This window comes from Pseudophryne corroboree, chromosome 11 (genome assembly GCF_028390025.1).
Source record: "Pseudophryne corroboree isolate aPseCor3 chromosome 11, aPseCor3.hap2, whole genome shotgun sequence".
In the NCBI taxonomy this organism is placed as follows: domain Eukaryota; kingdom Metazoa; phylum Chordata; class Amphibia; order Anura; family Myobatrachidae; genus Pseudophryne; species Pseudophryne corroboree.
The window spans coordinates 141,229,297-141,301,385 of NC_086454.1; the positions used below are offsets into that span (position 1 = coordinate 141,229,297).

The following is a 72,089-nucleotide window of genomic DNA, read 5'->3' on the forward strand; positions in this document are numbered from 1 at the left end:
TTGAATTTGGTGGTGCAGAATTTTTTAAAAAACGACAGGGGCGTGCAAGAGATGCTGTCGGTGGCCAGAAAAATTGCGGGACACTTTCGGCGTACAGGCACCACGTACAGAAGACTGGAGCACCACCAAAAACTACTGAACCTGCCCTGCCATCATCTGAAGCAAGAAGTGGTAACGAGGTGGAATTCAACCCTCTATATGCTTCAGAGGTTGGAGGAGCAGCAAAAGGCCATTCAAGCCTATACAATTGAGCACGATATAGGAGGTGGAATGCACCTGTCTCAAGTGCAGTGGAGAATGATTTCAACGTTGTGCAAGGTTCTGATGCCCTTTGAACTTGCCACACGTGAAGTCAGTTCAGACACTGCCAGCCTGAGTCAGGTCATTCCCCTCATCAGGCTTTTGCAGAAGAAGCTGGAGACATTGAAGGAGGAGCTAACACGGAGCGATTCCGCTAGGCATGTGGGACTTGTGGATGCAGCCCTTAATTCGCTTAACAAGGATTCACGGGTGGTCAATCTGTTGAAATCAGAGCACTACATTTTGGCCACCGTGCTCGATCCTAGATTTAAAGCCTACCTTGGATCTCTCTTTCCGGCAGACACAAGTCTGCTGGGGTTGAAAGACCTGCTGGTGACAAAATTGTCAAGTCAAGCGGAACGCGACCTGTCAACATCTCCTCCTTCACATTCTCCCGCAACTGGGGGTGCGAGGAAAAGGCTCAGAATTCCGAGCCCACCCGCTGGCGGTGATGCAGGGCAGTCTGGAGCGACTGCTGATGCTGACATCTGGTCCGGACTGAAGGACCTGACAACGATTACGGACATGTCGTCTACTGTCACTGCATATGATTCTCTCAACATTGATAGAATGGTGGAGGATTATATGAGTGACCGCATCCAAGTAGGCACGTCACACAGTCCGTACTTATACTGGCAGGAAAAAGAGGCAATTTGGAGGCCCTTGCACAAACTGGCTTTATTCTACCTAAGTTGCCCTCCCACAAGTGTGTACTCCGAAAGAGTGTTTAGTGCCGCCGCTCACCTTGTCAGCAATCGGCGTACGAGGTTACATCCAGAAAATGTGGAGAAGATGATGTTCATTAAAATGAATTATAATCAATTCCTCCGCGGAGACATTGACCAGCAGCAATTGCCTCCACAAAGTACACAGGGAGCTGAGATGGTGGATTCCAGTGGGGACGAATTGATAATCTGTGAGGAGGGGGATGTACACGGTGATATATCGGAGGGTGAAGATGAGGTGGACATCTTGCCTCTGTAGAGCCAGTTTGTGCAAGGAGAGATTAATTGCTTCTTTTTTGGGGGGGGTCCAAACCAACCCGTCATATCAGTCACAGTCGTGTGGCAGACCCTGTCACTGAAATGATGGGTTGGTTAAAGTGTGCATGTCCTGTTTTGTTTATACAACATAAGGGTGGGTGGGAGGGCCCAAGGACAATTCCATCTTGCACCTCTTTTTTCTTTTCTTTTTCTTTGCATCATGTGCTGATTGGGGAGGGTTTTTTGGAAGGGACATCCTGCGTGACACTGCAGTGCCACTCCTAGATGGGCCCGGTGTTTGTGTCGGCCACTAGGGTCGCTAATCTTACTCACACAGTCAGCTACCTCATTGCGCCTCTTTTTTTCTTTGCGTCATGTGCTGTTTGGGGAGGGTTTTTTGGAAGGGACATCCTGCGTGACACTGCAGTGCCACTCCTAGATGGGCCCGGTGTTTGTGTCGGCCACTAGGGTCGCCAATCTTACTCACACAGCTACCTCATTGCGCCTCTTTTTTTCTTTGCGTCATGTGCTGTTTGGGGAGGGTTTTTTGGAAGGGCCATCCTGCGTGACACTGCAGTGCCACTCCTAGATGGGCCCGGTGTTTGTGTCGGCCACTAGGGTCGCTAATCTTACTTACACAGCTACCTCATTGCGCCTCTTTTTTTCTTTGCGTCATGTGCTGTTTGGGGAGGGTTTTTTGGAAGGGACATCCTGCGTGACACTGCAGTGCCACTCCTAGATGGGCCCGGTGTTTGTGTCGGCCACTAGGGTCGCTTATCTTACTCACACAGCGACCTCGGTGCAAATTTTAGGACTAAAAATAATATTGTGAGGTGTGAGGTATTCAGAATAGACTGAAAATGAGCGTAAATTATGGTTTTTGAGGTTAATAATACTTTGGGATCAAAATGACCCCCAAATTCTATGATTTAAGCTGTTTTTTAGTGTTTTTTGAAAAAAACACCCGAATCCAAAACACACCCGAATCCGACAAAAAAAATTCGGTGAGGTTTTGCCAAAACGCGTTCGAACCCAAAACACGGCCGCGGAACCGAACCCAAAACCAAAACACAAAACCCGAAAAATTTCAGGCGCTCATCTCTAGTTTTTATATAACTATTATGTCTTGGTGGACATGTCCTTCAACTGACGTTGCTGATTTTGGAGCACAGAATGTGCTGCGTTATGTGTTTTGTTGTATAGAAAGGGCCAGATTAATAATGGGGCAGATGGAGCTACAGCTCCAGGCCTCCACATAAAAACAGGCCCTTGATCATGACAGCATGATGATGATCAGCCACCAGCTGAACACACGGTTGACCATAAATTATAAGCATTGAATTGCATTTCTATTTTCCACACAAAATTGTGCAATTTTTATACTTTTACATACTTAGGGAGACATTGGGACTGATAGTGTACGTGGCACTGGCCACACTCACACAGCACTGGTCCCCCCCCCCTTCCCCCTCTGCTTCTCATAATATGCCCTTGAACATTTTCAGCCCCAGGCCCATGAGGCCCTTAATCCAGCCCTGTGTACAGAGAAAAGAAAAGTTGTTTTGTGCATTTCAGTTTTTGCACAACTTCTACAAAAGTGACGGCTCTGAGCCTGTACATGCTATTGCCTGTAGCTGAAAACTAGAGATGTGCGGCGGGCACTTTTTGTGTTTTGGTTTTGGTTCTGGTTCCATCCTCCTGTTTTGGATCTGGATTGGTTTTGCCAAAACCACCCTTTCGTGTTTTGGTTTTGGATCTGGATGATTTAAAAAAAAAAAAAACAGCTAAAATCACAGAATTTGGGGGTACTTTTGATCCTACGGTATTATTAATCTCAATAAAATTCATTTACACTCATTTCCAGTCTATTCTGATCACCTCACACCTAACAATATTGTTTTTAGGCCAAAAGGCTGCACCGAGGTGGCTGTATGACTAAGCTAAGTGACACAAGTGTGCGGCACAAACACCTGGCCCATCTAGGAGTGGCACTGCAGTGGAAGACACGATGGCAGATTTAAAAAATAGGCCCCAAACAGCACATCATGCAAAGAAGTAAAAGAGGTGCAATGAGGTAGCTGTATGACTAAGCTAAGCGACACAAGTGTGCTGCACAAACACCTGGACCATCTAGGAGTGGCACTGCAGTTGCAGACAGGATGGCACTTAAAAAAACTAGGCCCTAAACAGCACATGATGCAAAGAAGAAAAAGAGGTACAATGAGGTAGCTGTATGGCTAAGCTAAGCGACACAAGTGTGCGGCACAAACAACATGAGACGTGCTGGAATTTGCCCAGATGTAATACACGCACAATATTGGTGGCACAGGAGAGCGTACCCCTAAACCACACACACGGCAAAGCCTGTAAAATTAATATGGATAATAATAACCCTTTTATTTGGAGCTATTATAATAATATGCAGCAAAGGCGAGCGTACCCCTACACCACACAGGGCAAACCCTGTAAAAATTATTTGGATAATAATATAAGTATAACCCTTTTATTTGGAGTAAATAATATACAGCACAGGACACCACCACTGGACTTATGGCAGCATAAGACAGCACCACTGGACTGGACTTATACGGCAGTACCCCTGGACTTATACGGCAGTACCCCTGGAGTTGTACGGCAGTGTCAGACAGGATGGCACTTAAAAAAACTAGTCCCCAAACAGCACATGATGCAAAGAAGAAGAAGAGGTGCAATATGGAATTGTCCTTGAGCTCTCCCACCCACCCTTATTTTGTAAACAGGACATGCACACTTTAACAAACCAATCATGTCGGCGACAGGGTCTGCCACACGATTGTGGCTGAAATGACTGGTTTGTTTGGGCCCCCAAACAAAGAAGCAATCAATCAATCCTTCCTTGCACAAACTGGCCCTACAGAGGCAAGATGTCGACCTCATCCTCATCCTCCAATTCCTCACCCCATTCAGTGTGTACATCCTTCTCCTCACAGAGTATTAATACGTCCCCACTGGAATCCACCATCACAGGTCCCTCTGTACTTTCTGGAGGCAATTGCTGGTAAAGGTCTCCCCGGAGGAATTTATAATTCATTTTGATGAACATTATCTTCTCCACATTTTGTGGAAGAAAACCCTTATGCCGATCGCTGACAAGGTTACCGGCTGCACTAAACACTCTTTTGGAGTACACACTGGAGAAGGGGGGGTAGGGGGAGGGGCAACTTAGGTAAAATAAAGCCAGTTTGTGCAAGGGCATCCAAATTGCCTCTTTTTCCTGCCAGTATACGTACGGACTGTCTGACATGCCTACTTGGATGCTGTCACTCATATAATCCGCCACCATTCTCTCAATGGTGACAGAATCATATGCAGTGACAGTAGACATGTCAGTAATCGTAGACAGGTCCTTCAGTCCGGACCAGATGTCAGCACTCGCTCCTGACTGCCCTGCATCACCGCCAGCCGGTGGGCTAGGAAATCTTATCCTTTTCCTCGCAGCCCCATTTGCGGGAGAAAGTGAGGAAGAGCTGTTGACGGTTCACGTTCCGCTTGAGTTGACAATTTTCTCACCAGCAGGTCTTTGAACCTCTGCAGACTTGTGTCTGCCAGAAAGAGAGATACAACGTAGGCTTTAAACCTAGGATCGAGCACAGTGGCCAAAATGTAGTGCTCTGATTTCAACAGATTGACCACCCTTGAATCCTGGCAAAGTAAATGAAGGGCTCCATCCATACTTTGCGGAATCGCTTCTGCAAAAGCCTGATGAGGGGAACGACCTGACTCAAGCTGGCAGTGTCTAAACTGACTTCACGTGTGGCAAGTTCGAAGGGTTGGAGAACCTTGCACAAGACGGAAATCATTCTCCACTGCGCTTGAGTCAGGTGCATTCCCCCTCCTTTGCCTATATCGTAGGTGAATGTATGGGCTTGAATGGCCTTTTGCTGCTCGTTCATCCTCTAAAGCATATAGTGTGTTGAATTCCACCTCATTGCTACCTCTTGCTTTGGGTGATGGCAGAACAGGTTCAGGAGTGTTTGCTGGCGCTCCAGTCTTCGGCACGCGGTGGCTGAATGTCGAAAGTGGCCCGCAATTTTTCGGGCCACCGACAGAATCTCCTGCACGCCCCTGTCATTTAAAAAAAAAATCTGCGCCACCAAATTAATTGTATGTGCAAAACATGGGAGGTGCTGGAATTTGCCCAGATGTAATGCACGCACATTATTGGTGGCGTTGTCTGATATCACAAATCCCCAGGAGAGTCTAATTGGGGTAAGCCATTGTGCGATGATGTCCCTCAGTTTCTGTAAGAGGTTGTCAGCGGTGTGCCTCTTATGGAAAGTGGTGGTACATAGCGTAGCCTGCCTAGGAACGAGTTGGCGTGTGCGAGATGCTGCTACTTGTGCCGCTGCTGTTGCTGCGGGAGGCAACACAATGACCCAGTGGGCTGTCACAGTCATATAGTCCTTAGTCTGCCCTGTTCCACTTGTCCACATATCCGTGGTTAAGTGGACAGTGGGTACAACTGCATTTTTTATGACACTGAGGACACTTACTCTGACGTCTCTGTACAGTCTCGGTATCGCCTGCCTAGTGAAGTGGAACCTAGATCAGATTTGGTACCGGAGACACACTACCTCAAACAATTTTCTAAGTCCCACTGAACTAATGGCGGATACCGGACACACGTCTAACAGCAACATAGCTGCCAAGGCCTCAGTTATCCGCTTTGCAACAGGATGACTGCTGTCATATTTAATCTTCCTCATAAAGGACTGTTGGACAGTCAATTGCTTAGTTGAAGTAGTACAAGTGGTCTTCCGATTTCCCCTCTGGGATGAGAATCGACTCCCAATAGCAACAGCAGCAGTAGGCGTACCACTCAATGACCCTCTGCAGGAATCCCGGTTAGGAGAGGACTCCTCAGTCTTGCCAGTGACATGGCCTGCAGGACTACTGACTAGAGATGTGTAGCGGGCACTTTTCGTGTTTTGTGTTTTGGTTCTAATTCCATTTTTGTGTTTTGGTTTTGGCTTGGTTTTGCCAAAACCACCCTTTTGTGTTTTGGTTTTGGATCTGGATGATAAAAAAACAAAAAAACAAAACATAAAAACTGCTAAAATCACAGAATTTGGGGGGTAAATTTGCTCCTACGGTATTAACCTCAATAACAATCATTTCCACTCATTTGCAGTCTATTCTGAACACATCACAATATTGTTTTTAGGCCTAAAACTTGCACTGAGGTGGCTGTATGACTAAGCTAAGCGACACAAGTGTGCGGCACAAACACCTGACCCATCTAGGAGTGGCACTGCAGTTGCAGACAAGATGGCACTACTCAAAAACTAGTCCCCAAACAGCACATGATGCAAAGAAGAAAAAGAGGTGCAATTAGGTAGCTGGATGGCCAAGCTAAGCGACAAAAGTGTGCGGCACAAACATCTGGCCCATCTAGGAGTTGAACTGCAGTTACAGAGCAGACAGGATGGCAGATTTAAAAAATAGGCCCCAAACAGCACATGATGCAAAGAAGAAAAAGAGGTGCAATGAGGTAGCTGTATGACTAAGCTAAGCGACACAAGTGTGCGGCACAAACACCTGGTACATCTAGGAGTGGCACTGCAGTGGCAGACAGGATGGCAGATTTAAAAATTAGGCCCCAAACAGCACATGGACATATAGAAACAAACAGCAGTGGACATATAGCAGCAGCGTATATCGTCACTGGAATTACTGATGACACACGACACTTCCACTGGTCTGATGCAGCCCAACAGGTTGTTATAATTGTTATACTGCAGCAGAGGATATATATATAGCAGCAGCGTATATCGTTACTGGAATTACTGATATATATACTGGAATTACTGATATATGGCTGCAGAGAACACCAACACTGTGAATGGCTGGACTGATACAGCACAAAACACTGACTACACTGGACTGGTCTGCACAATACAGCACCACTTTACAGCTACACTGGATATATCTGCCTGGACTGATACAGCACAATACACTGACTACACTGGACTGGTCTGCACAACACAGCACCACTTTACAGCTATACTGAATATATGGACTGAACTGAGCAGCACAAAACTTGTCACCGCACTTTCCTGCCCCAATAAACAGACACTGAGCATACTGAATACACGTCCTCTCACTCTCCGAGACTGGAGTGAAAATGTCTGCGACGCGCGGCTCCTTATATGGAATCCAAATCCCGTGAAAATCCAACAGCGGGATGATGACGTTTTGCCGAGTTCATGTTTCCAAGCCAAGAGGGAAAATCTGAGCCTGGCTCGGATCCGGACTCGGAAGGCAAAGTTCGGGGGGTTCGGTTCTCTGAGAACCGAACCCGCTCATCTCTTCTACTGACGTTCCTGACTGAGGAGGAAGTTGACGTTGCGGGAGTTGGTGGTGTGGCTTGCAGGAGCTTGGGTACAAGAGGAAGAAGGGATTTAGGTGTCAGTGGACTGCTTAAGCTCTTACCCAAAGTTTCACAACTTGACACTGACTTCTGATGAATGCGCTGCAGGTGACGTATAAGGGAGGATGTTCCTAGGTGGTTAGCGTTCTTACCCCTACTTATTACAGATTGACAGAGGCAACACACGGCTTGGCACCTGTTGTCTGGATTTGTGGAGAAATAATTACACACCGAAGAGGTGGCTTTTTTGGTATTTTGTCAAGCAGCACAATGGGCTTATTCATCCCACGGACAACAGGTGCCTGATTTAAACAAACCACATCACCAACAGAATCCTCATCGTCAACTTCCTCCTCAGCGCCAGCAACACCCATATCCTCATCCTGGTGTACTTCAACAGTGACATCTTCAATTTGAATATCAGAAACTGGACTGTGGGTGCTCCCTCCAGCACTTGCAAAGGGCGTGCAAATGGTGGAAGGAGACACCTCTTCCCGTCCAGTGTTGGGAATGTCATGCATCGCAACCGCCGACACACTTGGACTCTCCTTGGGGATTTGTGATACCATCTTAGAACGCACATTTCTTTGCTGTGCTTTTTCCATCTTAACTCTTTTCATTTTTCTAGCGGGAGTATGAGGGATTCCATCGTCATGTGAAGCTGAACCACTAGTCATGAACATAGGCCAGGGCCTTAGTCGCTCCTTGCCACTCCGTGTCATAAATGGCATATTCATTGGCAAGTTTACATTTCTTCTCAGACCATTAAAATTTATTTTTTTGGGTCATTTTCTTGAACTTTGGCTTTTTGGATTTGACATGCCCTCTACTATGACATTGGGCATTGGTCTTGGCAGACGACGTTGATTGGATTTCATCATCTATGTCATGACTAGTGGCAGCAGCTTTAGCACTAGGAGGAAGTGGTTCTTGATCTTTCCCTATTTTATTCTCCATTATTTTTCTGGAGTTATATAACAATATGAGGTACAGGAGTACCTCTACACCACACATGACAAACCCTGTGAAAATTATTTGGATTAAATATTAATAACCCCTTTATTTGGAGTAAATAATATATAGCACAGGACAGCACCACTGAACTTATATGGCAGCACCACTGGACTGGACTTATACGGCAGTACCACTGGAATTATACAGCAGTACCACTGGAATTATATGGCAGGATCATGGGAATTATACGGCAGTATCACTGGAATTATATGGCAGTACCACTGGAATTATACGCCAGTATCACTGGAATTATACGCCAGTACTGCTGGAATTATACGCCAGTACCACTGGAATTATACAGCAGGATCACTGGAATTATACGGCAGTGCCACTGGACTTATACGGCAGTACCACTGAACATATATGGCAGTATCACTGGACAGGATTTATACGCCAGTACCGCTGGAATTATATGCCAGTACGACTGGAATTTTACGGCAGTATCACTGGATTTATACGGCAGTACCGCTGGACATATACGGCAGTATCACTGGACATATACGGCCGTATCACTGGACATATACGGCAGTACCACTGGACATATACAGCAGAACAAGGACACCACCATTGGACTGATGCAGAATAACACAGCACCACTGCAATGGACTGGATTTATACAGCAGCACTGGACATATGGCAGCAGAGGACAACACCACTGTGACTTGACTGATGCAGCACAAGACACTACCACTGTACTGATGCAGGACAACACAGCACCACTGGACTGGACTTATACAGCAGCACTGGACATATGGCAGCAGAGGACAGAACCACTGTGACTGGATTGATGCAGCACATGACACTACCACTGAACTGATGCAGGACACTGAGGAGGGAGACACGTCCTCTCTCTACACTCTCCAATGCTGGAGTGAAAATGACGGCGACGCGCGGTTCCTTATATGGAATCCAAACCCCGTGAGAATCCGACAGCGGGATGATGATGTTTTGCCTCGTTTTGGTTTCCGAGTCAGGCGGGAAAACCCGAGCCGGACTCGGCTCCGGGCTCGGGTAGTGAAGTCCGATAGGGTTCGGTTCTCAGGGAACTGAACCCGCTCATCTCTACTGAAAACAGGCTCAGCTCTGACAGACTGAGGAGCCTAGTTATTACTGCTACTTGGCAATAAGTGCACTTTTTATTATTTATTATTTCATGGTTTATGCTGATAAAAAAATTGGATTATTATTTCTATTTTATTGTCATGGTAACTCAGTGGTAGGGTTACTTATCAACAGTAACAGGAAGTTAACTTTGAGCTTTGAGTTCCACTGCTTTAACAAATCTGTTCCTAATTGTCTGTCTGTAGCTCTCTGCTCCTAATGGGCACTACACACTGGCGGATTTGACGCCGAGGTGCCCAACGGCCGACCCGGCGACAGGGGAGGGCGTAGTGATGGGGGGAGTGAAGTTTATTCACTCCCACCGTCACCCGGCTCCATAGCCCTGCATACTAATATGGACAAAAGTGTCCATATTTGCATGCATGTATAAACGACCCAACACCAACGATGAATGGGCGTGGGGCCGCGCATCGTTCATCGTTGGTGCATACACACTGAAAGATATGAACGTTCTCGTTCATTAATGAACAATATTGTTCATATCTTTCAGTGTAATCGCTAAGTGTGTAGGGCCCATAAGTCTGTCTGCATGACAATTAAAGGTCTGCTGACATCTATGGACTGTCTGCAATGTTATCGCTTCCCTAGAAGATAAGGTGAATTCTAGTATGTGAGGTCCACTACCCAGCTTCAGGTAACAGTGGGGACTTGCAAACTACAGTACAGTGAGTTTCTATATAGAAGAGGTTGTTCAAAAGTAGTCATCACCTTTTAGGTTCCAAAAAGTCTCCCCATGTCTTCAATGCTTTAATGCTTTTAAACAGGCAGTCATTCTAATTGCTTTTATTGATATAGTACATGTACTGAAGACTGATTGGGGTCAATTCAATTAAAGAAGATGTGAATAGCTCCGGGAAGGAAGTCACGGAGCTAATCAATTACCCGATTTATTAAGCTCGACCAGAGGATTTCTTCTCGAACCGCTCCTGAGCTGCGGGCAAAAATCTGACGAAACTAGTGCCGCAATGCTGTTTTCTGTTTTTAGTGGGGCTCAAACAACATCGTGGTAGGCAGTTAAGTCGGAGTATGGCTGTTCTCGTGACTTCACACTTGGTTAAGGTGTGTGATCTGGCATCTTCTGACTAGCAAACCTCCTTCCCAGCGCTATTCACACCGCATTTAATTGAATTGATCCCATTGTCATTTACTAATTATTGGGTTTCAGACCTGATAAATAAAAGAACAGGGGCTTCTCCTTAGGCTTCTGAGCTGGCATTGTCTACTGATCACGCATGTACAGCGGCCACTGCTGCAATCTCTAACCTATAGCTAATGCCATCCTCAGATGGCGTTAGCTGTATGGGCAAAGCTTGGTAAGTCTGACAGCTTTGCAGACCCTATAGAACACTTAGAACATTGCTGTCAGACATGGAGGGATCACAGCAAATATGGAGATACCTGCTGGGGTCACTCCTTCATACATAAAGGGGTTCTTAAATATTTGTAGTTACCCCAAAACCCTCTGCAAATATTATTTGATAAATAGGCTTCTGTGTGTACCAGTGTGCTTTTTATGTCATTTTTATTCTTTGGTATATCTGTAGCTCATTGCACATATTTTAATAGAGTGTTCAGTGCGGTAAATGCACAAAGGAGCTGACTCAGAGTTGGACGCAAAGTGGCTGTACAGTACATTACGTGAAGCGGCGGAAGCCAGATTGGGGTATGCACAAATTCGCCATTTGCGTCCATGCACAGAGATCGGTCAACTCAGGATCAGCCCCGAAGTGTGCATGAGAAGTTCCTATTTAATGATAGAGGGGTAGAGTATGCATCTTTTAGATTGTTAAATAAATGATGAAATTCCTCTCAGCGGGCATTTTACGTCAGTAAAGCAATTACAACAACACAAGCACACTTTTAAAAGCAACATTTGCCTACATGACATTTAAATGTTTAAATAAACATCTGAAAATCAAAGAAAAAAAATATATGTTTCTTTTCTGTTCAATCATAACTACATGTAACCATTCAACGACATTTACTGAATGCAGATGCAGCAGCAGCGCCTCCTTGTGGCGTTGCAGCACTTATGTTTATGGTACAATTATTGTATGTAGTAGATAATAATGAACCTTATTTATTTTTTATTATTTAGCACTAGCAAATAACATAGACTTTAGAAATGTGTATTCATTGATACCAGTTCTTGCCCTAGTGGACCTTACAATCTAATTTCTCTGCAACAAACACTTAAGCAACAATAGTGATTTGGTTAGGTCAATTGTGTTTGGAGCATGGCAGGAAAGCAGAGCACCTGGGGAAGACCCACTCCAATACTGAGCTAACAGATAAACTCCACACAGACAGGGCAACAGTCAGATTCAAACCCAAGGCCCTACTGTTGTGAAGCAGTAATGCACAGCACTTTTCATCTAAATACCACACTCACCTGATCACTGTAGGATACAGTTCTGTTGTGTAAAGAAAAATACAACTAAATGAAGCAGCCAAACAGCCCTTCCCAAATACTGCCAGGCTGGTCCTCAATGTCTGAAGGTCTAAAGACAAAGCATAAATTAGATATTCGTCTGCAGAGAAACTTTGTAGATGGTAAATAGCTTCATGGGTCTCTCACCATTTGGTATAAAGATGTTTGCCAGTATAGCAAGTCCTCCAAGGAGGAGGGAGAAGAACTGTGTGACTCTCCGACCAATGTAGATCATACTTGTAGTAGAAATTAGCTTGGCTGGAAAATCAACAGCTCCAAAGATAACCTGAATAAGGTAGATGCTGACCCCAAATTTTTGCAGATCCATCGCCAATCCATAGTAGGCAAAACTAGTGGAGAACCTGGGAAAAGAGTGAAAACCGGCAGCTTAGTCACAGATTTTTATTTTAACAAACATGTGTTCCAAACTTTGATGTGTGAGCCTGAGGTAGTCTGCTCTATGGCTGCTTGCATCATGTGACCTATACACTTACATAGAATTTATAGGTGATAGACTGACAGTCTGTCTACCTATACTCCTGAGTGTGGAATCAGTATGGAATGCCATTGCTTGGCATTCGCTCCATTAATTCCATTAGGAATTAATTCCATTAGGAATTAATGGAGCGATCGCTGGCTGCAAATAGTCACAGCCCAGGATGCCATTCAGCAAGCCATGTTGCAGCATGCCGTATCGCAGCAGAAATGTGCATGGCTACTTCTGTGTTGCAGAATCGTTTTAAGCTGTTTATCATTGTTTTTTATTATTTATTAGCAGTTTCTTATATAGCGCAGCATATTCCGTTGCGCTTTACAATTAGAACAACAGGTATAGAACATAACTGGGCAAAAAGAGACAGACATAGGTTGATATCCAATTAGCCCTGGTAATTTACCGGGACTAATTGTCCCGCCAGGGGCTATCTAATTAGCCCCGATAAGCCGGCGCGTGCCGCGGCTTATCGGGGATTTTGTTTCACCTGCCTCCGGCAGTCGAAGCAGAATCCCCGGACCCAGCCCCGTTTTCGTCCGAAAACGGGGCTGTTTCACACGAAAACACACATGTTTCACTGAACCTGTGTGTTTTCGGGAGAAAGGTTTTTTTTTTTACAGGCGATCCATCTGGATAGCCTGTAAAAAAAAATCGGTGAAACATCGGAAAAAATGGGCGGAAACGGACGTTTTTCGGACCCGATGTTTTAACGGGGATACTTGGATATCCCCCATAGAGGTAGGAAGGCCCTACTTGCAAGCTTACAATTTATAGGGAAATAGACATTTTTTATTATTATTATTATTATTATTATGATTACTATTATTATTATTATTACTATTATTATCATCATCATTCTAGTTATTATTATTGTTTTCTACAAATACCGTGTGCTGTTTTTCTGTACTTTAACCAGTGGCTAAGCTATTTTCTGTGTTGTCCATATTTAGTGACTAGGGAAGAGTACTGTCCTCTTACCAGACCAAGCTCATAGCAAAAGATATCCTCCGCATGGTACTAGTTCGAACCAAATCAATAGCTGAATAGGATGTTTTTGCACAAACCATCTCCTTCATCATGTCAGCTTTTAGCGTCTATAAGGAGAATAAATAAAAAATTTATTTATTACCAGTTATTTATATAGCGCACACATATTCCACAGTGCTGTACAGAAAGAATATCTGGCCATTGACATCATTCCTTGCCCCAATGGAGTTTACAATCTATATTTCCTATCACATGTACTCGCAGACACATTCATGCTAAGGTTCATTTCTTCTTCTCTCGTTGGGAGCCAATTAACTTAAAGGTATATTTTTGGATTGTGGGAGGAAACCCGAGCACCCGAAGGAAACCCACGCGAGTATGCGGAGAACATACAAACCCCACACTGTTATGGCCATGGTGGGAATTGAACCCATGACCGCAGTACTTTGAGACTTTAATGCTATCATTACGTATCCGTACTGCCCCCCCCCCCCCCCCCCCCACACACACACATCTAAAAGAAGTATAAAAGACAAAAAAATGCAGATATCAGATATCAACAGAAATAAATAAATATGACAAAGGTTGAAATAATATGACAAATAATATAAAAAAGGTAAAATACAGCTAAATAAAAGCTAATTATTTCCAATCTGTTTGTTGGTTGCATCTTTTATTTCTATGTGCACTTCGCCACTGGTTGGGTATCTTTTACAAGAATGGGAGCACCAGTATATATATAAATTTGAGCTGGAAATATTGCAAATAGTGTATGTTTTGATTGGCTGTATGATGGTGTTATGAACATATAATCAATCAAAACACACCGTATTGATACCATTTTTTGGCCAAAAATATTATGTGCCATCACGCTCTCCTTCAGCCCATTCTTTCAAAGATCCACTGAAGAAGGCACAGACTAGTGGTGAGACGCAGGCAAGTGGGTCGGCGAAATGTGTATGAAGCTGAAACTGCAGCCTACACGTATTTTGGAAATGTGCTGTTTATCTTTATTTTACCATTATACATCTTTATTTTATTTTATATATATATATATATTATATATATATATATATATATATATACTTTATATAAATTATTTCAGTGTATTATTTTTGCCTACATAATTGATCGCCTCCATTTAGTTACTATTCTGCTTTCCCATACATATATAACTATTAGTACAGTACACTGACCTCAAACCACCTTGAAGATCTATAACCTCAAATACTGTTTACAATCACATTCTATGTCAGCCTTTTCCCTATGTACATTACCATTTAAATTATTAAATTAAAATTTCTAACCTACCTCCAGTGTTATGCTTTCAGCCTCTTCCTCCTTCCCATTGTACTTGGCTACTCTCTTCATTTCACTGACAGCCTTGATGGGATTACCAGAGAGGACAAGCCAGCGGGCAGATTCAGAGAACCACCTGTGGTGCAGATTAGCCATATATTGTCATACATATTACGTCTATAAAAGCCCAAATGTTAAAGGCTTCTGTATACAGTTATAGGTCCTTATGCAATAGCTATTCCGCTCTGTGTCGACCCTGCCCCATAAAACCATAACATCATGACATCTTGCTTAGGGTGTGAGGCCACCAGTTCCAGGAAGTAAAGCCTCCTGAGAATGTCCTGGGAAGCTCTACAAGCTGCAAGATGCCTTCCCAGAGCGTCACATGGATGCTCCGATGGCTCTGCAGCAGTCAGTAGCATTGAGCAGTCAGTAGCTGCAGGGTGCTGTCCCAGGAATAGTGCAATCCACATGCAGGTGCCGCGGGGCAACGTCTCTGCCACCCCCCAGGACCCTGCTCTCGCACAGCCCTAATTACAACCTGCAAGTTGTAGGAATGATTCAGGTAATTTAGGAGGAGATGCACTAAGCAGTGAAAAGAGTGAAGAAGTGAGCCAGTGGAGAAGTTGCCCATGGCAACCAATCAGTTGCTCTGTGTAATTTTATAGTATGCAAATTATAAATGTTACTTCAATGCTGATTGATTGCCATGGGCAACTTCTCCAATGTGCGTTCATACATCCAGTAACTCGTAGAACTGCAAGCTCCAGCGTGCACAGGGACACATGCCTTGTAATGCCATGTTTTACCTAGTATACTGTATACTCAGTCAGGTAATACAGAAGAGTAAGTATTGTTATTAAACATTATATTAAAATGCCTCTTTACTGTCACGATCCGGGTATCTGGACGCCATTACCTGCCTTTCAGATGTCTCCTGAGGCTCGCTCAGCGTTCCAAGGCCGGATCTCATCTGTGTCCACATACTGCACATCCCTCCTGTCACGCTGAGATGCTGTCACAGCGGTGCCATGTTTGAATCCTGCATGGCGTCTCCCGTTCTCCGCGGCCTCCGCCGCCGCTCCTGTGTTATAGGTGCAGGTTGTCAGTGTGGTGTTCCATGCCTGCCGTGGACTCCGTTGTCATCCACGAGTATCAGCATACATTTCTCAGTCTGGCGTCTCCTGTCCTCTGCGGCCGACGCCGCCATTGCAGTTATGTTTCCACATGGTTTCCTAAACCAGTTTTCCCTCCAAGTTCTAACATGGGCGCAGCCATGTTGGATTCAATCACATGCTTCAGTTCCTCCAATCCACTGCCTGGAAATCTGCATAATTGCCCAACCAATACCTGCATTGCTGCAGGTATAAGTATCCTGTGTCTGGGCCAGCAAATGGTCAGTGCTTTGCTTGTCATACCTTGTTCCAGTCTCTCTCCTGTGGTTGTGTTTCCTGGTTCCAGCTCCTGTCTCCAGCATCCACTAAAGAGACCCGCACCTGCCTACCATCCTGCGGTGCAGCCTGACTCTGCAGTCCTCCGTGGCTGATCCAGTTTCCAGCTTCCAGCTATTTCATCTGCTTCAAGCAGTATCCACTACCACCGGTAATCATCCTTCAACTCCTCTGTTTCCACGCTCCCTAGCATCTTACTATATTCACTCCGTGTTTCATCACCTGGCTGGTTCCACCCAGCATTCATTCAGTGACGTTATCATCTGGCTGATTCCATTCCGCATCCACTCCGTGTCTTATCACCTGGCTGGTTCCATCCAGCAATTACAACAGCTGATTCAAGTTACCAGCTTCATCTGTTCCATGTACTGGCATGTTCTTTGGATATCTTCACTACTACAGCCAGGCCTGGTAAGGTTATTCCATCTAAGGACTTTAACAACTGTTCTTAACCTACCAGTGTCCTGTGTAACCATTTTATGGTCATAGTGCTCCAGGAATCATATTATTTATCATTGCCATTTTTATTATTTGCTGTCTGTTGTTACACGGAGTTTGTCAATAAACTTTTAATTTACTTTTACCTGGTTGTCATGGTCACACCTTCGGGTTTCCTTTTAACACTTACATGTCCAGGGGTCTGATTAAACCTCCCCGGTTTAAGTTCCTTTCAGCCCCTACAACTGAGGCTTCCTCCTGTCAGCTAAAACCCTCAGTTGTGACATTTACTACTTTATTTTTATTTTCATTGCATCCCTCACATCAAATTAATGTTGACATTTATGCAGGTATAGTTAATAGCAGCCTTTCAACATTTATATGTGGGCTCGCTGGATTAATCTGTGCTAAACACACATTTACATAATGTGATAACATTTCTTATTAATTTGATATTCCTGAGATAAAACAAGGCTTGTTTGTTTGTAAGCATTTTATTTGATGTGTGAATGATTGCAGAATGCTGCTGGGCAGATAGTAGGAAGGACGCTAATTGCAGAATCAGATGCCCCTTCCTTTTCTTATGGAGACTACAGACAGGGCTAAGCTTATTGCTTGGCTGCAGCCGCATAGTTTAGAAAATGTACACGGGGTAATCCTGAATAACCGCTCTGCTTGTTGCTAATTCGTCTGGGTTGTTGTTGTTGTTGTTTTTTTAGTGTGATTTTACAGCTAATTTAAACATAGATGAATTTACACATCCCTTGTGCTTCTGCATCTCCAGCTCTGTGGCATGCTACAGAGTGTTTGCTTAGTGTATCATGATCAGAAAGAGAATGTACACATACATTAGGCACAACTGCAGACCTGCATGCATCCACATTGGCCTGGAGAAGCAGGACGTTGGGAGGGAAGCAGCATTCTAACGTAGGCTGGGTACAGTAAAGTCATGTTTGCGCAGATGCGTCTCATATGGACTTGCAGAAACACGCATTTATCCATAATTTGGCAATAGGTTTCTTCCCCAAATTAATGTCTAATGTATTATATTATTTAAGTAAATAATGTTACCAGAATGCAGATGCTATACATAGGTAGTATAAATAAATGAAAGAACCCTCATGATTGGCAGGGTGCCTATGACAAAGGTGAGATATGCACCTGACCATTAACTCATTATGCACCAGATAGATGTCGTGCTTACTGTACACAGTGGTTTTCTTTTTTTTAAAGTCCCAATGGATTACATTAGCTCAAAATAGAATAGAAGATAAAATAAGCCATTGTGTATCACCAGGGTTTCTAACCAGCCTCCAAACTGCTGATAAGTAAATCCGGTGGTTTGAAGGTCTAAAACACTGTCAGTGCACTCACAAACCAATTGTTAGTGCATTTTGTCTCATGGTTCAGTTCTACAGAGGACAAATTATATTGTTGCTGGTTTGATTCTAAAATATGTCTAACATTTACCCAATAACTGCAAAAAAAAATTATAGCAGCCCTAGAGTTATTAGCAATGCATCCACCGTGATTGTTGTTTGGCAATATTCAATTATATATATTATATTAGAAATAATAATAATAATAATAATAATAATAATAATAATAATAATAATAATCTGTTATACATAAATCAGCTGCATAGTACATAATACTTGCCAGGAGTAGAGGAAGAACATAAAAGCCGGTAGGGAGACAGACAGTTGTAGCCATCGCCAGTCTCTGATGCCGTATGCCAAGCCTGCCAAGAGAAGTTGACCAACCGTGTACGAATATCCTGCCAGGGTACCAGTGATGGTGCGAACTTTGGTTGGAACCCACTCTACAACTGCAATGATAAAACACCATATTCACAATGTAAACAGCATGATGGTCTCTACTGCCTCACTAAGGAGGACATGTACTAAGCAGTGATACAAGTGGAGAAGTGAGCCAGTGGAGAAGTTGCCCATGTCAACCAATCAGCATTGCCGCATCATTTATAATTTGCATATTTACAGAGCAGCTGATTGGTTGCCAGGGCAACTTCTCCACTGGCTCACTTCTCCACTTTTATCACTGCTTAGTACATGCCCCCCTAAGTAAAAAATAGAATAAATGCAATGTATCATCACTTTGCTCAGCATATGTATGCATGGTATTTAATTTATTTGCTCTCTGAGACGTTGCATGCAAAGGGCTGTAGTTGCTGAGGAAGCCAGATATGGGGCTTAATTCAGATCTGATCATACTGTGCTACTTTTAGCACATATATGATCAGTTTCTCAGACATGCGGGGGGACGCCCAGCACAGGGCATATCCGCCCCGCATGTCTGGCTCTGCGCCCCTCCTTCACGGGTGCAAAAGCATCGCACGGCGATGATGCTTTTGCAACCTGCGAGTAGCTCCCTGCTTGTGCAGCTCCTACGCGATGGCAGGCAGCTACCCGCCACGTTCTGGGTTGCAGCGGATGCGTGTGACACACGCAGCCACTGCGGCCCTCCCCCACAGTGGTCCGGACATGCCTGCGTTTTCCGGACATGCCTGCGTTGTCCGGACTGCGCCCTGCCAACTACATTCTAACGCCACTGGCACGTCCCCTCCCGTCCCGCAACCACCTCTGCCTGTCAATCAGGCAGAGGCGATCGCAGCCCTGAGATGCTGTAGGCATCTCACTGGGCTCCCAGGGTGCGCATGCGCAGTGCACCCACTGCCCGTTCGCACTCTGCAAAGGTCTTTAGACTGCAATTGCTGTCGCTGCAACAATCCAGTCTGAATTAGGCCCATACTGCCTTATGCTAATGCGAGAATCCATAGAGCTAATTTGTGGTTTGTGTGCCTGCAAGTGGAAACCTGTGCCGCCCATTTATTTATGGCAACCTCCCCAGCTGGCGTCTTGTCATCTTTAGTATCGGCACACTATGCTACTTGCATGAGATCCATCAGAAACAGGCTACTCTTCCCCGTTCACACTACTCAGAATCTCACAGAGCTTGACATACACTACCACAAGACTGCCATGAGATTCTGTGTGATACAGTAGTATTGTTGCCTTCCAGTCAATGCTACAAAATGCACAATTTCACGGTAAGACAGATCCGGCCTAGTTCTGTTCAACTCAGAATAGGATGTACATAAGCAAAATGCGTACATTTGCATCTGCACATGCTCTGTATGTGAAAACTCGGCAATTACACCCATGCACCCATCTGTCTAACTCAGAATCAGCCTTTTAATACATATTTTAAACATGATCATCTTGCCTCTTACTGTACTTACACTGTATATTACCTAGTTAAACAGTTACTAAAGTTGAAAAAGAATAAAGATCAATTTTATAAGAAATGGCGTTTGGATAAGAAAACAAGGGCATTACAAACCCCCCAGTGTAACAGGTGCCAAACAGAGGCGGTTCTAGACCTTGTGGAACCCCCCACTTCCCCCCGTCCCCACCACCTTGCCAGGCAAAACAGGATTAGTGTGTGCCAAAAATAGGGGCATGGCTTCATAGGGCAGGGTCGTGGCCACAGAATAGTACCAATTCACAGTACACCGCATAGTAGTGTCCGTCAGTCACATTACACCACACAGTAGTGTCTGTCAGTCACATTACACCACATAGTAGTACCCCTTATACCATGTTAGAGCCCCTTACACACAGTACACCACAGTAGAGCAGAGCCCCTTATACACGTTAGCCCCTTGCACACATTGCACCAGGTAGACACTTATACACATTGCACCAGGTAGACCCTTATACACACTGCGACAGGAAGCCCCTTATACACACTGTGACAGGTAGCCCCTTATACACACTGCACCAGGTAGACACTTATAAATATTGCACTTATTAAGTGCCCCCTATGCAATGCCCTCACTAGTAGTACCCCAAGTGGTAATGCCCCTGTGTAGTATTGACCCCCAGTAGTACTGCCCCCGTAGTTTTGCCCCCAGTAGTTATGCTTCCAGTAGATATACCCCCTGTAGTTATGCTCCCAGTAGTTATGTAGATATGCCCTCTGTAGTTATGCCCCCTGTAGTTATGCCCCCAGTAGATATGCCTCCAGTAGATATGCCTCCAGTAGATATGCCCCCAGTAGAGATGTCCCCAGTAGATATGCCCCCTGAAGTTATGCCCTCATTAGATATACCACCTGTAGTTATGCCCCAAGCAGAGATGCCCCCACTAGTTATACCCCCATTAGATATGTCCCCAACAGTGATGTCCCCAGTAGAGATGTCCCCAGTAGAGATGCCCCCAGTAGATATGCCCCATGTAGTTATGCCCTCAGTAGAGATGCCCCCAGTAGATGTGCCCCCTGTAGTTATACCCCTGCAGGTATGCCCCCTAGTAGTGCCACTTGCACAGTACTCACCAGCCCCACTTCTGCTTCCAGACCGCTGCCCTCCATCTGGCCGCCGCCTCTCGGATCTCTGGGATAGACGTCATGACATCTCTCCCATAGCGCCGCACAACTGTACATTGTCTGAGCCGGAAGCCGGAGCTCAGAAGTGAGCTCCTGCCTCTGGCTGCAGCTGAGTGGAAGGTGCCGGCTACAGCGGGCACTCACACAGCCCACGGCACCTGCTGCAGCCTGGGTACGGGGTGCGGGTGTCTAGCAGGCGCCTGCGGAGTGACTGCAGCCCCGCCCTCAGGCCACAGTGCCCCTAGCACCCGCCCAGTTTACCCACGCCTAGAACTACTCCTGGGGCCAAATAATCCTCACAAGAGTCATCAGCTGACTCAAGAGCAGTAGGAGGCTTGGGTGACTTGGTGCTGCAACATGCTGGCAAGGTTTGATGGCGGTCACTCAAAATTTGTCTGGGAGATCATCAGTGGTGATGAATCTTGGATCTACAGTTTTCGACCCCAAGACCAAACAACAGTTGACCCTAGTTGGAGGTGCGCAGCCACATAACTGCCGACGTGAGTGCAGCATGGCCAAGTAAATGGTGACTGTTTTTGTGGCCAAGACTGGTTATGTAACTACCATACCACTCATGCAGAAGTGCACAATCAGTGGGGACTGGAACGACACCCACTACTAAAGTGGTGGTTTTTCGGGCCCATGAACGCATCCAGAAGCTTGATCATCCATTGTAAAGTCCAGACCTGGCCCCTTGCGACTTCTTTATGTTCACACAAATCAAGTGCAAAATGCGCAGAATTAATTTTGAGTCCCCGGAAGCTACAGTGGAGACTTTCATTCAGTATGTAGAAGACATACCTGCTTCGGACTGGTCCAGTTGCTTCACCAAGTGGTTTGAGTGTATGCAACTCTGCATAGACTTCTCTAGTGAATACTTTGAAAAAATGTAATGTTCACTTTGTTTGTAAATATAATTATTTTTGTGCATCTGGAAACTTATTGCACACCCCTTGTATAAGTTACAGGTCATGGGAGTCAGTCTCACATGTCTATAATATACTGTTAATATGTTTTGATCATTTTATAAGATTGGATGAAAACATCTGTGGTACCAATTTTGTGGCAATGACCAGGTTACGAGAAAATGTATAAATATATAAGAAACAGTGGTCTCTGGTAGCAGATTTATGGATTATAGTTAAAACTTGGTCTACAGTCAAAATCTCAGGTTATTCAGCTCAGAGCCCTGAGGTCCATGTTTACTTTTTGTCTGCTTTTAGTGTCACTTGTTCTCTGAATAAAAATACTATCAGCAACCAGAACTTTCCTGCGGGTAGATTTCATGCATAAACAAAACAATAAAACAAAATATCTTTTTGACCCACCAGTGTAATATTTTGTATACATCTAATTAAAGAACACAGGGGCCTGATACAGGTCTTTTTACCTTTCTTATTGAATCACCGTTGTATATTCTGGTGGCAGACTTTAAGTCAGTGCCTCTTGTTTTGATGCAAAATACAGGTTATCTACACTGCAAATGTAATCATGAAAGTCCTTTAAATAACAGTAGCGCAGTGAAGGAATACTTGCCTACTTTCCCAGAATGGCTGAGAGGCTCCAAAATATAGGGTGGTGCTCCTGGTTGCACAGAAGAGCATTCAATTCTCGCATAGCCTGCCTGCGTTCTTTTGGTGCTGCCCTGAGTAAAGTGGGCAGTTTAGGCTAACAATGAATATTGGCAGGTAAGAGTGACAGTAACCTTGAGGGAAAAAAAACCCATTTGGTCCTCATTTAAGGCACCTCTTTACTTCTAAACCCATCTGTAGCCAGTGGGCATCTAAGTTTCTGCCACTCTTTATCTTTCTTTAGATCCCCTTAGTGTAGAATAGATTCTCTAATCTGCAGCTGACTCATAATGTATGTTCTTTTTTCAGAGGACTCTCCAAGTCATCCTCACAGGCCTCCTGCTTCTACTCAGAAATACGAACGCCTCTTACGAGGCACTCTCCTTAGCTACTCTCTGAGCTCCCCAAGATGCTTGCCTACCATGTGCAGGTCCTTACTGGGCCCTCTACTCAGCTCCTGATTGAATTCTTTGCTGAGCTTGTCTCTTATCGATGAGGATCGTACATTATACTTTCCTACTCTCTCAGAATGTCCAATAGATTTCTGAATCTCAAGTAGCTCCTGGAGATGGCCAGAAACAGCAGTAAGATTCCCAGGGGACCCTTGTGGTCGCCCATGGTCCTCCCACTTGTCAAGTGAAGTGGGAGGTCCGGAAGGCTTAGTGACATGATTTGCAATGATTCAAGTCATCACAGCCCCTCTCTCACTTTATAATGCATGTTATCACAGCATTGCATAGGAAGGGGAGGGGGGGACAGGGCCAATGAGTTGCAATCGCTTCATGTAACACTTTGCATACTGCCCACCTGGTAGCGTTATGCCCCCCAGGGCTGAAACTAGGACTCTAGTCACCCGGGGCAAGGCATTAATTTGGCGCCTCCACCCCCCCCCCCCCAAATAAAATAAAAAAATTGGACAATATTCCCCTATGTCCCCCAGATGCCCTAAGCATCACAAGCCCCACTACATGCCCCCCTGTGTGTCCTGATAAATTTCATTATATCACTGCAGTATGGTGGTCATTTCGAGTTGATCGCTCGCTTGCAGTTTTTTGCAGCTGTGCAAACGCTATGCCGCCGTGTGAGTGGGAGTGTATTGTAGCTTAGCAGAAGTGCGAACGAAAGGATCGCAGAGCGGCTACAAATTTATTTTGTGCAGTTTCTGAGTAGCTTTAAACCTACTCAGTGCTTGCGATCACTTCAGACTATTCAGTTCCTGTTTTGACATCACAAACATGCCCTGCATTCGCCCAGCCACACTTGCGTTTTTATTGGCACGCCTGCGTTTTTCCGAACACTCCCAGAAAACGGTCAGTTGACACCCAGAAACTCCCACTTCATGTCAATCACTCTGCGGTCAGCAGTGCGACTGAAAAGCTTCGCTAGACCCTGTGTGAAACGACATCGTTCGTTGTAATAGTACGTCGCGTGTGCGCATTGCGCCACATACGCATGCGCAGAAGTGTCGTTTTTTTCCCATCATCGATGCACAGCGAACGAATGCAGCTAGTGATCAACTCGGAATGACCACCTATATCATAACACTTCATCACTGCACTACATTCCCCTATCCACTGCACTATATCACTATACTACATCCCCTACATGCTGAACTACATCACTATACGCCCCTATACAATGCACTACATACCCTATATGGTACACTACATCACTACACTACATCCCCGTATAAGCTACACTAAATCCCTCCATCTGGGAGGCAAAGTGGAGGTTGATACTACTAACTGGGAGCACAATGCAGATAATAAAGTCTGTCTTTAAACTCACCACAAAGCTGCTGTAGTGATACTCTGTGAAAGCTGGAGGTTGTCCAGGCTCTTAGTATAAACTGTCAAGTGGATAGCTAGCAAAGTGAGCCTTTGCTTTCTGTAACATCGGTGATGGCACCTGTTAACAAGCGAAGGCCTGGGGCAGCATGTCCTCTCGGTGTGTAGCCGGCAGCTTGTTATTGGTTGGTGATAGGCAGGCAATCGGGATCATAGTCTGCTGAAAAACACTGCACTGCAAGAGGGAAGGGGAATGGAGATAAATCTTCTATAGCTTGCATGCTGCACCGCACGCTAGTCGCAGCACTACATGGCAAAGAAGAGAGTTTAAGAGAGTAGCCAGCATAGGAGAGATCCCAGGTACTGGAGCTCACCCGCACAGCATCGGAGCCAGCTGCGGGCAGACAGGTAGGTCAGAGACACTGCCCCGATAGCCGTCAGCTGTCTCACTGGAGCAGCACAGACTGCCGGTAAAAAGCAATAGAAAAAACCCTGATCCTCTGTAACTCCTCAGTTCTCCCTCAAATCCTGCACTCGGGACGCATGCCCCCTTAGCTCCCCCCCTAGTTGCGGCCCTGTGCCCCCTGCACCTAACATCTGGCTACCCTCTCCCAAGTACAGACAGAAAGTGAGTAAGAATGTTTTACATTCCCAGGATTTGAGCAGGTGTTGGTGTACTAGCCTCACATCTCTGGTGACATTGCAACATAGCCATATATGCCAAAGTCCCTTTTTACTACTTCCACAGGGTATTTAAGATCATCCTGAGTCTTCTTCCATGCAGTGTTCTCTTTATGCATATTTCTTTGTATTTCACAATCCTTTGTTATATGACTGCCACACACTCTCTAAGCTATTCACTAATCCCTAATAATTTATTAGGAAGTTGTGAAATCTTCTGTTTTTGTTCTCTTATGCAGACTCTCTCATTTACCCCACTTCATTCATGCTTTCTTCTTAGCAGCTCTTTTCTCTATGGTACTGTAATTACCTTCTCCACATCATATCCATGACCAGAGTTAAACAGACTATCAACATCTTTCATAGACAAATGAAACTGGTCATTTGTCACTAAGGCAGAGATGTTGACAAATAAAGAAGTTGTGCACAGAGACCAATCAGTGCTACCTGTCAGTTATGAAGTACATTGTGGGAGGGGGGGGGGGGAGACGCTGATTCATTGCTATAGGCAGCTTCACTGTTTTGAAGATTTGTTACATTTCACCCCAAAATATTGTCCAGCTTACTATGTCATCACATCCACTCCAATATCCATATACTGGCAGCTCCCACTTGGTCTATCTACAATACTTACAGTATACTTTTCTTTATCAATTTTTGAGTCTGTCCTAGCTGAAAACCAACCATCAGAATAATCTGCAAATGCTGTTTTTCTGGAGAACAAACATTTTTCATTGATATATTTTTGTGAAGAATATTCTCTTTCCTGTGAGTCACCATCTTATTATCTAGAAAAGTCTTCACTTAATTGTCTAGCTCAATGGTTCATATAGAGGGAAGGGGAATGGAGATAATTCTCTAAACCCGTCTAGTAATCTCAATAAATTGACAAATGCCCCGATCTATATTCATCAAAAAGAGCCCCAATCTATATTCATCACTATAGAGAATTCTGGGGGTGCTGCCAGAGACAAGGTATATAGACACAAGAAAACCGAAGAGGAAAGAATTTCTCTTTGTTGGCGCAAAAAAGAATAGTTCATTAAAATATAACTTTTATGATATCCATATCTGCTATATCTTAATTTTATACCGTAACTGAGGATAGGGCATAATACAGTACTATTCCATTGGAGGACTTCTATCGGTAAGTATTGAAAATATAGTATCTATTAGAGAAATCAATTCCAGATAAGTATATATAATGATGGAGTATACATATGAACTTATGTGTATTCTCACTCCTCAGAATCACACAGTTAATCTAAATTATATCTAGATAACAGGTAAGTATATATAATGATGGACTATGGGGGTCATTCCGAGTTGTTCGCTCATTATTTTTTTCTCGCAACGGAGCGATTAGTCGCTAATACGCATGCGCAATGTCCGCAGTGCGACTGCGCCAATTAAATTTGCTATGCAGTTAGGCATTTTACTCACGGCATTACGAGGTTTTTTCTTCGTTCTGGTGATCGTAATGTGATTGACAGGAATTGGGTGTTTCTGGTTGGAAACTGGCCGTTTTATGGGAGTGTGTGAAAAAACGCTACCGTTTCTGGGAAAAACGCGGGAGTGGCTGGAGAAACGGAGGAGTGTCTGGGCGAACGCTGGGTGTGTTTGTGACGTCAAACCTGGAACGACAAGCACTGAACTGATCGCAGATGCCGAGTAAGTCTCGAGCTACTCAGAAACTGCACAGAGAAGTCTTTTCGCAATATTGCGAATCTTTCGTTCGCAATTTTGATAAGCTAAGATTCACTCCCAGTAGGCGGCGGCTTAGCGTGTGCAAAGCTGCTAAAAGCAGCTTGCGAGCGAACAACTCGGAATGCCCCCTATATTTGGTGAACCTGTGAATATACTCAATCTTCCAATATACACCATTAACCTGTTTTTTATAACACAACGGGGTAAATTTACTAAGATGGGAATTTTTTTTAGAACTGGTGATGTTGCCTATAGCAACCAATCAGATTCTATCTATTATTTTCTAGAAGCAGCTTGATAAATGTTAAGTAGAATCTGATAGGTTGCTATGGGCAACATCTCTAGTTCTAAAAAACTCCCACCTTAGTAAATTTACCCCAACGTGTCAACTAAAACTCTGATGGTAAGTATTAGTTGAATACCCACATAACTCTTTGCAATAATGAGTATAAGTATGAGTGCAAAAATAAATATTTTATCCACTATGCAGCAGTAGGTGCTTGTCTATCAGCTAAATGCTCTCAGTTAATTCTCAACTGTGTACAGCCATGAGTGAGCATACTGTATGTATAGTTTATTTGTTCTATAAATTGACTATGCAACACTTTGTGTCTGCACTACAATACAGTGCTATTGACTGCCTCATGATTACATGTTATCACTCACTGATATAAATGTAGCAGTATATGAACAATTGTTGCTTTCTATATAGAATTAGTCTAGTAGACTGCACTGTAATACAATGTATCCTTACTGCTGTGATGGTAATTATTTCACACAGAACACTGCTCAATGCCTATACAATAGTAGTCAGTAACACGTGTACAGGGCAGTACAAACGGGCAGAGATGTGTGCTGAGCCATCTAGCACAGACAGCTCAGCATACATCTCTCCCCCGCTCAGCATACAGCGCGATATGTGCTGAGCGAGAGGACGAGGGGGCTCTCATTTCACCCAGCGGATGAAATGAGCGATGTGCTAGACAGGCCAATCTAGCACCAGCAATAATCACGCGCGGGCCTGCGCATCAATATCGCTGTGGTGCATACACTCGGAGAGATCCGTGCTCAACTTCTAAGCTATCTAGTCAGATTGCTTAGATTTTAAGCACGGATCTCTCCGTGTGTACTCCCCCTTATGAGACAATAAGCTGTTTACCAAGCAATATTTATTCACATACTGTGTACGTAACTTTTACATGTAGGATTATTGTCCTTTGTAATTAATTATACTGAATAAACTTTATTTTAAATAGTACATTTCTGTACAGCTCAGTGGTTCTCAAACTGTGTGCCATACCACCCTGAGGTGCCACAGGGTACTTACAGGGGTGCCCTGGGTTGGCGGTCCAGAACCAATTAAAATTATTTATGGTCAATGTACTAGGCAAATTGAGTGTTGGTGGCTTCCAATCATGAAGTATGTGGACAAACAGAAGCAAATCCTGCCCCTCACCACACAATTGTACCTAAGGATGACATATGGATACTATTTACTTCATTTAATATTTCTTTCTAATTTTCTCAATAAAAACACTTTTGATCTAGGGGTGCCGTGAAAAATATTCTGATACTTTATGGTGCCATGATTCAAAAAAGTTTGGGAACCACTGGTCTAGCTCATTAAACTCACTTTCCAAAGCCTAGTTGACATTATCTTAGTGCTCTTTCATCATTTTTGACTGTTCCAGCTGCTTAGACGGGTTCTCTACTACTTGTGTATATTTCTGTTCAAGCTTCACATATTTGAACTCTCACTCTTAGCACTTTTGAAGTATTCCATATCATCATGCATTTGCTTATTCAGTGTGTTTTAGTTAAACATTTGTTTCCAATCCCTGCAGTAGGGAGTAAGCCAAGGTCAGATAATTGACCTCTTAATCTTCTCCACAGAGAGCAATTGTTCCAACTCCTGCTGCTTCTCTTGCAGACCCTTTACCTGAAAATGTAATTGCTGAGGCCACATCATTGAAAGGGTCTCTTTCAATGGCCCTCATTCCGAGTCGTTCGCTCGGTATTTTTCTTCGCATCGCAGTGAAATTCCGCATAGTGCGCATGCGCAATATTCGCACTGCGACTGCGCCAAGTATCTTTGCTATGAAGATAGTATTTTTACTCACGGCTTTTTCCTCGCTCCGGCGATCGTAATGTGATTGACAGGAAATGGGTGTTACTGGGCGGAAACACGGCGTTTTATGGGCGTGTTGCTGAAAACGCTACCGTTTCCGGAAAAAACGCAGGAGTGGCCGGAGAAACGGGGGAGTGGTTGGGCGAACGCTGGGTGTGTTTGTGACGTCAAACCAGGAACGACAAGCACTGAACTGATCGCACAGGCAGAGTAAGTGTGGAGCTACTCTAAAACTGCTAAGTAGTTTGTGATCGCAATATTGCGAATACATCGGTCGCAATTTTAAGATGCTAAGATACACTCCCAGTAGGCGGCGGCTTAGCGTGTGTAACTCTGCTAAATTCGCCTTGCGACCGATCAACTCGGAATGAGGGCCAATATTTTTATCTTAGCATCTCTCTTATTTACCCACTGTCACATAGATGAGGTAGAAATAGTTTACTACCCAAAAAATACAGGAAAGGACACCAATAGCATTAGCCAGCATGCCATTATAAAGGGAGTAACCTCGATATATGGAGATGCTGGGATGTGTAATGTGGGCACAAGAGATGCTGACAGGCATAATAATATGTATCAGATGAAGATGTTCTATAAACCCATTTAGCTTGAGCCTGCGATAAGTGAATGTGTTTTTTAAGAGGTATAGGCCAGTGACATGCAGTGAGGTGAATGGCTGGGGAGGCACACATGGGAATGGCTCTGAATGCTGGGAGCCTGTCTCACCCAGGGGTGTATCTAGGGATCTGAGCGCCCCTGGCAAAGTAAGGAACTGGTGCCCCCCACCTTCCCCACCCAGAGACACAGAGGGGGGAGTTACAGGTAGGCTGAGGTAGGGACACTGAGGGAGAATTACACGGAGGGTGCAGGTACAGTGGCAAACGCAGTATTTCTAGAGGGGGGTTTCCAAATGCAGTATACAATCTCCCACTCTGCGGAACGTTGGAGCAATTGTGGGAGTCTGGGCGAGTGGTAGAAGAACCTAGTAAAGACCCTGTACATTAATGTATACTGTATGGAATACAGTATTAATATTTCTCTTATGTTCTAAAGAATGCTAGGGTCCATATTAGTACAATGGGGTATAGACGGGTCCACCAGGAGCCATTGGCACTTTAAGAGTTTGAGAGTGTGGGCTGGCTCCTAGCTCTATGCCCCTCCTACCAGACTCAGTTTAGAAAATGTGCCTGGAAGAGCCAGTCACAGCTAGGGGAGCTCTACAGAGCTTTCTTAGTAAAAGTTTATTTTAGAGTTTTTTATTTTACATGGAGGGTGCTGGCAACAGCCTCCCTGCATCGAGGGACTGAGGGAGGGAGTAGTGTCCGCCCTGCGGGGTCTGAGCCACTGTCTCCGCTGACTGGACACTGAGCTCCAGAGGGGATAGATCGCTCCCCGTCGCAGGGGGTCGCTCACCCCAGCAGCATGCCGCCACCCCCTTGCAGAGCTGAAGTTTGTGGTGAGTGAATCACCGACACCTCTAGCAAGTGGGGTGTCGGTGTGAAGATAGCGGCATCAGGGTAGGAGCGCAATACTAACTGCGCTCTGGGGGCTCAGCTGTACTTAGGTGCGGCGCTGTGAGGGGCGCCCTGAGCTGGCGCCTTAACCCTACCTTGACCAGAAAACCTGTCGGGGTTTGCGGATTTCAGCCAGCACAAAATCCTCAGGCCAGTATAATCTTGGAAGAGCAGGAAGACAGCGTCATTATGGTGGCAGAGCTTCTCCTCAGAGCGGACCCAGCAGCGTTTAGCGCCATTCTCCTGCCTGCAGACACGCTGCCAGTGGAAGAGCAGTCCCTCCAGAGCACCTTCAGCTATCTGTACGGTACCAGGGGGTTGTAGAAGGGAGGGTAGACTGTGTAAGACTGTGTCACCTATTAAGGGACACAGTCAGCGCTGGTTAAGGGTCTTCCTACACCTATATAGCGCTGTGTGTGGATTGGCTCCGATCTCTGTGTCTCTCTGCCATTCTTGGGGGGGAACTCTGTCTGCCCTGTACCCTGTGTGTATGTGGGGTGTACAAGCAAACATGTCTAGAGACTCTGTCTCATATGCTGCAGAGGATTTATCTTCTCAGGAAGATCCCATCCCATGTAATCAGGATTGCACTGTTGTAGCGCAGATCCCAGCTAGAGAACCGGAGTGGTTAGCCTCTCTTAGGGGGGCTATTTCTCAGATTTCTGAAAGGGTTGCAACGACTGAGCATGCAACTCAGGTATTGCAATCCTCTATGGCAGTTTGGTCTGATACTGCTCCAAAAATGGGAGTCTCCGCCTATAGTTGACGCCTCTGTCTCCAGGCTGTCAAAACAGGTGGTCTTACCAGTCCCGGGATCTACCGCGTTGAAGGACCCGGCAGATCACAAAGTGGATGCTACGCTCAAATCCATAAACACGGCTTCAGGGGCTATACTGCGGCCTACTATTGTCTGTGCATGGATTTCTAATGCTATAGCCAAGTGGTCGATCACTCTGCAGGAGGACTTGACTACGATGGATAAAGGTGACGTTGATTTGTTTTTACATAACGTACAGGATTCTGCAGGCTTCCCAGTAGAATCCATGAAGGATCTGGGTTCCATGGCTGCGGGGATCTCCTCCATGTCCGTCTCGGCTCGCAGGGGTTTCTGGCTGTGCAAATGGTCTGCAGACGCAGAATCCAGGAAAAGTGTTGAGAGCCTACCCTATACAGGTCAGGCTCTGTTTGGGGAGGCACTGGATGTGTGGATTGCCACAGCTACCGCGGATAAGTCTCCTTTTCTCCCCTCAGCTGTACCGGCTATGAAGAAGCCTTTTACTCCCACCACGTCACAGTCCTTTCGGCCCGCGAGGCCTAGAAAGAACAAGCCTTCTCACACCTTCTTTAGAGATGGCCGTGCCAAAGCCAAAAAGCCTGCTCCCGCAGGTTCCCAGGACCAGAAGCCTGCTTCTGGTGCCTCAAAGTCCTCAGCATGACGGTGGACCACAAAGCCTGGAGGTAGGTCAGGTGGGAGCAAGACTCCGGCATTTCAGCCACGTCTGGGTGTCGTCTGGCCTGGACCCTTAGATACAAGATCAAGTGTCCAGGGGGTACAGGCTGGAGTTTAAAGCTCTCCCACCTCACCGTTTCTTCAAATCAGGCTTGCCAGCTTTGCCGGCAGACAGAGTGATTCGTCTGGACGCTATCTGAAAATTGGTAGTGTCCGAGGTCATTGTTCCAGTTCCGCCTCATCAGTTTAACAAAGGTTACTATTCGAACCTTTTTGTGGTACCAAAGCCGGATGGTTTGGTAAGGCCAATTCTGAACTTGAAATCTTTGAACCCTTATCTCAGGGACTTCAAATTCAAAATGAAGTCTCTGAGAGCAGTTATCTCAGGACTGAAGGAGGGGGAGTTCCTGGTGTCCCTGGACATCAAGGATGCGTATATCCACATTCCCATTTGGCCGCCGCATCAGGCCTATCTCAGGTTTGCACTGTTAGACGGTCACTATCAGTTTCAGGCACTGCCGTTCGGTCTCTAAACGGCACCGAGGTTCTTCACCAAGGTGAGGGCAGAGATGATGGTTCTCCACAAGCAGGGGGTGAACATAATTCCGTATCTGGACGATCTGCTGATCAAGGCATCGTCCAGAGAGAAGATGTTAAGATCCATTGCTCTCACGATGCATCTGCTCAAGGAGCGCGGTTGAATCCTGAACCTTCCAAAGTCTCATCTGGAGCCGACAAGGAGGTACAGAGGGTGTTTTTACCAGTGTAGAAAGCATTGGTGATTCAAACAATGGTCCGGAATGTCTTGAAGCCTGCCCAGGTATCGGTTCATCAGTGCATCCACCTTCTGGGGAAGATGGTTGCCTCCTACGAGGCTCTGCAGTACAGAAGGTTTCATGCTCATGGATCTCTTGGACCAGTGGTCGGGATCTCACCTACATATGCACCAGAAGATACGTCTGTTACCGAAAGCCAGGATTTCGCTCCTCTGGTGGCTACAACTACCACACCTTCTGGAGGGCCGAAGGTTTGGAGTTTAGGACTGGGTCCTTCTAATCACAGATGCAAGTCTAAGAGGTTGGGGAGCAGTCGCTCAGGGGGATACCTTCCAATGAAGGTGGTCAAGTCAAGAATCCCTTCTCCCAATAAACATCCTAGAGCTAAGAGCCGTATACAACGGCCTTCTTCAAGCAGCCCACCTTCTGCAGGATCGTGCTGTTCAGGTGCAGTCGGATAACGTGACCACAGTGGCCTACATAAACCGACAAGGCGGAATGAAGATAAGGGCTGCAATGTCAGAGATGGCAAGAATCCTCCTCTGGGCAGAAAGGTACGTGGTGGTGATGTCCGCAATCTTCATTCCGGGGGTAGACAACTGGGAAGTGGACTTCCTCAGCAGACACGATCATCTCCATCCAGGAGAGAGGGGCCTCCATCCGGAGGTGTTCGAGGAGGTAACAGGTTGGTGGGGGGTTCCTCACATAGACATGATGGCCTTCCACCTCAACAAGAAGCTGCGAGGTACTGTTCCAGGTCGAGAGACCCACAGGCAGTGGACGCACTAGTAGCACCGTGGGTGTTCACGTCAGTGTATGTGTTCCCTCCACTTCCTCTAATTCCAAAAGTTCTACAACTTATAAAAAGAACAAAGGTTCTGGCAATTCTCATTGCTCCGGACTGGCCAAGGAGGGCTTGGTATGCGGATCTGCTGGATCTACTGCTGGAAGATCCAAGGCCCCTACCTCTTCGAGAGGATCTTCTACTGCAGGGGCCATTCGCTTATCAAGACTTACCACAGCTAGGTTAGACGGCAAGGCGGTTGAGCACCAGATCTTAGCTCGGAAGGGGATTCCGAGCGAGGTTATTCCTACCCTGTTACAGGCTAGGAAGGGGGTAACGTCTAAACATTATCATCGACTTTGGAAAAAATATGTGAATCCAAGAAATTTCCTGCAGTGGAGTTTCAACTTGGACGTTTTCTCCTTTTCCTGCAAGCAAGTGTAAATATGGGCCTGAGATTGGGCTCCATCAAGGTCCAGATCTCAGCTTTATCCATTTTCTTCCAAAAACAATTGGCTGTCCTCCCTGAGGTTCAGACCTGTTTTAAAGGGGTTCTGCACATCCAGCCTCCCTTTGTGGCACCAACAGCACCCTGGGTTCTTGATGTGGTATTACAGTTCCTGCAATCGGATTGGTCTGAGCCTCTACAGGAGGCTGAAATCAAATTTCTCACATGGAAGGCGGTCACTTTGTTGGCCTTAGCTTCTGCTTGTTGTGTGTCGGAATTGGGGGCTTTGTCCTGTGAAAGTCCCTATCTGGTCTTCCATGAAGATAGGGCAGAACTCAGGACGCGTCCGCAGTTCCTTCCTAAGGTTGTGTCAGCTTTTCATATCAACCAACCTATTGTGGTGCCAATGGCTACTGACACCTCAATTGCTTCAAAGGCCTTGGATGTTGTGAGGGCTTTGAAGATTTAGGTGAAGAGGACGGCTCGTCATAGAAAATCTGACTGTTTGTCCTCTATGATCCCAAGAAAATTGGGTGTCTTGCTTCGAAGCAGGGCTGCCATAAGAAGTTGCGGGGCCCGGGACTAACAAAATAGGCAGGGCCCCCCACTGTAGAATAGCACCAGTTAACATGTGTGTGTGTATTATATACACACACATGCATGCATACATACATACATGTGTGCTGTCCGTAGGGCCCGGGATGCTGATGCCTCTGCCTGCCCACCTCCATCCCCACTGTTCTGCTGCTCTCCTCCGTTCTCCTGCAGCTGTATTGAAAATGTCCCTCCCAAAATGGCCACCACCACAGAGAAGGCAGTTATTCAAGATACTAGAGGGCTCCTAGAGGACAGCGGCAGAACAGCGGGGACGACCAAGAACGGCGGGGACGGCGGCGGAAGGGCAGGTGGCTGCATGAGCATCCTGGGCCTTCCTCCCTCTGTCAGAGAGGCTGTGCCTGGAAAGGCTGTGCCCCCAGCACCCCCCTGGTGGTGGCCTTGGGTGTGGGCAGGGACACTGAGGGAGAATTACGGTTAGGGTGCGGGTAGGGACACTGAGAGGGAATTACGGGGAGGGTGCGGGAAGGGACACTAAGAGGGAATTACAGGAGTGTGCGGACAGGGACACTGAGGGGGGAGTCACAGGGAGGCTGAGGTTAGGAACACTGATGGAGAATTACAGGGAGGGGTGCAGGCAGGGACACTGAGGGGGAATTACGGTTATGGTGCGGGTAGGGACACTGAGAGGGAATTACGGGAAGGGTGTGGGCAGGGATACTGAGGGGGAATTATGGGAAGAGTGTGGGCAGGGACACTAAGAGGGAATTACAGGAGTGTATGGGCAGGGTCACTGAGGCGGCAGTTACAGGGATGGTGTGGGCAGGGACACTGAGGGGGAATTACAAGGAGGGTGCGGACAGGGACACAGAGGGGATATATGCAAACATACATTACAGTTAAATACCCCTCTCTAGGTGTGGTGGCACTACATGTGGTCAAAAGAATGCCATTAGAACTACATGTCCCATCAAATCCAGTTGACAAGGTGTGCTGGGACTTGTAGTCTCAACACAGCTTGACAGGCAGTCACTGGTCTAGATACGTCTCCATACAGAACTCTTTGTAACCTGTGATCCAGACTACCAGGATAGACCATGCAGTGCAGATATGGTACAGCAGAAAATGTACAGGTATGCTCATGCTGCACTGCTGAATGATGCTGATTGTAGTGGCTGCTGTTTGGTGACAGACCACGTGGGACCATTGAGAAGGGGAGCGGATGAGGAAGAAGAGGTGCCTCGCCCCTCCCCATACCTGGAGGTGCCCTGCTCCCCGGCTATATTCACCATCATTGTGACCGTAGTCACAGAGAGTGTCAGAGTGCAATACGCTTCTGAGAGTCTGGCAGTGGATGAGCACTGCTAAGGGATGTACTCAGTGAGAACTACTATGTCATGCTACCCTCTGGCGTGGGTGGCACTGCCGGGCGGCGCCCACCCCTTGGCCGGCGCCTTTGGTAAGTGCCATCCTGGCCAATAGGAGGATACACCCCTGGTCTCACCCCCTACTCGCTGTAACTTTCCCCTCTCTACACCAGGCTACAGTGTCCATTGAGTCTCAAACTTGCATCCCTGTGTCTTTCCTTGCTGCTGCTGACTGCACTCCGACTACAGTCCACTGGTCACATGACATATCCAAGTGTCCATCAGTGCACAAGGCACACCCCACACTCAGTGGCATGCCACTATTAGCCCCTTTTCTGTGTAGCTTTACTGCCAGTGGTGTGGCCCCGCTCTCAGCTCTGCGAAGCAGTGTCTGATTGTAGAGCTGAGGCAGAGCTGTTGCTGCCTCATCTCTCGTCTCCCTGCAGCTTTTTTCTTTACCACTGTATACTGTTTTTTTATTTTCCATGCTCTGTCTTAGACCCTCTATGCCCTAGCGTTGTCATCATGACTGGTGGCAGCTGCTGCTGCGCTAATATCTGGTTGCTCTACTCTAAACCGATCGTTATTAATTTTTCAATTTGCAGATCATTGTGTGGAGTCACATGGTTTATATATGCACATGAACAAAGTGCACTAGGTTAATTTCCACGAATCAGTACAAACTATATATACTGTATATATATATATATATATATATATATATAGCATTTGGAAAGGCTCGGCACTCACTTGTGGGAAGCAGTTACTTGCTGCGGTGCCATCCAGGGAATAAACACTCCTGTAACAATACTTGATAATGGCGGCACTCAGCAGACTCATTCAAAGATGCAAAAAGCCTTTTATTTTCGGTCCTACGCCGTTTCGGGGAAACCCCGTCTCCAGGGACAAACAGTACATATATATAGTATAAATCTATTTTTGAACTCGCAGTTTAGGTCAAACTGCAAAAAGAAATTATATACAATACCAGAAGGCTAATAATAATAAATTGTCGTTGACAAATGCACTTTTATGTAAGCGCTCCCTTGTGATATTGTATATCATTTCTTTTTCCAGTATGCTTATTTGAGTATTGCAGAGTACTCAGTTGGAAGCTGCATAATTATTGCACATTTATAAAATATTAATTCAATCCTTTAAAAGTGACCATTTTTGAAAGCTATCGTTTTATCAACAGAGCGCCTAATCCAATAATTATATATCTTGTATAATTGTTACTTGGTTATAGTTCAAACTGCATGGAGTCACAGGGCTTTGAACAAAGTGCACTAGGGTAAAGCGCACCAAACAGTACAAACAATAGATCTATATTTAACTCACCGCTCGGTTCAAACTGCATGGAGTCACAGGGCTTTGAACAAAGCGAACTAGGGTAAAGCGCACCAAACAGTACAAAAATGTTTTCTTTTTTCTTTTTTGAACTTGCAGCTCGATTCAAACTGTGTGGAGTCACAGGGTATTGCACAAAGCACACTAGGGTAAAGCGTACCAAACAGTACAAACAATAGATATATATATTATTTTTAACTTGTAGCTCACTTTAAACTACATGGAGTCACAAGGCTTTGACAAAGCACACTAAGTTAAAGTACACCAAACAGTACAAACAATACAACTTAACTATATATTTTTTTATTTTTATTTTTTGAACTCGCAGCTTGGTTCAAACTGCTTGGAGTCAAAGGGCTTTGAACAAAGGGCCCAATTCAGACCTGATCGCTGTTGTGTGAATTCGCAAGGCAAAATATTGATTGACTGCACATGTATATGGATCGTAATGTGCACGAGCGAGACCAAACTACGAAAAAATCCAGCGTCTTTTTTGATCCCTAGGCGTATGCAAGTTGATTGACAGGAACCCAGCATTTGGGGGTGGTAACTGGCCATATATGGGAGTGTCAGAAAAAATGCAGGCATACCCAAGCATTTTCCGGGAGGGTGTGTGACGTCAGCTCCGGCCTCGATCAGCCTGATTCTCTTGCACTGTAGGAGTAGGTCCTGGGCAATGCACAGACTGCAACAATGATTAAATGGTGAGTGAGTTGCAAATAGATTTGCAGCTGACTGGCATTTGCAGAGGTTTTTACAAGTCGTATGCAGACTTGCACGGGGCGGGTTTTCACTCTGTCTGGGTGGCGACTATCTGATTGCAAACCACTGCAGATTTGCAGAGGAGCGATCAGGTCTGAATTACCCCCAAAGTGCACTAAGGTAAAGCACACCAAACAATACAAACAATAGAAGAATATATTTATTTTTCATTTTGCAGCTTAACTCTTACTGCGGCAATTCAAAAGGCTTTTTTTTATATACGTAAAAAATAAATTCACAGGGGTACAGCACACACAGGTTGTGCAAACTTAAAATAAATAATTATTATAATTTTTTTCATTTTATTTTTACTTTTTGACTTTTTCTTTAATTTTATTTTTAACTTTTGTGCAACTGACAAGAGACAATAACAGTACACACTGTAGTATTGCTTGTGAACACAAAGCCACTTTAGATGGACACTATACAGAGTGCAGCCACTTTAGATGTACACAGATCAACCAATTTTTTAAACAGCAGAGTACAGCACAGCACATAGCAGCGTGCCCATTGTATAGACTATACACACAGCACAACCATTTATATGAATCTGGACACAGCATAGTTAATTTAACCAGCAGACTACAGTGCAGTACGGGTGGTCTTCAGTATGCCGAATGTCGGGATCCCGGCGCACAGTATACCGGCGCCGGGATCCCGACACTCGGCATACCGACAGCTATTCTCCCTCATGGGGGTCCACGACCCCCCTGGAGGGAGAATAAAATAGACGTGCGCCACCGTGCCCGCAGCGTGGTGACCGCAGCGAGCCCGCAAGGGGCTCTTTTGCGCTCGCCACACTGTCGGAATGCCGGCGGTCGGGCTCTCGGCGCCGGTATGCTGGTCGCCGGGAGCCCGGCTGCCGGCATACCATTCTACACCCGTGCAGTACACAGCAGCTTGTCATACACCATACATATCACAGTCATTTTAGATGGACAAAGCTCAGACAATTTAACCAGCAGAGTACAGCGCAGCACATATCAGCATGCCTGAGAACAGTGTGAAATGGCATGAGTCCTGGCCGCACCGCCCTTATATAGAATCCAAAACCCGCAAGAATCCGATGCCGGATGACATTTTGCCTCAATGTGGAATCAAAGCCTGGTGGGAGACCCGAAGCTGCAATTTAAGTAGACTCAGATCTCGGAAGTTTGAAGTCGTTCAGATTCCAGTTAATCCGAACTGCTCATCTCTAGTATATACCCCATAACAATTCTGCCACATGTATCTTTTACCACACTTATCTCCAGCCTACCATCTAACCACTGCTATCATCACACATAAACACCATTATGTACCACTATCCTTTTAATACATGAGAATTATTCCCACTGTGGGAGGTATCATGCTACTAATTGCCATGCAAGAGGTATTCAATCAGAGGGGAATACCCCGCACATGAGTCCACTCAGTCAGACTGAACCTTACAGCTCCATGGAAAAAAGAAAATCGAGTTCGTGCGTGGGGGGAAAAAAACATTGATTCCATAGTTTATGCGGAATCAGTAGGTTTCCGTGCCCGAATCCCAATTTTTCAGAGCAGGAAAAAGAATATTGAATTAAATAGCCTTTCCCAATGCTGCAGGGATTTTTGCTGGCAATTAGTCTTGGAGTAAACCCTGTGGCTAATTGAATATACCCTACGTATCATCTACATGAATCTGTCTATATAACATGCATATTTCCATTATTGTTGTCTTTTGGTCTTTTAACATAATCTTTACATCCTACAGCTGTAGCTATCTACTCCTTGTAGGACCATTACAACACCTTTATCTTTTCCCACCTACTTATATCCTTGTCAATTCTCCAACATAACCTTCCAACTGCATACCTCTCTTTCGCTCTACTGACCTCAGACCACCTATATTTCCACCTAATCCCTTCACTTGCTACCCATATTGTCCTATTTTCCTCTACTACCTCTACACTTTTCTTTTTAACTACTGTAACTCTATTTATTTCACTATACCTAATTTATATATTATAATTATTGTCAAATAGATAGCAGTGCAGGAGCAGGGTCCTGTGCAACCATGAGCCACCCCTGTGATGTCAAGACATCATGACATCACACTGAGAGGGCGGGATCATGACACCAAAAAGTAAAGCACTGCCTGGAGAATCCTCAGGGCACGCTGGGCACACACCCAAACGCTCTGGGCAGTGTTCTACAGTACTTCTTGATGCTGGTGTCAGCTTCAGGCAGATCTGCAGCAGTTCTTCTTGCTGCAAGGTGCCATTCCAGGGCACCTTGCAAGCAAAGTGCAGCTGCTGTAGAGCAGTGATGATGCCACTCCTAAGGCCCTGAACCCTGGACTACGGCCTGCAGGCAGAGGAGACTGCTGCATTTGGTAGTAACAGTCTCCTTGCACCCACTGCAACACAGCACACAGCAGCATGGGCTGGCCTAGGCAGAGAGGCTGCAGCTGCAGGCAGTCTGACAGATAAGGGGGAGGCTGAGGGGGGAGTGTGAACCCATGCCCCACCAACAAGACCGGGTCAGAGTATTTACTGTAGTACCCGCTCCACCCTCTTCTTGGCGCCACTGGCTATAGCACTGGTTTTACACTCTTAGTTACAGCCTTGTATGTAGGTGGTTACACATCCAACGATTCACATTACGATCTCTCACCGTCCCACACCTCCTTAGCTCCTCATACCAGAAACTGCCTAATTCTACTCAAACCACTGTCACCCACTTCTACAGGACACAACTGCATCTCCATACAATATCTATGGGCCACAGCTACAGCCTAACAACACCAGGAAGACAACCTACTACAGTCAGCGCTCCATGGCTATGGACAGATAGGGACATAAGTGGCCATTGCACTAGGACCACCAGAATAGGGGCCCAGCACTACATTTGCTAGTAATGGAGTCTATATTTTCAGCTTTTTTTTTCTCCACGAGGGGAGTCTCATTCGAGTGAAATGTAAAACGAAAAAGTTTAAGGTGAAAATTAAATATTTAATTCATCTTTAATATTACTTACTAACACTTACATTATCATAGCACTAGCCCAAATCCTGACTCTAAAGCAACTGTAGTTTTAATTTGAGACCTAGCCTAAATCCTAGACCACTGGTTCCCAAACTTTTTCAAATCACAGTGCCCTAGGGTCTCAGCTATTGTATTGAGGCACCATTAGGCCAAAAGTTTCTTGTTGAGATAATCAACAAAAATTCTAAAATAAATTGTGCTTAACTGTCATTACTACAGAAGGTCACGTTATGTGGTGGTGGACGCAATTGAGCATCTGTGTATCCACATGTTTTATGACTGGTAGCCATTAGAACTGGTTTTGCCTATCACATTGACCATTAATAATTTGATTATGGATTGGACTACTAACTCGTTTCACCACTGCATGTGCTATGGGGTGCCACAGCATTCAGTTTTGGGACGATTGCTGTAATCCAAGTTGTCTATTACAGGTTGAGTACCCCATATCCAAAATGCTTGGGACCAGAAGTATTTTGGATGTCGGATTTTCCGTATTTTGGAATAATTGTATACCATCATGAGATATCATGGCGATGGGACACAAATCTAAGCACAGAATGCATTTATGTTTCATATACACACTATACACACAGCCTGAAGGTCATTTAATACAATATTTGTAATACATTTATGCATTAAACAAAGTTTGTGTACATTGAGCCATCAGAAAACAAAGGTTTCACTATCTCAGTCTCACTCAAAAAATTCCGTATTTCGGAATTTTTGGATATGGGATACTCAACCTGTAATCAGCTCAAACTCTAATCCCAGATTAAGCATAAAACTAGTTTCTTATCTAATCCAAGTCTAAAGTTATCCTAATTTAGGATCTGATCCCATTCTCACACTCTAAACTAATCCATATACATTATTTATTATTATTCTTATTATCGGTGATTTATATGGAACCACAAGGGTTCCGCAGCACCTAACAAAGTACATAAATAAGCAAAACAAGTTTACAATGATTTACAGTACATGACAATGAAGGACAATTACATTCTATATAAACAACTGCATCAGGGGACAGGACACTGAAATAATTAGGGTGACAGAAACCGAGGGTTAAGTGCTGTTGTAGGATATAGAAATTAGTCTAGAGGGAAAAGCTCATGAATGGAGAGGGCCCTACTCATGAGAACTTACATTCTGAAGGGAAGGGGTAGAAAGACAGGGGTGACATGGGTGGGGTGGAAATGAGCATGTAACAGAGGGTTAGGATGAGAGATGGCTGGGTTTAATGAAGTGGGTCTTGAGAGCCTGTTAAAAGTTTTGTAGAGAGGTGGAGAGTCTGATAGGGAGTCGTAGAGAATTCCAGAGGTAGGAAGAAACACAGCCAAAATCTTGGAGACAGGAATGGGGAAAGTAACCAGTTGGCAGGGGAGGCGGCAAGAATTTGTGGAGTGAAGAGGGTGGGTGGGAGTGTACGGGGAGATAAGATCAGATATGTAAATGGGAGAAGAATGGGTGGGGGCTTTGTGAGTGAGAGGGGAAGTAGACATTTGGAGAGGAAGATAACCAGTGAGTGGAAATACTGTATTTTTGAGATAAAAATGGCAGGACTGCGAATGGTACTGAATGTGTGGTTTGAAGGAGAGAGAGGAATCAAGGATAACTCCAAGACAGCATACTTGAGGGCTAGAGGAGATAGTTGTGCCGTTAATAGATAGTGAAATTGTGGGAGGCGAGGCTATGCAGGAGGGTGGGAAGATGATCAGCTCAGTCTTAGACATGATAAATTTAAGATAGTACTGGAACAGTGCAGGAAAGGTGGAGTCATGAGAAGAGGCAGAGAAGGATCTGTCAGAGAGATAGGACGACAGCCAGGAGAGGACAGTATCTCACATACCAATGGAGTAAAGGATTTTTAGAAGGAGAGGGTGGTCCACAGTGTAAAAAGCAGCAGAGAGGTCAAGGAGAATGAGCAGAGAGTAGTGGCCCTTAGATTTGGCAGCGTGGAGGTCATTGCAGACTTTTGTGAGGGCAGTTTCAGTGGAGTGGAGATGACAGAAGCCAAACTGAAATGGGTCAAGCAGGTAGTGAGAGTACAGAAAGGCAGTAAGGCAGTTGTAGACAATACTCTTAAAGAGTTTGGCAGCAACAGGGAGGAGAGAGATGAGTCATTAGTTGAAGAGAGTGTTAGGATCAAGGTTCGTCGTTTAAGAATAATGGAGACAAGGCCCTGCTTGAAGGCAGAGGGGACAGTGCCTGATAAGAGGGAGAGATTAAGCAGGTGGGCAAGATGGGAACAGGCAGGAGAGAGGTAGTGAAGGAGGCAGGAGGGGATAGGGTCAAGTTGGGAGGTGGTTAGGGAAGGACGACTGGATGAGAGCCATTATTTCATAACAGATCTCTAATCTTCTAACTTAAATTCTAAAAAATGTATAAAATGTCACACAGACCAATTTGTACTAGTAGATAAAGAAGGGGCAGTATTTGCTGCAAAAGGCGCCACACCAATAAATAATCAAAATGATGTAAGATACATTCCTTTATATGTAGAATGTCCTCATAATCCTCTTGCCCTCTATCCTTAAGCCGGCAGCACATGTGGAGAGAACAAAAATGTAACATGTGTAGTAAAATCAAGATAACACTTTTTAATTACATACACATATCAAGACATAACATGACAATGTAAAAATGGATCCCCCTTTGGTCCTTAGATAGAGTGGTTTAAAAGCTGTGCAATTACCAGAATTTCTGAGAACTAATGCTATTAGCTCTCAAAAAAGCATATTGATCTTTCACCAAACGAACCACCCGGGTAAGCAGTCTGGGGTAAATGTTCTGGTCTCCGGACAGCAATCCACCTTTCGTCCACAGGAATCTGGGGTCCAAAACAGCCGACGCGTTTCGAGCCACCTGCTCTTGGTCTCTCTCAAGGCAATATGAATTCCCTCCTGTACCAGGGGTCCTTAATAAACCCCTACTAACCAATCACACCCATCAATACTCCAAACGACTGATTAACCAATCACTCTATCTAAGGACCAAAGGGGGATCCATTTTTACATTGTCATGTTATGTCTTTATATGTGTATGTAATTAAAAAGTGTTATCTTGATTTTACTACACATGTTACATTTTTGTTCTCTCCACATGTGCTGACGGCTTAAGGATAGAGGGCAAGAGGATTATGAGGACATTCTACATATAAAGGAATGTATCTTACATCATTTTGATTATTTATTGGTGTGGCGCCTTTTGCAGCAAATACTGCCCCTTCTTTGTCTATTTGTTATCTAAGTGTTTTGGAGAGACACTTTCTTGGTAATTGCAGTAAAGGGCAGCCTTTAGAGCGCAGTCATCTATATCATTGAAAGTTTATTTTGCCTACAGTAGACAATTTGTACTAGTGTAATAAATATTCTACAAACATTATTCTTTTGGAATTCACTGATGTTTTCTGTTTTTTTTGAAGGATTATGGGTCTTCTAATGTCTTAGGGGCCTATATATTGACCCTAATTACCCTGGTAATCATGTAGGAACAATATTTTTCACATGATTACCACTATATTAAGTTTAAGGCTTTCATTAAGTCTCTAATGCAGGAGAGTCTCCCTAACTCCTTCACTCCACAGTACCCACACAAAGGCCCTCATTCCGAGTTGTTCGCTCGCTAGCCGCTTTTCGCAGCAGTGCACGCGCTAAGCCGCCACCCTCTGGGAGTGAATCTTAGCTTAGCAGAATTGCGAACGAAAGATTCGCAAAATTGCGAATAGAAATTTCTTAGCAGTTTCTGAGTAGCTCGAGACTTACTCTGCCACTGCGATCAGTTCAGTCATTTTCGTTCCTGGTTTGACGTCACAAACAAACCCAGCGTTCGCCCAGGCACTCCCCCGTTTCCCCAGCCACTCCCGCGTTTTTCCCAGAAACGGCAGCGTTTTTTCACACATACCCATAAAACGGCCAGTTTCCGCCCAGAAACACCCACTTCCTGTCAATCACACTCGGATCACCAGAACGAAGAAAAAACCTTGTAATGCTGTGAGTAAAATGCCAAACTTCTTAGCAAATTAACTTGACGCAGTGCGAACATTGCGCATGCGCAGTTAGCGGAAAATCGCACCGATGCGAAGGAAAATAACGAGCGAACAACTCGGAATGAGGGCCAATGTACTGTATATGATTGCTGTGGTTCTGCAGCAGTTTAAAGTTTTCATAGCTTGATGGTGGTACTAGCTCCATCTTGCCCCCTCCTACTGTAACTTCGTAAAGAGAGTGTGGACTGGAGTTCGATGAGAGATCCATTTGGATCTGTCCACCTTCTCCGGCCTTAATAGTGTATGCATAACAGTAACACTGCCAGGACAGAACACAACAATGTAAGCTTTTGCTGCTACTATTGTATTACTATCAGGGCCAGTTCAAGACTTTGTGATGCCCACGGCGAAAGTTTCCTTTGGCGCCCCCCCAAATTCAAAATAGGTACAGTGAGCAAAAATACAGGAGCGTGGCTTCATGGGGGAATGGGCGTGGCCGCAGAATAGTACCAATTCACATTACACCACACAATAGTGTCCATCAATCACATTACACCACACAGTAGTACCCCTTATACACATTATGCAATGTTAGAACTCCTTACACACATTACACCACAGTAGAAGAGAGCCCCTTATATACATTATACCAGGTATTGCCCCTTATACACATTAAACCAGATAGAGCCACTTTTATACACGTTACACCAGGTAGAGCCCATTTTTTTACACATTTCACCAGGTAGAGGCCTTTATACACATTACACCAGGTAGAGGTCCTTATACACATTACACCAGGTAGTGCCCCTTATATACTTTACACCAGATACAGTCCCTTACACACATTACATGCCAAGTAGAGCCATTTTAATTAACTAATGTCTCAAATATAAATGTTCCATACTCAGAATAAATGGTATGGAAGTGTCTCACCCTGGCGACGTTCTGCTGGTGCAGATCACTTTCCAATCTTCCTACAGTATGTGTGCTGTCCTGCAGTGAAATTCAGGTAGTCGCAATATTCGTCCTGCTGGGCGAGTTGGCGGCCGCTTCACCTCCTCCTTTACTGCAGTGTTGCCAGCAGTCCTTGTGGCTGAGGATGACTTCCCGGTTGCGGGTCACGTGCATGGTCGTGATCTCGCAATAGGCAGGATTTTCCTAATCTAGCCGGAAATAATGTGGGCAGAAGTGGGCAGCATGCAGGTGCAGATGGCGCTGGCGTGGTGACTGTAGCTGCACTCTCTGCGCATTTTGCTGCATTTTGTCATGGGGATATTCAAGGAATCATGTTCCTACCTCTCCCACCTGAACATTCCCATCACCAGATGTCTTGGAGGCCAGATCGGCATAGTTGGCAACTATTTGTAAATTAATGTACTTAAGCACTAACTGTCTAGCAGTGTACAGCAGCTAATCACATGGTCAAAGTGTCAGTCACACCTTGTATATTGTACTTTCCAACATAATAGATACTGTATAAATGCCCTTCTACATACTTAATGCTGTAGTGTTCAAGCCAACTCCAGACAGAGCCATTCCAAGTAGGAAGCGGAACACACAGTAGGAAAGGTAATTTGGGGAAAAGGCTGTACAGATCCCGCTGACAGCCATTTGTAAGTAAGACCAGATCAGCAACGCCCTTCGGCCATACCTAGGAAAGATTAAGAACATTCATGATGATGGTCTGCACCATTGCAATGGCATAGACTACAGCAGATAGGTGACAGTAAATTCAGTTGTAGACCATCGAGGGTTGTTACTTACCTGTCTGATAGACCTCCAAGAATGATGGCTCCGACCAGCACACCTGACATATATATGGACTGAGCCAGTTGTCTTCTGTTTTTCTTTCCACATACCAAATCCCACTATAAAAGTCACATTAATAAAATGCATCTACTGTTAAAGGCTCAGATCTCTTTATATATTTAATACATAATTCCCTTTTAGTATTACATACATGTAGGCATAACAGCACCTACATCCAAGACTTACTGTAACTACTGGGTTTATGGAGCCTGACAGGGACCTATGTTGATACAAACTGTTTTACCCCCCTACAGGGAGTACTAGGCAGATAATACGATTAGAATGCCCTACTTACAATGAGACCTAACAAGGGCAAGACAGTTGTTCTGTCAATGGCAATTATGTCTGATTTCATTATTGCCTTTAGTTAGTAGGCTAAAGCTTTCCCTAAGTCCGATTATTCTTCCAGTGAGGGCAACAATATATAATCAATATTTACATTATCCTGTGGTAATAAAAAATGTTCATTGATGACTTATTGTGCCCGCCTCCCAGTGCCTTGGAGCACTTACCTCAGTGATTATGGTTGAGCTAAATTCATCCCTGTTATACTCCCATCCACTCATGCAGTCTCTTGTCTGCACAGACGAGACATTGTAGAATGTACTGTTGGAATCCACCATCCTCCACTGTTCTTCAACAAACTCCAGGCATGACTCAGGCCTCCCATTTTCATCCAGGGGACTGAGCACCCTCACCCAGCCATCCCTGACAGAGCTACTGTTAAGAATCCCAGTGTAATTTATTTTGCACTTGTGACTTGGAATTGCAGCACTGAAGTTCTGTAGAAGATTATGACTGGCCATAAGTAATATTGGAATGCATAGTAATATAACATGTATGATCTGGAACCGTCCCATGCCTCCAGTTTTCTCCAGCAGATCAGCAAAGGCCATGACTGACAACTCAACTTGACCTTTCAAATATGTAGATACATTTATTTATATTTCTCTAGAAATTGAAATTCAACAATAGCTTTTCTAAAACATAACTGGACCATTCCACACAAAAAAAAAAAGTTCTATGTTCTGTTTAGTGAAGTACTCGAAGTACTCACGCCAGCAAATCCACAGGCATTCTTAAACAAGATTATAATAAAATCCTCTCGTCTTGCTCAGAATTATGTTCTTTATTCTTTGAGTATTTAAAGCCCTTGTAAAAATTCTTAAATAATCACAGCTGTTTTATTAATAATCCTTGAATGTCCTTTAGATCAAGATCGTTAATGAAAATGTTCAGAGCATTAGTTTCCAAACCAACTTATTGATATCTCTAGTTTCAGCATTAGTATCTCTTTAGAAGCATCTGTTAAATTCAATTTTTGTCAGATGATGTAGGTGTCATTTTTCTCTCCAATTATAAAATGTGTCCAATAACCTTGATCTTGATTTACAAAACAATAACAGTAAAAATGGTTAGTTTCTTAAAAACAACAAAACACCTTAATAAAGGAAATGTCAATTTTTAAAAAAAGTAATAAACTATAAGCTTTTAAAGTAGTTTAATAATAATAATAATGATAATAATAATAATAATAATAATAATAATAATAATTTTATTTACATGGCGCTCTATCTCCAATAGGACTCAAGGCGCTTAATACATATACACATATATAAATACATATACAGTACTACATGCATGTGTTACATAACAAAGATATATACATATATATATATATATATATATATATATATATAATTTTTGCTGTGCATGCAGATTAGAAATTAGACCATTACACGATGCATATATATGAACAAGCATGCTCTTTAGGGGTTGCATAGTTAGATAATCAATGATAATACAGTATATCAGTACTGACTATGAAGATCTGCCATACATGGCTAATGTTTATTATACTGTACCTGTAATGTTAGAATGTGAGCTCTGAACAAAAAGTTACTATGAATTTAAATAAAATGAGATTGGAAAAATGTACCTGCAGTGTTTGTAATAAGCCGAAGGATCCAGTCAGAAGCTTAAGCAAAGATTTCTTGTTTCCTCAGTTTAGGTGATTCACGTAATAAGACTCAGAGGTTCATTAGGAATGATATCAGGATGCAGCCTTCCCTAAGGTAGAGTGTGGTAGGCAGAACTTGCAGACTTTTCTAGCAAGTCACAGGCAATACAGGTATTTGTGTTTCAAGGTCTGGGATTATATAGAGAGTCAGAGTCCAACAGAGTTAAAGTATCACTGCGATCAGTGGGGGATTAATGAGAGGAAGCTGAAAATGTGGGGCATGTACTATAAACTGCATGAAATATGGGGTTCATAGTGGGACAACTGTATATTATATAACCAACTATTCAGGTTATAATACATGAACACTTGTTTGCAGAACACTGAATAGAGGTCAACATAATATATTGTACTCATCATCATTGTCTTTTATTAGTAAAGATGTCACACAACTCTGCAGTGCTGGATTGTAGGAATAACAAATCATAAAACTAGAAAGCATATAGAAAGCATATAGAAAAACAGAATGAGCACATAGGAACTTAGTACAAGGTGTACAGATTGACTGGAGCTGCATGGGGAGTTCTTGAAATTGGGATTGACAGGCACTTACTGGAGGGGAGGCGAGCTACATGTAAGAGGCGGATCTAAAAAGGCAAAAGGAAGGTGTTAGTAAGAATAATGGTGAGTAGCTTGGGTTGGCGGCTACGGGAAGCAAGTATAGGGATTTGCAGAACTGTACACTGGGAGCAGTAAGGGAGGAACGTCAGTCACACTGAGGCATTTAGAATGGATTGTACATATCTGGTATAGATAAATGAAGGGAAGGCCAGATAGGTTGCCATAAATATTAAGAGAATGTATAAGGGCTTCTGTAACATTCAGAATGAGACACAGGCATATTTTGGCAAAATTTAAAAGGAGGAGATGACATGACAACAAAGTGGACAGGATATGTTTATTAAAGCTGATGCTGAAGTAATAAATGACATTTACAGTAGGTAGTGGGTATGGGGAACTTGGGAAGGGGGGTTGTTGTTTACACTGAGGCAGACTGGTAAAGTAACAGTGGGGGTAAGGCAAATAATGGACTATGGTTTGTATATGTTGAGCATCAGTTAGCATCAGGACATCCCAGTGGTGATGGTGGATTGGAAATTGGACATAAACTAAAAAAAGAGAAGGAAGAGGTCAGGAAAGGATAGGTGGATTTGCTTACTGGTGAGGAAGTTAGGTCAAAATTAGAGACACTAGTAGATCATTTACTAAGATTGGAGGAAAACCACAAAAGAACAATGCCACAAAGGTCAAGCGAATGAAAGATATTTAGAGTATGGTTGACTGTATGAAAAGGACAGAGGTAAAGGAGGGTGAGTATGCAGAAGTAACTTCATATTTATTGGGAGTAGAATAATGGTCACTTTAGTGAGTACAGTCTCAAAAAAGTATAGATAGCAAAGATCCTATTAAACAGGGCAAAGGAGGGTGAGTGTGGAGGGAAAGTGATGAGATGGTTGTACAATAGAGAAGCAAGAGGTGAGGAGGTGTGGGAGGCTGGATAACTGAATCATATTATATTCTTAGGTTTGCATAACAAGAGTGATGGACCTATGATAAGAAGACAAGCTAAATTTGTAGTGGAAGTTGATGTTGAGTGCAGTATTGGTTTTTTTTGGATTAAAAGAGATTTATGCTACCTGGAGATCCCTTATCTAGGACTGAAGGTACTGTGTTATTATATAAAAAAAAATGAATGATGCAAAAAAAAAAAAAAAGGAGAGAAAAAAATAGGATTTTAATACCTACCGGTAAATCCTTTTCTCTTAGTCCGTATAGGATGCTGGGGATGCTTCAAGAACCATGGGGTATAGACGGGATCCGCAGAAGACATGGGCACACTTTGAGACTTTGAATGGGTGTGAACTGGCTCCTCCCTTATGCCCCTCCTCCAGAATCCAGTTTAAGTAACTGTACCCAGGGAGACGGACATTTCGAGGAAAGAATTTATTGATAAACCACAGCGAGCATTTTACCAGCTCACACCACTGGTATGCCGCAGAACGTGGCATTCAATAGAAAATCCGCCGACGGTATGAAGAATATGCAGCAATATGCTGACATAAAGTGTAACACAATCTGTGTGTGTAAACACAACCAATAACAGCATAACGCATGCCATGGCATGAATACTATCAGCAACAGGCTGACGTAAACACAACACACCATGGGGTATATTTACAAAGATTCGTGTTTTTGCCGTTTTTAAGGGTGTTTGATCTCGAATGGTATCGGGGGCATTTTACTGCAACTTTTTGAATCCTGATACGGTCATTCACTAAGCTGCCGACTTTTCCAAAATCGTATTTTACGATGTCGATGTGATTCGTAATGTCAGGCAGTGTTATACGGGAGTGATGAGTAAAACACTGCCTGACAAAACACAAGGAATCCCGGCCGGATCTGTGAGATCCGTGCAGGGCTTCATTGTGTAGCTTAAAAAGGTGTTTTAATTGTTTTTAAATCTGAAAAAAATTGCGTGGGGTCCCCCCTCCTAAGCATAACCAGCCTCGGGCTCTTTGAGCCGGTCCTGGTTGAAAAAATATGGGGGGGAAAATGACAGGGGTTCCCCCATATTTGATCAACCAGCACCGGGCTCTGCGCCTGGTGCTGGTGCCAAAAATACGGGGGACAAAAAGCGTAGGGGTCCCCTGTATTTTTGGAACCAGCACCGGCCTCCACTAGTCAGAGAGATAATGCCACAGCCGGGGGACACTTTTATTGTGGTCCTGGCGGCCCTGGCATTACATCCCCAACTAGTCACTAGGCTCCTGTAGTGTCAGTGAGGCTGCACACGGCAGAGATACAATATTGCGCCTATGCGCTCCATTGTATACAATGGTGGGAACTTTGCGGTCAGCGGTTGACCGAAAGTAACCTCACCGCTGACCGCAAAGTTCCCACCATTGGATAAAATGGAGCGCATAGGCGCAACATTGTATCTCTGCCGTGTGCAGCCTCACTGACACTACAGGAGCGCACAGCCAATCAGAAGAGTGCCACGACGTGGCGCTCCCTGATTGGCTGAAGGGACCCTCTTTGACAGGAGTCAGGGGGGGTCCTGGCAGTCGGGGAAAGGGGTCCCATGTGTAAACATGGGTCCCCTTTCAGTGCGTGGTCGGGTTTCCGGTTAGTTTTTTTGCCAAGTACGTGGATTAGACAAAGAACAGAAGATACACTGGATTATGTGAGTATCATTTTTTTCACAGGTACCCCGAGGTTTCTACATGGAGAAGAGGACAGAGCCTCGTGTGAACATAGGTAAGTATGTGTGTATGGAGGTGTACATGTATGTAATAAACGTTTACTGTCACGGTGTGTGTGTCCTGTTTTTTGTTGGGTATTTTTTTAGTAGTAGTACTACAGGTACCAGCGGGCCCGGTTTTCCACCGCATGCTGGTACTTGTGGTTCTCCAAGTACCAGCTTGCGGGGGAGGCTTGCTGGGACTTGTAGTACTGCTACTAAAAACAATATTCTGATTTTTTACACTTGGCTATCAGCCCCCCATCCGCCGCCCTTGGATGGGAGGGACAGCCTCGGGCTTCACTCCTGGCCCTTGGGTGGCTGGAGGGGAGGGACCCCTTGATTTAAGGGGTTCCCACTCCTCCAGGGTACCCCGGCCAGTGGTGACTAGTTGTGGATGTAATGCCAGGGCCGCCAGGACCACAATAAAAGTGTCCCCCGGCTGTGGCATTATCTCTCTGACTAGTGGAGCCCGGTGCTGGTTCCAAAAATACGGGGGACCCCTACGCTTTTTGTCCCCCATATTTTTGGCACCAGGACCAGGTGCAGAGCCCGGTGCTGGTTGATCAAATATGGGGGAACCCCTGTCATTTTTCCCCCCATATTTTTTCAACCAGGACCGGCTCAAAGAGCCCGAGGCTGGTTATGCTTAGGAGGGGGGACCCCACGCAAAAAAAATTCCCAATTTTTACAGTAAACAGACCCTTTCCCATAGATAACCATGCACAGATCTCACTGATCCGTGTATGGTTATCCAAACTCGACTGGAAAAAGCAGGTCTATTTTTTTGCTGCTTTTTTTAACGATTCGCAAAAAAATACACCAGCACTTGAGCACTCAGAGACTAACACCCAAATACGAATGAAGAATGAATAGTGAATACCCGTGTTGTATGAAATAACAGCCGCGTTTGACCGATGGTCTATTCATTCGTATTTCTGAACTTTGTCATTCAAACCATAACGAATAGTCCAAACACTGCCGAGATTTGTGCTTAGTGAATTCCCGTGTTGGGACTTAGAAAAAAAAACACAAATCGGACAAACTCGGATTTTTAGTAAATATTGGCCCATGTGTGTAAACATACCCAATAACTGCAGATACAGTACGCACTGGGACGGGCGCCCAGCATCCTCTACGCACTAAGAGAAAAGGATTTACCGGTAGGTATTAAAATCCTATTTTCTCATACGTCCTAGAGGATGCTGGGACTGTTTCCAAAGCCATGGGGTTAATACCAAAGCTCTAGAACGGGCGGGAGAGTGCGGATGACTCTGCAGCACCGATTGACCAAACAAGAGGTCCTCATCAGCCAGGGTATCAAACTTGTAAAACTTCGCAAAGGTGTTTGATCCCTACCAAGTATCAGCTCGGCAAAGCTGTAATGCCGAGACCCCTCGGGCAGCCGCCCAGGATGAGCCCACCTTTCTGGTAGAATGGGCTTTCACCGATTTCGGTAATGGCAATCCTGCCATAGAATGAGCCTGCTGAATCGTATTACAGATCCAGCGTGCAATAGTCTGCGTGGAAGCAGGAGCCCCAATCTTGTTTGGAGTCCACCGGACAAACAGAGCCTCTGTTTTCCTAATATGAGCCGTTCTGGCAACATAAAGTTTGGAAACTCTGACCACATCGAGAGACTTCGATTCCGCCATGGTGTCAGTAGCCACTGGCACCACAATAGGCTGGTTTACGTGAAACGATGAAACCACTTTTGGTAGAAATTGCTGACGAGTTCTCAACTCCGCTCTATCTGCATGGAAGATTAAATAGGAGCTTTTGTGAGACAAAGCTGCCTATTCAGACACCCGCCTTGTGGATGCCAAGGCCAACAGCATGACCACTTTCCAAGTAAGCAATTTCAACTCAACCTTACGCAAAGGTTCAAACCAATGAGATTGCAGGAACTGCAACACCACATTAAGATCCCATGGTGCCACTGGGGGCCCAAAGGGAGGTTGGATGTGTAGCATGCCCTTCACGAAGGTCTGAACTTCTGAAAAGAAAGGCCAATTCTTTCTGAAAGAAAATTGATAAGGCCGAAACTTGTACTTTAATGGAGCCTTACCTTAGGCCCGCATCCACCCTGCTTGCAGAAAATGGAGCAAACGCCCCAGGTGAAATACTTCCATATGAGCCTTCTTGGATTCACACCAAGACACATATTTTCTCCAAAAACGGTAGTAAATCTTCGCCGTTACGTATTTTCTAGCCTGAAGCAGTGTGGGAATGACTTCACTGGGAATACCCTTTCGGGTTAGGATTTGGCATTCAACCGCCATGCCGTCAAACGCAGCAGCGGTAAGTCTTGATACACGCATGGCCCTTGCTGTAACAGGTCCTCTCGTAGAGGAAAAGGCCAGGGATCTTCTATGAATAATTCTTGAAGATCTGGATACCAAGCCCTCCTTGGCCAGTCCGGAACAATGAGGATCGCCTGAACCTTTGTCCTTCTTATGATCTTTATCACCTTCGAAATGTGGAAGTGGAGAGAACACATAGACCAACTGAAACACCCACGGTGTTTCCAGGGCGTCCACCGCTATTGCTTGAAGGTCCCTCGACCTGGAACAATATCTCTGAAGTTTCTTGTTGAGACGAGACGCCAGCATGTCAACGACTTGTCACTTCTGCAAAGACCTCTTGATGAAGACCCCACTCTCCTGGATGGAGATCGTGTCTGCTGAGGAAGTCTGGTTCCCAGTTGTCTACACCCGGAATGAAGACCTCTGACAGAGCGCTTACATGTTTTTCCGCCTAGCGGAAAACTTTTGTGGCTTCTGCCATTATCGCTCTGCTCTTCGTTACGCCCTGGCGGTTTACGTACGCCACTGCTGTTAAGTTGTCCGACTGAATTAAGACGGGCAGATCGCGAAGAAGATGTTCCGCTTGCAGAAGGCCGTTGTCAATAGCCCTCAATTCCAGAATGTTTAATGCAGACAAGCTTCCTGGCTTGACAATTTTCCCTGGAAATTCTTCCCCCTGAAAGACTGCTCCCCAGCCTCGGAGACTTGCATCCATGGACACCAGGATCCAATCCTGGATCTCGAAGCTTCGTCCCTCTAGGAGGTGAGAACTGTGCGGCCACCACAGGAAAGAGATTCTGGTCCTGGAATATAGGATTATTTTCCGGTGTATGTGCAGGTGAGACCCGAACCACATGTCCAACTGGTCCCGCTAAAACCACTCTGGCATTTAACCTGCTCACTGGATGGTCCCGTAGGCCGCAACCATCTTCTTCATCAACGGAACGTATTGATGGATTTACACTGTTGCAGATCTGATCCGACTCTGGATCCTCAGAGTTTTTTCCACTGGAAGAAACAAACTTCCCAACTCCGACAACCGCGTCGTTGGGATCAACAGTGATTCTGGCAAGTTCAGGAGCCAACCACTTTGTTGAAGAACTGTCAAAGAGAAAACAACGTTTTTCACCACTTGTTTCTTTACCTCGCCGTACTCAGGAGAGCGTCCCAGTACAGAATAATAATGACACGTACTATTGAAGGAAAACCATCATACTGACATCACTCCGGTGGATTGGCAATGACAATCCTGAATAGCAAACCCAGGTAAGCCTAATGCGGAAGAAACCGTACTTAGACTCTCTTTCTCCTTTTACAGATTGGAGATCCCTGCCCTGAGAGAATCCATCTTGTAGTTCAACTTCTTAAGTAGAAATTTTTGGGATTGTTCTGACCGAGCCGTCCAGCCTCAGAAGCACGAAAAAGCTTGAATAACAGCTTTTTCCCTTTTTTTTTTTTTGTGTTACCGGGATAGCAGGACAATGACCTGATCCTGACCCAACTCCTGTATGGCTTTGCATACTACCTCCCCGTCCAGAGGAGAATCGGTAAGGTCTATTTTAAAATCAGTGAGGGGAATCGTCTGGAACTCCAGTATGTCCCCCTTGACTCTATTCTTAAACTCACTGGTCCATGTCCATTCCAGGACTGACTGAAGAGTATTAGACGTGGTCCCACCGGTGTGGGCTCCCGCAAGATAGACCCAGCGACATGCGGTGGATGCTAAAAACAGAGGACGATTTCTGCTTCAGCGAACTTGAAAAGGCTGCTGACCTCTTACCTTTTCACCTTCCTCTACCTGCAAAGAAAGGGAAAACCGTATCCCTTCAGTCGAAATGACTGCATCCTACAAAAATGCGTCACCAACCGTTGTGAGGGAACATAGGTCAAGAAGGTAGACTTACCGGTGGTATCTGCCGAGATCAACTTAACAAAGCCATCCCCAAACAAGGTTTCACCTTCATTTGGAAGATACTCCAGTACTTCTCGGAGTCAGCCTCAGCATTCCATTGGTGAATCCTAGGAATCCTCCTAGTCGAGACCGCCATGGAAGTGGCCCGCGAACCCAAGAGTCCTATATCCCTTGTAGTCGCACGGCAGTATGCTGCAATGATATAGACATGACTCAACTTCAGGAGTACCCTGCATACAACTACTCCCCCATGCGCATGTAATGCTAGTATAATCAATGTACATGCGGCCACATAATCAGAGTATTACATATCTTCCTGCATACGATCCTTTGTGACAGAGCCCTGTGCAGAACAGGGGTAACTCTCACTTTAGTCTATTCATGAAAAGGAATAACTTTACCTCAGCATTCATTATAAATATTTATATATACATATACATAAATATACCTTCAAATGCACCTATACACACATATATCTATCTATATATATATATATATATATATATCTAATACGTATACATATAACCTTTTGTCAGGAACAGCAGGGTCCCTCGTGACGTTAATACGTTCCAATGTGTATGAACAGGTACTGAATGCTGATTTTGTGGATCTGATCAGGAAACATTATGGTCGACATAAGAAACATTATTCGAGTCGATCTCAGGGAGTAGTAACTGGGCAAAATAACATTTTTGGGATCCCGAAGGGCCTGAGAGAACTTAATTCTAGGAATAGGACTCCCTCCATAAATATTATCGTGTCTGTGATCGTGCCACAGACCTCTGTAACTTTACCATACATACATATAGATATAGGTATAGCTCTTTCTGATATGCATCGCATTATCATGTCAATATCCACCCAGTCAGATATTGTTGGTGCCGACAGGGTCACCCCCCACGTCTGTGTCTCCCATATAGTTTTCTCTTGGGAAAAATATACCTCTACTGACATGTTGACATTAATTTACATGTACCAAGTACTATTAGGAGTCGACAGCGCCGACATAGTCATTCCCTTTGTGGCATAGCACTCAGCCTCAGATATGCCGACACACGTGTACCAAACACCCACCGACATTACACTGGCTATAAGGGATAGACCCCAGTACATTCTGTCATGGAAACACAGAAGGAGTTTTCCAGCTCATTTCCACAGCGCTCATGATATCGTGTGCTTTTATGTTTAACTTATATTGCACCAAACAACTGTGCCCCCCCTCGTTTTTCACTCTGATCAGCACAGCAGTGTTTTGGAAGGACCAGCATCTCTGTGTGGAGAAAATGGCGCTGGTTAGAGCTGTGAGGGCTAAGCCACGCCCCCTTAATGGCACGCTTCAGTCCCGCTTATTTTTATATATTTATACTGGCGGAGGTCTGTATTTAGTGCCCAGGTACTGTATACTCTTATGCCAGTTTGCTTGTGAGGTTTTATGCTGCCCAGGGTGCCCTCCCTGCGCCCTGCACTCCTGCAGTGCCACTTTGTATGTGGGAGCATGGCGCACAGCACGGCCGCTGCGCGGTATCTCAAAGCCATCACTGAAATCTTCTGCCATCACTGAAGTCTTCTGATCTTCTTCTACTCACCCGGCTTCTGACTTCTGGCTCTGCAAGGGGGGTGACGGCGCGGCTCCGGGAACGAACATCTAGGCGTACCAAGCGATCAGACCCTCTGGAGCTTACGACGTATTGTGCGGAATCTCCTCTCCTCTAACCTGAGCGAGTGTCCACGAGTCCTCTGTGTTGATCTAACCAAAAACAGGTCCCGCGCAAGCTCTGTGTATTGTCCCCTTATATATTTGTAGATGTTGATCATATCCCCTCTTAGTCTCCGCTTTTCCAATGTAAACATTCCTAGTCTTTCAAGCCTTTCCTTGTATTCCATCGTCTCCATGCCCTTAATTAGTTTGGTCGCCCTCCTCTGTACCTTTTCTAGCTCCATGATATCCTTTTTGTAGTACGGTGCCCAGAATTGTACACAGTATTCAAGGTGTGGCCTCACTAGTGATTTATATAACGGGAGTATAATACTCTCATCCCTAGCATCAATGCCCCGTTTTATGCATGCTAATATCTAATTAGCCTTCTTTGCTGCAGTCCTACTTTGGGTACTACTGCTTAGCTTGCTATCTATGAGGACACCTAAGTCCTTTTCCAGTACAGAATCTCCTAATTTTACCCCATTTAGTAGGTAGGTGTAATTTTTGTTCTTGTTACCACAGTGCATTACCTTACACTTGTCTGTGTTGATGCGCATTCTCCATTTGGTTGCCCATGCTTCTAGCCTAAGAAGCAGAGCCTTGACACTCACAGAAGTAGGTCTGCTTCTCTCCCCTCAGTCCCACGATGCAGGGAGCATGTTGCCAGCAAGTCTCCCTGAAAATAATAAACCTAACAAAAAATCTTTTCAGAGAAACTCAGTAGACCTCCCCTGTGTGTGACCAGTCTCACAGAGCACAGAATCTAAACTGGAGTCTGGAGGAGGGGCATAGAGGGAGGAGCCGGTTCGCACCCATTCAAAGTCTTAAAGTGTACCCATGTCTCCTGCGGATCCCGTCTATACCCCATGGTTCTTGAAGCATCCCCAGCATCCTCTAGGACGTATGAGAAATGTAGAAGTGAGGATCAATAGAAGATGATGTGAAGGCTATTTACAGGTCACTATGTACATACAAGTTTGTATGAAGTGTGGGGGGGGGGGGAGTGGAAGGCAATAAGAGGCAGAAAGAATGGAGGATGTGGTCAAGGAGCTGGAATGCTGAGTTGGAGAAACCGGATAGTGCAGAAATGGAAGGACAGTGATTGATCATCATAATCAGTAGCAGAAGACATCCACTGAAAGTGATGAGTGAGAGAACTTAGATGTAGCAGTGCCAGAAGGACTGTATATGGTTATTTTTAAACCCCCTAGAAATGACAGTGAGTAGGTCAATGGATATAACGTGGGAGAATCAAGTGGCAAAGATGGAATTTGGAGACTGGATTTGGAAATGCAGGGGTAATAAAATACAGCAATGCATAATTGGAGTGGAGAGAAGAGACATGTATTCAAAGAAGCCAGGAGATAGTAGGAAACTACTCCACCACCTTGTTGACAAATAATGGGGCTGGGTCAAAGGGTCAAAGGGTGTATGAGTAGTATGTTTAAAATCAGAAACATCTGAGAAATATGTTGTGCTGCAATGAGAATGATTGTGGCAAGTTTCTGGCGGGTTTGTACCTCTACTTCCATTCTTTTACATATACGGCGGCTTCAATCTCATCGGACACATACCAGAAACTCACCAGTTTTCCAAAATTGCACCCTATTACATTTATGAGAAGCATAAGTGTAGAAGTATTGAATAATGGCAGCTAAATTAGCCAGTACACAGTAACAGAGGGGAGCAGTTGTAAATATAGAAATCACTAATGAGGAACAGTAATGGGTATAAGTGCTTATTCACATCCTCTGTATAATACAGGTGCTCTCAATGTATATATCAGTGTATCACAAATTTTTGTGTATTACTGATAACAGAACTCCAAACTCCATACCCCTTTTACACTGTGAACCCAGGTCCAGCCAGGTTCACTGAACACGGGTTCCAAGTTGCGTCACTATGGCTTGAAACCCTGTTCACCCTGCAGGCTGGACCTGGGAAATTGCTGGTGCTCCCCTCTGATATAATCTCCAAGCGCCAGTGAGCTGGCTCTCTATAGGCCTGTAAAGGACCCAGGTCTGATAACCCGGGTATACAGTGCCCCGGTACCGGGGTCCAACTCTGCTACCCAGGGGTGCTTTTCTTCAAGTGCCTTTTTAAACTAAGGCGCGACCCTGTTCTGCCTGGCTATAACCCAGGTTATTTGGGCAGTGTAAAGGGGTATAACTGAACTAATTCGGTGTATTTCACACTTTGGGGAAGATTTAAATGTTTGAAAAGTCAGTTGGGAGTCTGTTTTTTCCTATCTAATGGACAGGAAAATACAGACACCCAACCGACTTTTCAAACATTTGAATTCCACCTATTAGGTGGGATTAATCAAGAATCGCATTTTGCATGCGATGTATCCCGCCACTTATCACACGCTTATAGGCATTTATTAATGCTATATGCATGAAAATTTTAGAATAGGACAGCTCTCATGCTAAGAACTGCCCTTTGCGATGTTGGGAATTCCAGGTTTTGAACCCGGGAGTCTGTTTGCACATGCGTCGTATGACGCACACACCACGAGGTTGCAGGGAGGGATCTGATTGGATCCCTTTCAGAGCAGAATGTGAATAGAAACCCATGGGCTTCTTTTGGGTAATGCCACCTAAAGATGGCATTACCCATCAGATCAGATCTCAGAAATGCATTCCATTATGGAGCTTGGTGCATACGCGGTAAGTGGGCAAACTTCCGAAAACTGCATTTTCTAAGGTTTGGCTACATTTTCACTTTGATGCATTCTGCCTTTTGTACTGTATGTACAGTACATTGCCTGTTTGCATACTCTAAACAATGTTGTGGTTTGGCACATGGTTCAGGGCAAGTTGTTCACTCTTCTACAAAATAATAATCACTTCCTTTTCTTTTCGTGAATTTGGAAACTAATTACATGGATTGGAAATAACACCTAAAATTTTCTGTTTTTCAACTTATGTGTTTTTCATGCAGTGGCAAGCTCAGGATTTGTAGATAGGATTTCTCTATGCCAGGATATGTAGAAAAGGTTCCCTATGCCATGAATGCTAGGTGAGTGGCTATCATTTTAGACAGTGCTAGGCTGCACTCCAAGCTCTTCCCATCCCAATGCTGCATGTACAGTTCCCCATTCAGCAGTGTGAAGCAGTCCTACTTCAAGACTGTTCTTGCAATTGGAACAAAACTCTGAGCAATACAGTCATTCAAAATCAGGACTGCCTTATCTGAATCAGGATAGATGGTAGACCACCCAGCTCTTTTCTACATGTTGTTGCTTTCACCTGATGCAGCTTGTGTCTGAGTTGTTGCCAGTTTGGATCCTGGAATATTGGGAGCCTGTTTGGAGTAAAAACTTTAGTCCTCACTGCCCCCAAACAGCCCTGACGATAACTCAGTAACACTCACGTATAAAAATAAGGCTTCTATTCCTGCAACAAGTTGTTATACTAAATTACTGTAATAGCATTTACATTTAATAAATATACCCCAACCATCCTTGAGTTTGGTTTAGCAACAGAAATGATCAATGCATTTAACTGGGAAAAGGAGCAAAAAAAATGTGGTTTAATATGTTTACACACGCATTTATTGTGAATATGGGGGGTAATTCCAAGTTGATCGCAGCAGGATTTTTGATAGCAACTTGGCAAAACCATGTGCACTGCAGGGGAGGCAGATATAAGATGTGTAGAAAGAGTTAGATTTGGGTGGGTTATTTTATTTCTGCGCAGGGTAAATACTGGCTGCTTTATTTTTACAATGCAAATTAGATTGCAGATTGAACACACCACACCCAAATCTAACTCTCTCTGCACATGTTATATCTGCCTCCCTGCAGTGCACATGGTTTTGCCCAGTTGCTATCAAAAATCCTGCTGCGATCAACTTGGAATTACCCCCATGGTATTATTATATGCTTTTGATAAAGCTAAATATTTATCTTACTTAAAACCCTTTAAGAGGTCTAAGAACACTGTACACTATTGACGTATGGAATACCGTAAGGGTACGCACGTTGCGTAACAATCGCTTAGCCGTAGTCGAGACGCTCAAGCGTCACGTTCGCTCACGGCCAAGAGATCACAGGCAGGCACGCTATTGGCTGCCGACTAACGTAATGATACGCTATTAGCGTAGCGGACGCTCGGGACCACGAGGAGATCACAAGCGGCGCTGACGCTCACAGTGTAAAACCTTTATATCTATACCATAAAACAATGTATTATGCAGTAAACCTTGGTGTAGTGATAGGGTGTAGATGTAACACAGTGTAACCTTATTAACTTAAAAGCTGTTCGAGCGTCTCCGACGCTCTGAGAATACTTAGAAATATAAGAAATACACTGATACCGACCTTAGGTTCTAACACCCTATATGAACGTTATATTTGCAAAAGAATAATACAATACAAGTCATACACTACCAATATAACATAGACTAACTAACCAGATAACTACACATGAAATACCATACAATACAATTACGTTTAAGGGAAAAGAGAGGGAAAGGGGAGAAAAGAGAGAGAGAGAGAGAGAGAGATATATGGCTCACAATAACAATAAAGACAATATGATTGCGGAGAAAACTTACGCACAAAGGGAACGATCGCATGCGCCTTTCTGAATATCCAGCTCCCGATTATCAGTGATAAGAACCGTTGAAGAGAGTGAGCTGGATCAGATCGGCTTGTCTATTTATGCCCCACACACAATACAATACAATGGTCCCTACAATCTCATTGTTCATTGGACACAGGAATTCGTCTTCGCATTATAACAAAAGGTCATAGGTTGATTCATAAAGGTGGGCTGTGACTATTTCCAACTGCTCAGGTGGGTGGGAAACTAGGTTTCCCGCCGCATGGATAAGTGAGTGCAAATAATAGTAAAAGTACATAAACTTCTTATGTCCATAACTATTCGCACGAGCGATTAATCCGCTTCAAACCAACACCGGAATATTGCTAATTAAATACTCTTCCGATGGTTACTAAACACCACTGTATAACCCTTGTCTGACCCTTCATATCAAACAAAGAGGGATCTCTTTGTTTATGAACATGCTACATTAACTAAACTTTCAGATTCTATCAAAGGGACCATAATCTACAAAATACATTATATGATTAAAATATGTAACGATTGAGTCGCACGCTAGGCACACATAAACTCTACCGTAAATGCGCATACCGTGCGCCTGCGGGTGCACGTAACAGCGGGTATGCGTACGCACGGGAGAGCGCACGCATGCGCAGCGCGGACCTATATGAGGTGCAAATATGGCAGTGTGCATCATGATATTTTTCTGACTTTGACAGTCCACCCTTTGGCAGTCAACAATAACTGCCACTTCCTAAAACATTTAAAAAAGAGAAAAATATATGTCATGTGTAAATACATTTCTATGGTTGGGTAGGGGAGGAGAGGAGAAGGTGAGAAAAGGGTATGACCTAGTGAGATAGCAGAAGCATGTGTGTATGAATCCATGTTTGGGGGGTCATGTATCCTCGTGCCGTACGTGTCTTAAATCAAGCTTCGAGGTATTGCGAAGTATACATTTGAATTTCTTCTTATCCCGCGGTACGGGTCTGTGGATGGGCTGTCAAACGTTACCGAGCTCTTTTCGGCTTTTGGTTGCAACAAAATGGGGGAGCACATTTTAGTTGATGATACATGAATGGGGGGGGAATATGTGATTGCTGATATCTGTGCCTGTATTCTCTATCGACTATGTGTGTCATTACCTGAAGGTTGTAGAGATGAAGATAAAGAACAATTATGGTAAATGCAGTGGTATTCTATGTCAGGTTAATGAACATTTGTCGGTTGAAGTCTTGTCTGGTGTCTGTTGAATGCAGTCTTCTTTGGGCTTTTGCCAAAAAGTGTGGGCAAAAAGCTTTGTCAATGTCCATAGACTTACAAAAGTGTTGGGCTAGCGTAAATTTAAAATTTCTAGGGGAACTGGGGGTCTATGGCATAGTTCATCAATTATCTGTGTATAAGGTTGTCAAAACTTCTTCTTTAATCCATCTGTTGTCTGTGTACAGGATCATCAAATTCCTCGTCCAAGTGGGTCTTTTTTACCTTGGAGAAAACGGAGAAACAGGTGAAAGAAACGGACCGTATAATCGCATTTTCATCACATCATTGTCTCTACCGTTGGGTCATAAATCAAATCCATTGGAATTACAATTTCCTCACTCCTTAGACTCATTACCCTGGTACTACGTTTGCACTTCGGTAAAGCCTGAACGCATCTAAATATCAAGCCAATCGTTATGACGACACCCAAGGTACATAGGAGAAACTTCCCTACATCCATTATGACTCCTTGAGCCCATTCTCCTAAACCAGAGAACCAATTTCGCGGGTTCAACCATGACACCCAACCAGTCAGCTCATTACCCACAGCAGCAAGGGTGAGATTGTGTCTCCTGCGAAATTCCCACTTTAATTGGAGAATATCGTCCATCTTTTGGTCTATGACCTCGACCGGGTCCTCGGTGCTATTCGTAATATATGTGCAGCATTTCACGCCGTACTGCGTTGCCAGTGTGACACAATATCCACCTGTCACTGCTGTGAGATAATTAAGAACCATTCTATGCTGAACCAGTTCTGTTTTATAAGCTTGAAGCTCTCTTCCAGTATACCTAAAAGTGTCATCATACATTTCTGTGATATTGTCTAATAAATTTGCAAGCGCAGAGATATACCTATAGTTCAGCACTCCTCTAGCGGTGCGAGTGAAATCTAGCGCAAGTAGAACCTGAATCCCGGTGGATTCATGGATCATGTCAGAGGCCGAATGCTCTGTCCTTTCTGTCAGTTGCCTTTTAACTACGTGCTCGTAATGGGTGTGAGTATAAGGAGCTTGGGCACCACGGTGTATATCTTTCATTTTGGCATGTGATACAGTCATTACTTCAGGCAGTACTTTTCCAATATAACACAATCCTTCAGAGTTTGGGGCAAGCCACTTATACGCCTTCCTCCCGCATATGAAATATGCATCATCGGGGAGAACATATGGGACGGAGTAGGACATAACCATATTACACATCTTCCATGTGAAATCTCCTAACCCTAATTCTCCCATCTGTCTAGTACACGTATCAGTTTGTATGATATGTGCACAGTATCCTGGTGATACCTCTCCAACTCTCGTAATCCTACTTCCTAGGGTATAACTATATCGGAAAGATTTTTCTCTACTGGCTATGTGGCGTATAAGTTCTGTATCTGTAGGCATTCTATCTGCTCTATATGAAAAGGTCATGGTTTGGTTACTCCATGACACTTCCCAATTTCCCGGCTTTCGGGGATTGGAAATGTTAAAACATATTAGGGATCTATCCACATGATATTGGTGGAGCTTCAAACTAGGAGGACTGGAGATATTAAACCTCCTGTCCACCGGTCTCCCACCCTTTAGCTCAAGTACCTCCCCTATCGTTAAAGGAAATGGTACTAGCCCTGATTTGCTATGGCCTTGAGGTACTTGAGAGCATACCCAACAATCTGTCTGATTTAACACTTTACCCACTAAGGAGTGATAGTCACTCAATGGATGCCGGTCCATGTGGATATTAAAACTGGATTGGCATTTCTTGATGCACCCATCCTCAACTACATTGTCACAGAGCCTACAGATACAGTTTTCTTCAGCTAACAATCCTTCACAATTCCTTCTATTGTCAATGCTATCGGATCGTTTTCTGATACTCGCCTTTACTTGTTGATTAAGTTGTTCTTGGAAAACTACGCCTCCATCTTTGTCATCAGAACCCATTCCAGAACCTCTCTCGACCTCCATGGTACTCTCGCCGGAACAGACTGCTCTGGTCAACATCATGGTCAACAGGAAAATCCGGATCACAGTCTCTTGGGGCAAGTCCATCTTATAGGAGGAAACGGAGAAGAATGAGAATGGGGAAAGAAATAATTTGAGGGAGATGGGATGGGAAGTTTGGAGAAAAACAATAAAAGGGAACAGGGAATCGACAACTGCTTTTGGTCTTATGATTTTCAATGCTCAGGTGCCGCCTCAGTCCTCCTGAAACAGACACTCCAGTGATACAACTTCCTCTACCGTCTGTTCCTTATCACGGGACCTCTCTGGATCAGCAACCTTCTTACAGTGGGACGAATGAACCCAAGTCTCTCTCTCGGCAACCCTTAATGCTGTAGTGCTAGTCAATAAGACTTGGTATGGTCCTTCCCATCTGTCAATAAGGCAACCTGAGCGTAGAAAATTCCGTATCATTACATAATCCCCAGGTTCAATGTCATGACAATTACTATCTGGTAAATCAGGAATCACTAACTTCAAATTATCATTTTGATTCCTTAGCTGTTTACTCATGTTAACCAGGTACTTTACAGTCACTTCATTGTTACACTTCAAATCATCCTGAGGGTTAATCATAACATGTGGTTGTCGACCAAATAAGATCTCAAAGGGAGACAGATTAAGAGGGGACCTGGGAGTGGTTCTGATGCTGTATAGTACAATGGGTAAAGCTTCTGGCCATGTCAATCCTGTCTCTGCCATAACTTTGCTCAGTTTATTTTTAATAGTGCTGTTCACTCTTTCCACCTTCGCACTCGCCTGGGGGCGGTATGGAGTGTGCAGCTTACTATCAATTCCCATTAACTTACACATTCCTTGAAAGACATCACCTGTAAAATGGGTACCCCTATCACTTTCAATTATTCTAGGGATACCGTATCTACATACAAATTCCTGCACAATTTTCTTAGCAGTAAACATAGCGGTATTTGTGGCCGCAGGAAATGCTTCGACCCAATTTGAGAATACATCTATACAAACAAGTACATATTTCAAATTTCGACAAGGGGGTAATTGTATAAAGTCAATCTGTATTACCTGAAAAGGGCCGCCTGTAGGTGGGATATGAGATGGTTCTGTTGGTATTGCCTTTCCGATATTCTTTCTCAAGCAGGTAAGGCATGACATTGCTCTCTTACCTGCATGAGATGAAAATCCTGGGGCGCACCAATATGCTCTTACCAACTTACACATTCCCTCCTTGCCCAGATGAGTCAGCCCGTGTGCTGCCTCAGCTAAACATGGAAGGTATGCTCTGGGGGCCACTGGTTTACCTTGTCCATCCTTCCAGAGTCCTGAGGACTCCTGGCCATATCCTTTTGCCTTCCAGACTGCCTTTTCCTGTGTGGAACACAAATTTTGCATTTCACACAACTTTTGTGTGTTGATGGTATTAAATACCATCAATTGTGTGGTGTCTGTCTGTCTGGGGGTACCAGCTGCTAACTTAGCAGCTTCGTCTGCTCGGCTGTTACCAAGTGATACTGGGTCCTGGCTATATGTGTGTGCTTTACACTTGATAACAGCCACTCTGTCGGGTTCCTGTATCGCTGTTAGAAGCCTTTTGATGTGAGCTGCATGCGCTACCGGTGTACCAGCTGCCGTCATGAAATTTCTGAGGCGCCATAGGGCTCCGAAATCATGGACTACCCCGAATGCGTATCTAGAGTCGGTGTAGATATTGGCTGACTTGCCCTTAGCCAATTCACATGCTCTGGTTAGGGCGACCAGTTAGCAACCTGGGCTGAGTGAGGTGGACCTAGCGGTTCTGCTTCTATGGTGCCTTGGTCATCTACGACTGCGTATCCAGTACACAAGTCTCCCGAGTCTGACTGTCTGTGACAACTACCGTCAGTGTAGAAAGTAAGATCTACATCTTCCAGTGGGTTGTCACTGATGTCAGGCCTTGCCGTGAAATTTTGGGTCAAATATTCCATACAATCATGCATGTCATCTTTTGTATTAAATCCTCCTTCCCCACCACTCTCATCCTCCACCCTTTGTGCCTGTCCAGGCACACCTGGGAGATATGTTGCAGGATTTAATGCACTGCATCTCCTTATGGTGATGTTTACGGGGGCCATTAGTGCCAATTCCCATCTTGTAAACCGCGCTGATGAGACGTGTCTGGTTTGGGCAGAATTTAGCAAGGCTGACACTGCATGTGGTGTATGAATTGTGAGGTTGTGACCTAGCACTACATCTTCGCTTTTTGTTACTAGCAATGCTATCGCAGCAACGCTTCGCAAGCATGTGGGGAGGGATCGCGCTACCGTATCTAGCTGAGCGCTGTAGTATGCTACCGGCCTGCTGGCATCACCGTGCTTTTGGGTTAGGACGCCTGCCGCGCAACCAGCACTTTCTGTTCCGTACAGCTCAAAGGGTTTCCCATAGTCTGGCATACCTACTGCTGGTGCCTGCGTTAGGCACTGTTTGAGTTTCTCAAATGCCATCTCGGATTCGTCTGTATGCGAAATCCGATCAGGTTTGTTTGATGAGACCATCTCCTGCAAAGGTAATGCTAGAATGGAAAATCCTGGGATCCAGTTACAGCAATACCCACACATTCCTAAAAACGTTCTGATCTGTTGCTGGGTTTGTGGCAGAGTCATGTCTCTAATTGCTTGGATTCTATCAGCGGTCAGGTGTCTCAGTCCTTGTGTTAGACAGTGTCCTAGATATTTTACTTTAGTTTGGCATAATTGCAATTTGTCTTTGGAAACCTTGTGTCCTGTGTCTGAAAGATGAAACAGGAGCTGTTTCGTATCCTTCAGGGACGCTTCCAATGAATCTGAACACAGTAGTAAATCATCCACGTACTGTATCAATATTGATCCACTCTCTGGTTGGAAAGACTGTAAACAGTCATGCAAAGCCTGGGAAAATATACTTGGACTGTCTATGAAACCTTGTGGTAATCGAGTCCATGTGTATTGGACTCCTCTGTATGTAAATGCAAACAAATATTGGCTGTCAGGATGTAGGGGTACCGAGAAGAAAGCGGAGCAGAGGTCAATAACAGTGAAAAATTTCGCAGTGGGAGGGATTTGCATAAGGATGACAGCTGGATTTGGCACTACGGGGAATTGACTCTCAACTATTTTGTTAATCCCCCTTAGATCCTGCACTAGCCTGTAACCCCTCCCCCCACTCTTCTTCACAGGGAAGATGGGACTATTGGCAGTGCTGGATGTTCTTACCAGAATGCTCTGTTGTAGCAAGCGCTCTATTACGGGATACACTCCTAACTCCACCTCTGGCTTCAGAGGGTATTGTGGGATTTTTGGAGCTATCCTACCGTCTTTTACTTGTACAACTACCGGAGCTACATTTGCCATTAATCCAGTGTCTTGTCCATCTTTAGTCCACAGTGACTCTGGTATCTGGGATGTCATTTCTTCTACTTGGGATGGAGTCCTATTTGTCATAACGGTATGTGTCATTAATTTTGATGGGGAGTCTAACATGTCTCGCACTTCCTGAGCGTGATTCTCAGGTATGTCCAAGAATACACCTTCAGGAGTACAATAAATGACGCACCCCATTTTACACAATAAGTCTCTTCCCAGGAGATTAGTCGGTGCCGATGCAGCCAGCAAAAAGGAATGCTTGGTATGTAAAGGCCCTATTGTAATCTCTGCTGGTTTGCTAACAGGGTAATGCTGGACTACTCCCATTACTCCCATGGCTGGAATTGTCTTACCAGTGGTTCTCATGCCCACTGTCGAATTTATCACTGATTTGGCCGCCCCCGTATCTACAAGAAAGTTTAATGTTTTACCAGCTACGTCAATTGCAATTTCGGGTTCACTTCCAAGACTTGCAATCAATTTTACTGGCTGCAGATTACAGGTATGGCCACACCCCTATTGGGTATGGTGACCTCCCTGAATCCCGCTGGCAGCAACTACTTGTGAAGGGGTTAACTGGGAACTGCCAGAAGTTTGCCAGTCTCCTTTTGGGGGATATCTTTTTGTTTCCCCTGTATGTGGCTCATAACTCCGTCTCTGCGGACCCTGATCCCAATGTCGTGTGTCATGTCGTGGTCTAGGGGGTTGGTATGATTTTTGAGAATTTTTCACTCTACAGTCTCGTGCCATGTGTCCCTGTCTATGACAAGAATAATAAGTTACCACATTTGACTTACCCACAGGGTTTGGTGATTTATACAAAGGCTGCCTTGTGGTCAGGGCCTGTATACTTACGGCCATTAACTTATCACCTTGTAATTCCCTGTGTCTGGTGATGTTCCGATCGTGATCAATAGCTGCCTCTCTCAAAATAGCCACCGACAGACCTCGCCAACATGGTTGCGTGGTCTGTACCCTTGTCTTTAATGCTTCTTTTAAACCATCCATTAGCACAGATACTGCTACTTCTCTATGATTTATGTTGGTTTTAATGTCCTCTATGCCTGTGTATTTAGCCATATCTAGTAATGCCCTGTGAAAATATTCTGCAGCTGTTTCTGACTCCTTTTGTTTAATGGAGAAAATTTTGTTCCATTTAACTACAGCTGGAAAATACTCTTTTAACTGTAAATTTATTCTTTTTACATTGTCTTGGTTGTACACATCTGTAAGGGGTACATCCTGATCCAATCCACAGTCAGCTAAAAATTGAGCTGAGTCAACATTGGAGGGTAAACATGCCCTCAGCAATATCTGCCAGTCTTTGTTATTGGGCTCTACAGTGTTCCCTAGGTCTCTGATGTATTTCTGGCTAGCAACTAGATCTTTTCTAGGATCAGGGAATTCAGACACTATGGTTCTTAATTCCATTCGGGAAAATGGGCTGTACATGGCAATGTTTCTGATAGGAGTGACTCCTGTAGTGTCAGTTTTCCCATTTGGCACAGCTATTACCCTAACGGGATTAAGCCTAACAACATCATTCTGAGTAGATTCTACAGCCTGTGGTGAAATGGTTTCAGCATAGTGTAAGGTGCCGTACTTACCCGTTGATACGACCTCACCTGTCCCTCCGCTAGGGGCCTTTGCTACTAATCTTAAGGGTTGGGCCGTGCCTACTGTTGTTTCTGATAAGGTGGCTGCTAGAGAGAGCGCCGATATTGTTGCCGATTCGTCCTCTTGATCACACTCCTGGGGAAAGTTTAAAACAGGGTACAACTTGCACGGGTTAATATTTGCATTGGTTAACTTATTAACATTATCCTTAACATTTATACAGTTGCTAAGTGTTTGTTTGTTACACCCTAGTGCGTCATTCTCCGCAACCAATTTCTCTCCTGATATATATGGTGGCGGCGGTGCCGTGGCTATCAGTTTCCTGATAGGGTTAGATCCTGCCGCCTGAGCCAATCCTCTCTGTATTTCACCCTCCTGTTGCCATAACTGCAAATAATCATAATGTTTGATCCGTCTCTTTGCTGACTTAATGAGACATATCCTCCTCCTTAGATTCAGTAACACATCTGGGCTAAAGCTGCCTACTCTTGGGAACTTCTCCCCGTCATGTACCGTCATTCTCTCCCATTCATCACATAAAACCTCTGTGCGTGAACCGTATTTTTCACACATTACATACCTTGCCGACCCGATTGGTCGGTTTACTGAATCAACCCGAACCGAGGTTGATCGCCCCCTACCTGAACAATTGGCCCCCATACCTGCAGGTGTTGCTTTCACTACCTCTGACCTTAATCAGGGTCTTTCAGCGAACCCTTACAAAAACCAAAATGTTCAAGATAGGCTGACGGTGGCGGTTTACCGAGTACCCCACTCACTCGCCCACGCCGACCAATACGACCTACACACTGCCCTAGTGCTGGCGTACTCGACCCAGGGCCCCTGCGACCTGAACCACTATTTACTGGAACATGTGAGGGTGATCCGCAGAGCACTTACTCTTTCCAGTAACTATTGGTTGCTGGATAGTTCCCAAGTGACTGGCGAACCTCCCTTAAAATAAAAAAAATTACACAAATCACGTTAGAATGTACAAATAGCGTTTATGACCCCTTTCGTACACAAATGGCACTAGGTCAGATTACTAACTAATGCACACAATTACGTGCGGTACAATCGTTCAGTACATAAGCAACTAAT

The 72,089-nt window shown here is 44.6% G+C and overlaps 1 protein-coding gene across 1 annotated transcript; it reads right to left on the reverse strand.

Annotated features, from left to right (window-relative positions):
• Window positions 1-12,216: 12,216 nt before the first annotated feature.
• Window positions 12,217-47,918, reverse strand: LOC134970027 (solute carrier family 22 member 6-A-like). The gene is made up of 8 exons (XM_063946144.1): window positions 47,535-47,918; window positions 46,978-47,081; window positions 46,710-46,864; window positions 18,587-18,755; window positions 15,051-15,174; window positions 13,731-13,846; window positions 12,407-12,621; window positions 12,217-12,329 (listed from the first exon to the last, which is right to left on the reverse strand). Exons 1-8 carry the CDS (start codon window positions 47,916-47,918, stop codon window positions 12,217-12,219), a joined length of 1,380 nt encoding a protein of 459 aa, XP_063802214.1.
• Between the last annotated feature and the right edge of the window lie 24,171 nt (window positions 47,919-72,089).

Coding starts and splice junctions, on each gene's coding strand:
- LOC134970027 (XM_063946144.1), bottom strand. CDS start 47,918: ATGGCCTTTGCTGATCTGCTGGAGAAAACTGGAGGCATGGGACGGTTC. Junction 18,756..46,709: donor CTTGAACACTACAGCATTAA/GTATGTAGAAGG, acceptor TTATCATTGCAG/TTGTAGAGTGGGTTCCAACC. Junction 12,622..13,730: donor TTTGCTATGAGCTTGGTCTG/GTAAGAGGACAG, acceptor CTCTTTTCCCAG/GTTCTCCACTAGTTTTGCCT.